Source organism: Saccopteryx leptura, chromosome X (assembly GCF_036850995.1).
Source record: "Saccopteryx leptura isolate mSacLep1 chromosome X, mSacLep1_pri_phased_curated, whole genome shotgun sequence".
Taxonomy (NCBI): domain Eukaryota; kingdom Metazoa; phylum Chordata; class Mammalia; order Chiroptera; family Emballonuridae; genus Saccopteryx; species Saccopteryx leptura.
The window spans coordinates 15,083,082-15,155,170 of NC_089516.1; positions in this window are offsets into that span (position 1 = coordinate 15,083,082).

A 72,089-nucleotide genomic window follows, 5' to 3' on the forward strand; every position below is an offset into this window, starting at 1 on the left:
CAGAGGTTGTGTTAACAATATTTTTACTGATCCCTGAGCAAAATGCAAACATTTGGCAATCACTTAAAGGTAATGGTGAATAACCAGGCCTCACTGCCCAGGGTACCTAGAGCCCCGCCTCCCTGATTTGCCCTTTTCATTAGAGACAGCCCATCCCCTTTCCCAGTCCAGTCTAGACTGCTCTCCAGTAACCAGGGAAGCATCATTCTTGGATAACTTTGACCCATATTCAAATTGTTCATATCCCTGATAGCTTATAGCAGGGGTCCCCAAACTATGGCCCGCGGGTTGCATGCGGTTCCCTGAGGCCATTTATCTGGGCCCCGCCGCACTTTTGGAAGGGGCACCTCTTTCATCCGCATCCTGTGCTCCTGGAGTACTGTATGTGGCATCGCTCATGTATAGTACTACTTCCGGTGACGTGGGATGCACGCGTCACTGCTCCGGAAGCATGTCATATCACTTGTTAAGGCTAGCAGTGACAAATATGGAACCGGACATTGACCATCTCATTAGCCAAAAGCAGGCCCATAGTTCCCATTGAAATACTGGTCAGTTTGTTGATTTAAATTTACTTGTTCTTTATTTTAAATATTGTATTTGTTCCCGTTTTGTTTTTTTTACTTTAAAAAAAGATATGTGCAGTGTGCATAGGGATTTGTTCATAGTTTTTTTTATAGTTCGGCCCTCCAATGGTCTGAGGGACAGTGAACTGGCCCCCTGTGTAAAAAGTTTGGGAACCCCTGGCTTATAGCATTCTCTGTCTGCTTCAGTATTTTGCTGTTTTTATAATGCTGCCCTTCACTACTTTCTGGTATTTTCATTGGCAGTGGTCTTGTCTTTCCAAGTAAACAGGTTGTTCTGGGGCTAGAGTAAATCTAGTACATTTTTATCTGACATAGTGCCAGGAAAACAGAAAACATTCAATGGATACTTCTGGGCTAAACCTGCTAAGGTTTTGCCACACAGAGTGTGGCCCATGGACTGTCAGCATCAGCAGTACCTGGGAGCTTGTTAGAACACATTAAAATTTACACTGTCCTGTCACTTTTCATACTTCTCTAATGTCTCTTGAAGGGTCATCATACTACACCAGTGGTTCTCAAACTTTAATGTGCAGGAACCACCTTGGGAAGGGGGCTGTTACAATGCAGATCTGACTCAGTAGATTGGGGTGAGATGGAAGATTCTGAATTTTAACAGGTTCACAGATTATTTTGATGCTTCTAGCTTGGGAACCGCACACTGAGATACAGGGCTCTAGAGCAGCACTGTCCAGTACTGTAGCCCTAGCCACATGGAGTGATTGATCTCTTGATATGTGGGATTTTGAAGGTTAATGTGGAAGAAAGAAGGTATAATATCTCATTGATAATTTTGAAATAGCCATTGTATGTTGCAATGAGAATATTTTGGATGGATTGAGTTAAGTAAAATGTAGTACCACATTTGATTTATCTGTTTATTTGTACATTTTTAATGAAGCTACTACAAATTTTAAAAGTACATCTGTGAGTCAACATGATATTTCTGTTGGACAGAGCTCCTCTAGAGGACTGCCCTAGTTCTCTTAAACACATTATCCATTGAGAATTCACTTTGAGCCAAAAGAGAATTTGTAATCATAAATTCTGCAACCGTTCTCAGAAAGATGTTTTTCCTCATGGAACTATTTACCCTATAAATGCTATTTCTATTACTCAAAATATTGAGAATTTGTCAACATTTCAGGTGTCTGTGTATACATGTGATTCATAATACAGGCCTCCTCCTACATGGATGATTATGCATATAAGTATTGGATTAATCGTCTGTGATTAACTTCTTGACAGATACAGGTGACAGATGAGAATGCTGTTATTATACCCAAAGTGTAATGTAATTGGCAGTTCTTAGATAGTCTGCTCCATTTTTTCCAGTCTTTTTGTCTCTCTGCATTTCAGTTTTGGAAGTTTCCATTGACATATCTTCAAGCCTGTTGATTCTTTCCTCGGCTACGTCCACTCACCTAATGAACCCATTAAAGGCATTTTTCATTTCTCTTTAGAGAGCTTTTGATTTTGAACATTTTAAATTTCTTTCTTAGAATTTTCATCTCTCTGCTTACATTACCTGTACATTCTTATTGTCTGCCTTTTCCATTAGAGTTCTTAGTGGGTTAATCATAGTTATTTTAAGCTCTGGTCTGACAATCCCAACATCCTTCCCATATTGGAGTCTGCTTCTCTTGCTTGCTCTGTCTCTTCAAATTGCTTTTCTGTCCTGCCTTTTACTCTACTTTGTAATTTTTCTGAAAGCTGGATATGATATACTGGATAGGAGCAATTGAGGTGTATAGAACTTTAGTGATACAGTGGGAAGGTGTGAGGGTAGCAGTCTAAGTTTCTTAGTAAGCCTGTTCCCCTCACTGTGAATGTCACCAGTCCTTCTCAGCTACCCACCCTCTATCCCCTTAGGTGAGATAGGAAGGCTAGAGGAGGCTGGAGTGCATTTAATGTAGGTCAGTTAGGCTCTGGTGAAATATTTATTTGAGAGGAGGGGAGATAGACATATTCCTGCATGCACCCTGACAAGGATACACCCAGCAACCCTTGTCTGGGGCCAATGCTCAAATCAACTAAGCTATCCTCAGTGCCTGAGGTGGATGTTCAGACCAACTAAGCTATCCTCAGCCTCCAGGGCCAACACTCGAACCACTGAGCCACTGGTTGCATGAGGAGAAGATGGAGAGAAGCAGATAGTCGCTTCCTCTGACAGGATCAAACCTGGGATGTCCGCACTCTGGCCCGGTGTTCTATCCACTGAAATCGTTTTTTAAAAAACATATTTTTAGACCCCAGCTGGTTGGCTCAGTGGTAGAGCATTGGCCTGGCTTGTGGATGTCCTGGGATTGATTCCTGTCCAGGGCACACAGGAGAAGTGTCTATCTCCTTCTCCATCCTTCCCCCTCTCTTTCCTCTCTACCTCTCTCTCCCCCACCCACAGCCAAGGCTCCATGGGAGCAGTGTTGGCTGGGCACTGAAGATGGCTCCATGGTCTCCACCTCAAGTGCTAGAATAGCTCCGGTTGCAACGGAGCAACACACCAGATGGGTAGAGCATCGCCCCCTGGTGGGCATGCTGGGTGGATCCTGGTCGGGCACATACAGGAGTCTGTCTCTCTGCCTCCCTGCTTCTCACTTCAGAAAAATACAAAACCAAACCAAACCAATAAACAACAACAAAACCATATTTTTATATTTTTTTATTTTTAAGTTATAGTTGACATACAATATTATATTAGTTTTAGGTGTACAACACTGTGGTTAGACATTTATATAAATTATGACGTGATTGTCCCTATATTTCCAGTATCCACCTGACACCATACATAGTAATTAGAATACTAGGCTGTACTTTACATCCTCGTGACTATTCTGAAACTACCAGTTTGTACTTCATAATTCCTTCTCCTTCTCACCCATGCCTCACCCATACCCTCTCCTATCTGGTAACTGTCAAACTGTGCCCTATATCTTTAGATCTGTTTCAGTTCTGCTTGTTTGTTCTTTAGATGCCACATCTGAGTGAAATCATCTGGCATGAAATCCTTTCTCTTGAGGACAGTCTTTAACAGCAGAGGTCTCGAGCATATTTCAAAATGCCTACTTTCCCTTCCCTTGCTGGCAGCTCCCTGGGATTATTCTTTTCTTTTCACCATGAAAACCTGGTAGGGCTTTGGGGGGGGGGGGGTAGAACTGACAAAAGCGGAAGTCCCCAGAAGACTGGGCCCCTTGGAGTTTGTAACTATCAAATGTGTCCAGTGAGCCTTCAGCAGCTCATCATTCCAGTTTAGGTATTTTCACAGCCGTCGGGTTCCCTCAGAATTTCCTGCTCGTGGGTTTCTGCTCTCGTTATTTGCAGTCTTCTGTGTTCTCCTGTCCACTTTAAGATGGCAGTACTTGACCCTCTAAATGCAGTTCTCTGATGGATATATGAAAAGTTGTTGGTTTCTATTTATTTAGATGGCTTTATTTATTTTTTCCTTGTTGTGTGGATGGGAATGTTGACATCCAAATAAATGCCTTACATGCCAGACTGGAAACCCAAAGTTCCCAAAGTGTAAAGTACAGCTAGGAAGAACTTAGCTAAAATTTGCAGCTGAAATGTTGAACAGGTTAAGAACAATGTGCAATTAATTTTGATTTCAGAGGCGAGTTTTCCATTTGTTAGTCACTGTTAATCCTTAAAACTCATGGGCACAAGTCATTTTCATATGATCGTTACAATTCAAATCCATGTTGGGGCTATGAATAGCTGATGTTTTTATTAATATGCTTCTGAATTTGAGTTTCATTTTTTTCTTTAAAACCTTCAGCTGTTTATGGGGCATTTGCATTTACTGTAAGTAATATGTTTGAATGTGATATTGCAATGTATTTTGAATTTTTAAGGCCTTATAGTCTTTTTTGTGTATTGTGTCAAGGGGGAGCAGATGATGGGGTAGTAGTGGGTAGCCGTGGGTTATGGGGTCCTTCTCAGGTGCCATGTGTCTAGGATTTTCGTTGGTTCGAGCACTGGTAGCTGAACTGATCCTCTGACCTTGGAAGTAAACGTCACGGTATGAGGTTGGGCATGGACAAGTCATTCAATCTCTTTATGTCTGTTTTTTTTTTTTAAATGGAATTAATAACTAGCTGCCTTGTAGAGTCATGAGAATTCAATGTGTAAATTTGGGTACAGCTGAGCAAATAGTGAGTGATAGATGTGAGCTATTATTTTTATCCTTTTTTGGGTTTTGGAAACGATATTCCTAACTATCCTCCTAGGTATGGAGGGAAGGATTAGGCTCAGGGACATTTCAGTCTTTGCAGGGTCCCTTAGCAAAGTTGTGCCAACATTGTGTGCCAGCCTTAGAGCACAGATTGTAGGGTTGCTGCCACGTATGGATTCATTCATTTCTTCACTCATTCATTCAGTAAATATGTATGGAGTATCTATTTTTTTTTTTTTTGTATTTTGCTTAAGTAAAAAGTGGGGAGGCAGAGAAACAGACTGCCACATGTGCCCGACTGGGATCCACCCAGCATGCCCACCAGGGGGCAATGCTTCATTGCAACTGAAGCCATTTTAGCGCCTGAGGCAAGGTCCTGGTGCCATCCTCAGCACCTGGGGCCAACTTGCTTCAGTGGAACCTTGGCTGTGGGAGGGGAAAAGAGAGATAGAGAGAAGGGAGAGGGGGAGAGGTGAAGAGGCTGGTGGTCATTTCTCTTGTGTGCCCTGACCGGGAATTGAACCTGGGACATCCACATGCTGGGCTGATGCTCTACCACTGAGCCAACCAGCCATGGCCTGGAGTATCTGTTTTGTATTACACACTATACTAGACTGTATGAAGGCAAAAGTAACCAAGACACTATTCAATCTCAGAGAATGACATTGTAGTTGGAGAGGCCAACAATGAATAGACACTTAAGATGCAGTGTGACATATCCTCTGTGTGGGTGGCTCCAGAATTTCTATATAGATGGATAATCTGATTAGAAAGGGAGGGGGTAGAGACTTGTTTTAAAACTTGTTTTATTGCAAACCCACTTTTTTTTACTTGTGTTGGTAGCTGAAGGGTGGCTGATAGATCTTCCTGGAGAAAATAATGGGTAAAATGAGCCATGAAAATACATGGTAGAAGGCTGCTAGGCAGTGAAGAGGGAACAAGTGTTTGCCAAGTACATATATTTTGTTTGTCTGTTGCCATGCAATAGACCTCACTTATTGTTGTAAAACAAGTCTTTTTTTTTTTTATGGTCACAGATTCTTTGGGTCCGGAATTGGGACTGGGCATGATGGGGAGGAATTATTTTAGTTCCACTGTGTCTGGGTCCTCATCTGGGAAGGCTCAGTTGTCTGGAATCCTGGGGAAGCTTATTCCCTCACATGTCCAGGACGACTCAGTGGCTGGCCTCAGCAAGACTATTGACCAGGGGACTGAGACATGGCTTGTCTATGTGACCTGGGTTTCTCACAGAATGGGACTGGCTTTCTAAGAGAACATCTAAAAGGGAAGCTTCTAGAAAATGAGCAGTCCAAAACCCTAAGGAAGGAACAGCAAAGTTTCCTCTGACCAACCCTTGGAAGTCACACAACATTGTTGTGGCGGTATTTGGAAAAGTCAATCTATCACATCATATGAACAGAGTATGGTGTGTTTGGGTGGACAGAAAGTTCACTCTGACTGGAGCATAATGTTACCCTGGGAAACTATTTTACCTCTCCTTTTCTAAGAGCTGTATTGTAGGGAAAAAAAACAAACAAACTTTTCATTCTGTAATAGGCAGCCTGGTGTATTGGCGAGTCCATGGGTGATGGGACCAGCAAAGTGTGGGTTCACTTCGTTTCTTTATTTATTGCACAGATTCAAGAGAGATAATTTTATTATAAATGAAGTAAATATAAAATCTTTATGTTGGATAGTAACTTTGTCCTCCCTTTTGTTAATTTTTAAAGCAGAGGACATTTACTCTATTTCTTATTCTACAACACAGTAAAAATAAACTTACTGTTTCCTATGGGATCTCTGATTGATTTTTGTTGCTTTCTGAGTGTCCACGGCCCTCATAGGAATATTCTCGATCTTATCTCTGGTGCTTCAGAATGGATGAATGTGTGGATAGTGCTTTTCTGCTGAATACAGTGTTCACTTTTATATCTTTTTTTTTCCAGTTCTTGAAAAATGGTTTTAATATATTACTTTTATGGTGGTGCTGTATTTCTTAAAAATACTTTGCTGAACTTTCCCCTTCTAATTCCGATTTTTAAAATGGTCCTTTGGATCATGAAGGAAAAATATTTTCTTTTGATGGTTTTGTATGTAAATGGCTTCCAGCACAACTATATAACCTCGGAGGGCTTGAGGTAAGGCAGCCTCTGACCCAAAACCTGGGGGGCTGTCTTAGAAATACTTTGTCCTTTGCACATGTGATATTTGAGAATTTCTTATTTTCCTAGACCTTCTTTATACATATTATCATCTGTTCTGCAAAGCACAATCCATACGCAAAAACCTAAAATTTCACCATATTTCACTTACTCCTTTATATGTAGATTCAGTCACTTTTTACCTGATTCTTTACTTTTAATTCTATAGTGTGCAATCATGTACCATTTATAACAACACATTACTTGAGGAAGAAGCCAATATCACTGTTGAATGTTCACCGTGACCTAGACACATCCCAGTCATTCACCGTATTTGTAAATTCTACCTCCAACATGTCTCTCAAATACATTTCCTTTTTCTCTCCCTTTTCCCCTCTCTTGACACATGGGTGTAGTAATGAAAAGAACAAGGTGTTTGGAACAAGAGAGTCCTGAGCTTAGTCTCGGCTCTAACACTGTGGCTTGGGGTGAGCTTGTCAAGCGCTCTGATTCTCAACTTTACACCTATGAAATGGGGATAATAGTGTTTACCTCAGAGTGTATTGTGATTACTGAAAGCGATAATAGTTACAAAGTGCCTGAAACATAGCCGACCCTTGATAAATGTTGACTGTCCTTTTAGGGCTTCATCCTCTATCTTCAAAACTGCTTCAGTGAAGTCCAAGCAGGAGTCGCTTTGTTAATTTCTTTTAGTGCAGACCTCTCATTGTGGCTTTCCAGACCCTTCAAATCCTGGCAACTGTTTTAGTTTTCTAGTGTTGAAAACTTAGTTGCTTAAAACAACCTTTTTACTATTTTTCACAACTCTGTGGTTTGAATGGTTCTGCTTGGTTCTCTTGGGATCTCTCAAGTCAGATAGCAGTTGGGACTGGTGTATCTGAGACAAAGGAACTGATATATCTGGCACCTTGGCTTGGATACCTGTGCTGGGACTCTAGGGTCTCTGCGGTTCTACTTACCGTATTTTTCACTCCATAAGACGCACATTTTACCCCCAAAAGTGGAGGGGGAAATGCCCGTGCATTTTATGGAGTGAAAATTACAGTATTTTATTAAATATTTTAACACCTCATTTGGTTCAGAATGTTTTTTTTTTCTTATTTTTCTCCTTAAAACCCTAGGTGTGTGCTATGGTCAGGGGCATCTTATGGTCAGGGGCATCTTACGGAGTAAAAATATGGTTAGTCTCTTTATGTGATGTCTCCAGGAAAGTGACCAGACTTCTTATGTGGTAGTTCAGGGTTCCCTAAAGTGTAACATAGAAAGCCAGATCTTCTGTAAATTTTCTTAAAAAAATTATACTTGACATTTAATATTAGTTTTGAGTACATAGCATAATGCTTAGACATTTATATAACTTACAAGATGATCCTCCCATAGGTCTAGTACCCACCTGACACCATATGTAGTTATACAATATTATTGACTATGTTCCCTATATGGTACTTTACATCCCCGTGACTATTTTGTAACTGCCAGTTTGTAGCTTTTAATCCCTTCCTTTGTCACCCAGCCCCCAGTGCCCTCTGATCTGGCAACTAGCAGCTTGTTCTCTGTATCTATAAGTTTGTTTTTCTTTTATGTATTAATTTATTTTGGGTTTTAGATTCTATATATAAGTGAAACCATATTTTTTGTCTTTGTTTGACTTGTTTCACTTAGCATAATAGTTCTATCCATGTTGCTGCAAATGGTAAGACTTTATTTTATTTTTTTTTATGCCTGAGTGATATTCTATATTCTTTTGTCTATCAGTGGATACTTAGGTTGCTTCCATGTCTTGGGTATGGTAAATAATGCTACAATGAACACAGGGATACGTATAGCTTTTTGAAGTAGTGTTTTGCATTTCTTTGGATAAATACCCAGAGGTGGGATTTCTGAGTCATATGCTAGTTCTAGTTTTAATTTCTTGAGAAACCTCCAGAGTTGTTTTTCACAGTGGCTGCACCAATTTGCAACCTAACCAACAGTGTCCAAGGGCTCTCTTTTCTCCACATCCTCACCAGCACTTATTTATTTATTTACTGATGACAGCCATTCTGACAGGTATGAGGTAATATCTAATTGTGGTTTTAATTTGCATTTCTCCAATGACTAGTGACATTGAACATCTTTTCATATGCCTATTGGCCATATGTATATCTATTCAGATCCTCTGTCCATTTTTAATTGGATTTTTGGTGTTAGTTTTATGAGTTTTTTTTACATATTTTGGATATTAACTCATTTATTGGATGTATTTGGCAAATATCTGATCCCATTCAGTAGGATGTCTTTTCATTTTGTTGATGGTTTCCTTTGCTGTGAAAAAACTTTTTGTTTTATCCCATTTGTTTTCTTCTGTTTCTCTTGCCCAGGTGAGACATATTAAAAAAATACTAAGATCAACATTAAAGAATTTACTGCCTATGTTTTCTTTTAGGAATTTTATGGTTTGGGGTTTTACATTTGACTCTTTAATCCATTTTGAGCATATTCTTGTATATGCTGTTAGAAGGTGGTCTACTTTCACTTTTTGTTTTCATCTGCCCAGTTTTCCCAATGCCATTTACTAAGAAACTGTCTATACCTCGTTACATATTCTTACATCCTTTGTCATTGATTAATGTACCATATAGGTGTGGGTATATTTTTGGACTCTCTAGTCTGTTCCATTGATCTGTGTGTCTGTTTTTCTGCCACTACCATGCTGTTTTGATTACTATAAACTTGTAGCATAGTTTGATATCAGGCATTGTGATACCTCCAACTTTGTTCTTTTTTCTCAAGATTGCTTTGACTACTTGGGGTCTTTTGTGGTTCCACGTAAATTTTAGGATTATTTGTTCTAGTTCTGTGAAAAATGCCACTGGTATTTTGATAGAGGCTGCAATGAATCTGTACATTGCTTAGAGCAGTGGTAGTCAACCTGGTTCCTACCGCCCACTACTGGGCATTCCAGCTTTCATGATGGGTGGTAGTGGAGCAACCAAAGTATAAATAAAAAGATAGATTTAACTATAGTAAGTTGTTTTATAAAGATTTATTCTGCCAAACTTAGCAAAAATCTGACATAAAGTACTTGGTAAGTAATTATTATGATATGCTTTAACTTGCTGTAACTCTGCTTTATAAATTTTATAAAGTAAAGTTACTTCTCTACTTTATAAATCACCATTACTGTGGAACCGGTGGGCGGTTAGAAAAATTTACTACTAACAGAGATACAAAAGTGGGCAGTAGGTATAAAAAGATTGACTACCCCTGGATTAGAGCAATATGAGCATTTTAACAATGTTGAATCTTCCAATCCATGAGCTTGGCATGTTTCCATTAATCTTCAGTTTCTTTTTTCAAAGTTTTCTGAGTACAAGCCTTTTACATCCTTGGTTAAATTTATTCCTCAGTATTTTATTTTTCTGATGCTATTGTAAATGGGATTGTCTTCTTAATTTTTCTTTCTGAGAGTTCTTTTTTGGTGTATAAATGCAACCGATCTCTTAAATATTAGATTGAAACCATGAAAATCCTAGAAGAAAATATAGGCAGTAAAATCTCAGATAGCTCTTGTAACAATATTTTTTTCTGATATATCTCAGCAGTCAATGGAAACAAAAGAAAAAATAAATGGGACTACATCAAATTAAAATGTTTTTACACAGCAAAAACAGAGACAGATTCATACATAAAGAATGGGCAGATAGCTGTCAGTGTTGGGGGCTGGGTGGAGGGGTAGTGAGATTGAGCAAAATGAAAAAAGAAAAAAAAACTCATGGACACAGACAAAACAGTGTGATGATTGCTGTGGGGGCGAGGTGGGTTGGGGAGGTAAAGGAGGGTATGGGGGGTAAATGGCAATGGATGGAGACTTTACTTGGGGTGGTGAACACACAATATAGTGTACAGATAATATGTTGTAGAATTGTGCACCTGAAACACATATAATTTTGTTAACCAGTGTCACCCCCCAATGTATATAAGTAAAAAACGTAAATGTTTGTTTGTTCAAAATCTTAAATCTCTGAAAGTTCTTCACCAATTTCTTTGAAATTTTGACACAACATTGCATTCGAATATGTGCTCTTTTTTATATACTACTATTCTATAGATGTAGATGTCACACCTGTGACAGATAAAAACATGCTTTTTTTGAAAAACAGCGCCATCTGTTGGACATAAAAGCAACACATGCTATACTTAATATTTTATGATTCCATTTCAATGTTTCTGATTTACAACCCATTTACATGCAGCCAGACTTGAGGATGCATGGTTGCGAGCACGGCAATTGCGTTCTGCAGCTTCAGATCTGCTTCATTCTCAACAGAATGAATGCGACAGGCTGAGAATGGCTGAAAGACGTCAACGAGAAACAGCAGATCAGCGTCAAACAAAACTCCGTGCTCAGCAATCATGCAATTACAACTACCTTGCATTCCGGTACAACCCAGCTGATGATTATAGTTTGAGCTGGCATGTTCTCATCGGCACTATGACTGAAGTGTGTCCTTATTGCAAGGCTCTGAAATTTAATGGAGAAACAAAAGGAATGTGTTGTGCCACCAGAAAAAATTAAACTGCCTCAACTTGGAGAACTGCCAGAGCCATTGAAAACTTTGCTTGCTGGTTATACCGCCAAATCAAAGCATTTCCTATCTAATATCAGGAAATAGAACTCATGCTTCCAAATGACGTCGTTCGGCATAGAAATCGTAACAGCTCAATTCATGCCAACTTTCAAAATGAAAGGACAAATTTATCATAAAGTTGGCTCCCTGCTTCCATTCCCAGATGGTCAACATATATTCCTACAAATGTATTTCATCGGTGATGGCAATGATGAACTAAGTGCACGCTGTGGAATGTCTACCAGCATAAAAAGGTCCATTGTTTCCCAACTGCAAGAGTTTCTTCACGAAAAAAGACAATTTAGTGCATTTTTTCAAAACAGCAATTGACATGATCCATCTGATACACACAAGATTGTTATTCAAGCTGACAAAACGGCTGCTGGAGAACATGTGCAAAGATTCAATGCTCCAACTATAGTCGAAGTGGCAATTGTTATAGTCGGAGATCAATTCCAACCTAGAGATACTGTTCTTCATCAGAGAAACAACCAATTGACAAAAGTTGCAGAAACTCATCGATGCTACGATGCCCTGCAATATCCAATCATTTTCTGGGATGGTGCCAATGGATATCACATCAACGTTAAGATGATAAATCCAGTCAGTGGCGAATAAATGAATATGAAATGCAGCGCAATGAACTATTATTCACACCAATTAATGATTTGAGAGAATGAAGACAATCACATTTTGAAATGCCGTCAATTGTTTCACCAATACATCATAGATATGTATGCAAAAATTGAAATAGAACGTTTGATATTCATTTGTTTGAATCAGACCAAGCTTCGCTCTGAAGAATACATTCATTTGTGAGATGCAGTTGGAAATGATGATAATACAACTAACGTTGAAAGACTAACGATTTTGCCACCTTCATATACAGGCAGTCCACGTCATATGCATAAGTATGCTCAAGATGCAATTGCGTATGTTCATTACTATGGGTGTCCAGACCTATTCATTACATTCACATGCAATCCAGCTTGGACGATATACAACAGCTCTTACTTCCTGACCAATCACCAGTGGATAGGCATGACATCACAGCACATGTTTTCAGACAGAAGCTGAAATCGCTAATGGACTTCAAGGTAAAACATGAAGTGTTTGGGTCTGTGTGCTGTAAAAAATTAATGAGCAATGTTGTATAAGCAACAATCTTGACAGGACCTTTCAAAGGTGAACCAGACAATCTCTATATCTGCACAGACAATGGAACAACAAAAAACATTGTATACCCACAAGCATTGTGAAATTAAACATATTAGAAACATGCGCTTTCTCTTTTCTTTTTTTTCCATTTAACCAGACTGAGCCACAGCAACGTGTGGCCGGGTACAGCTAGTAAATGTAATATAAAGGAAAAAATAATGAAAAATAAATTTTGATATCTGAATTTTAAAAAGCAATACATGATGAATTCTCAAAAGCTGGAGCTTAAAATGATTAGACTAACTATCACTGAGATGACCGAGTGTTTACAGTGACAACAATAAATAGAATTCTCATGTTCACAAGGGATTTAGAAAGGTATTTAGGAGGTAGCATTGCAAGAGTTGACACAAGAAGAGGTCAAGATATACATGAGTATTTGAGTTTTTTTGGAGGTCAAGGTGAGAATATTTTCCAGTAACATCAAAGAAAACATGAGAAGTAGTCTTAAAGATAAGAGCAATGTGAGAACTGCAAGGCATGGATCATTCCAACATTGCTGGTTTGGGAGCCTTTGGGGATAAAAGGAATTAGAACTGGTTACACCTAAACTCTGTCCTTCATATTGTCCTGAAGCAGAGAAGGCTGTCAGGGTCAGGCAGGCCATCTGGTAAGAGACCCAATTATGTGCCCAGGGGTGTGCTTGAGTCATGTTATCATAGCCAGAGTCACATTCTCAGTGCTGTTCATAGTGAGAAATCTAAATGTAAAGTTAGCAAAGAACCAAATGAATTCTTGCTCATAAGAGTGGGCAGAATGTCCAGAAACTTTGAAGAATGTCAGAGGCATAATTCATTTCATTACCATTGCTATTTATAATGGCTATCGCATTTTATTGCACCACTGGTCCATTCTTTCCTCTTTCTTCTCTTTCCCTCTGTGGGATTTTTTTTTTCTTTTTCTCTTCTATAACAGAAAAAAAAGTCTAATGGAAGATTTGCCTCAAAGACTCAAAAGAAGATGAGATCTGAAGGTGACCCCAGGGAAAAGGAAGCCAGATTAGGTAAAATCCTATAATCCTGATGCGTATTGGCATGATTGCTCATCAAACCTGTTTCTTTAAACCCATCGCCTTCAATATGTGGGAAACTCCATACTTATTTTACACTCTGCATGGCTGTGTTCCTTCTCTGGTGCCTCCTTTTTGGAACCTGGATGCCTTTGGCTCTAGCTGAGAGATTTTATAGTAAAAATGGATGACCTTTTCTTTTTCTTTTAAAAAACCATCATTGGAATCATTCTTAACCTAATGGGGAGAATCTGTAATGGCATGAAGTGGAGAAAATCAACTAGGGGTGGATGTTTGAGGAATTAGAATTGACTCCTTGAAGGTTATAATGGTAAGAGACTTGAGAGACACGCCAAAAGCAAAACAGTTGTTTATATGTCTGTCAGTCACCCAACTAAACTGTAAACTCCATGATGGTAGCAGCCATGTCTATCCTCTTTATTGCAAAAACCATCTTCTTTACAGCAAAATTATTGCACATAATAGGTATCTAATAGTTATTTGGTGAATGAATGAAGACCTTCAGTCATAACCACTAGACAACAATACCATAATTTAGACCATTGAGGTTGGCCAATTCCATATTCACCTTAAACTGGGAGTTTAGCTCTCTACTTGTATTATCATTATGTATCCCTTTCACCTACTATATTATAAACATTTTAAAGGGCAGGGATGTTAAATAAATAACATAAGCCTCAATTCTCAATTCCTAGTATAGTTAGCTGTAGGTCGTAGGGAGTTAGCACATGTTTTATAAATGAATTATTATATAATACAACTTAAAAGGGAAACTTTCCTACATCTGAAAGTGATATTCTAAGAGATTTTTGGATCAGACTTTAAGATAGAAATTGGCCTGTAATGATTACCTTGAGCTGATATTTATTACTACTCTCTAGTGGAAACTGAACATTCTAGCTGGATAGTGATGATGACTGGTTTATCGGTGTTTTACTCGAACAAATGTAAGTTAAATTTTGAAAGGATGTAGTATGGTAATAAAACTAGCAGAAGATCAGTTTTTGATGGTCTAAAGCTTCTACAGTTGGTGAAATATTTGCAAGCATATTGGAAAGATAGGATGATTCATTTTCTTAAGGAAATGATTTAAATCACATCTCTTCCTGGTGTAGGCATGGATTGCCATTTCCAGAGGGGATATATTAGAACCTACTGGGTACATGATGTTTTCTGCTTATTGCTAGCATCTATAAACACATCTTATAAATTATTGTGCAAGAGGAATGACACAAGTTGGGCTTGTGTCAAACAATAGAAGTCAAAACATAGGGCAGATGAATATATCATTCTCCTGCCTGATTTTTTCAAAGGTCAAAAATTATAGGTTATTAATAATGAAGGGGGCTTAGAGATTATTGCATTAAGAAAAAGCCTCATCATGGTTAAGGGTCCTGTTTTGGAGCTAGACAACTTGGGTTCCAGTCCTATATCTACAACTTACTACCCATGTGACCTCATTCAAGTTACTTAACCACCTTGTTACCTCAGTTTTCTTCTCTGTAAAATGGGGATAATAATAATAATAATAAATATAGTCCTCATCTCATTAAGTGTCTGGAGGGTTTTGTGAATTAGTACCTGTACAACACTCACAATGGTGACTGGCCTATATAAGGCCATATATGTGTTTTCTATTATCACTAGCTTAACACCTCATATTTAAAAACATTACTAAACCTTTACTAAGTCATTATGAAAAATTTCAATTTACAGGAAGTTTTTTTTTAGTATTTTTTTAATTAAGTGAGAGGTGGGGAGGCAGACAGACAGATTCCTGCATGCACCCCGACTAGGATCTACCCAACAAGCCCCTATCAGAGGATGCTCTGCCCATCTGGGGCCACTGCTCTGTTGCTCAGCAACCAAGCTATTTTAGTACCTGAGGTGAGGCCATGGAGCCATCCTCAGTGCCCAGAGCCAACTTGCTCAAACCAATTGAGCCATGGTTACAGGAGAGGAGAAAGAGAGGAAGAGGGATGGAGAAGCAGATAGTCACTTCTCCTGCGTGCCCTGACCAGGAAGTAAACCCAGAACATTCACATGCTAGGTCGATGCTCAACCACTGAGCCAACCAGCCAGGGCCTACTAACCTTTTTATGTTCAGTAAAATAGCCTTTATTCTTGTCTCTATGTTTGAAATATTTCCTGATGAAAAATAAAAAATATATAAATTTATATTTAAAACTGAGGTCCAGAGTTATGAATCATTCATTCCACGTAAGGCCACAGAGTCATGGCTGGAACCTGGCTTTGCTAATTCTGAATTCAGGGCTCTTTTTTACTCTGCCATGAACCCTTGCTATGTAAATGGAATGATTTCAGTAAGCCCTGAGAAATTGCTATTTCATTTAATGCAATATTTTTTTTGAGGTTATAGCCCAAAATAGCCAGTGATGCTTATGACTAGTATCAAGAAGTATAAATTAATCCTTTGGCCTTAGGCATTGTTGTGTGCCCCACCCATGTCTCCTCTGCTCATTGGACCACTGCATGCTATTAAATGCATCCTTATAATAGGTATCTGTGACTTTTTGCTTATGGACTTTTCCTTGACCCTTGCATAGAAAAGATAGAAATATCCAGGAGTTAATGCGCCCTTTGGGGACAGTTAATGCGCCCTTTGGGGACAAGCCCCCTACCAGTGGTAGAAAGGATTTAAAGAATAAACACACCAGCTACTTATCTCACAGGTGAGATCTCTCTCTCTCTCTCTCTCTCTCTCTCTCTCTCTCTCTCTCTCTCTCTCACACACACACACACACACACACACACACACACACACACGGAAGTCTCTGGCAGGATTAAACTTCAAGAGCCCACTATAGCCACCTTCTCACTGGCAATGCATCCTGAATTGGCTGCTTGCTTTCGCCATCTCATTTCCCTTCTTCTCTACTGATACTTTCTGGGATCACCTTGCCAATAAACTACTCGCATTTAAGCCCTTGTCTCATGGTCTGTTTGACCTCATTGAATAATGGCTAGAAATAAGCAAGAGGTCTAAGTACTCCATGGCTTGGGGATAAATGTATCCAAATTATTGTCTGGTATTCTAGAAGATGCAAAAAAAAATGCTAGCTATGAGGCGCCTCAGAAAAAAATGGACATGTTTTTTGAGTACCTTTTTTTCCCCCATACATAATAAGCTGGGCCTATCTGGAAATATAAAGTTCTCAGAAACTTTTAAGCCTTTAAGGAAACTGGAAATGTTTGAACAAATAAAAATACTTACATCACTTATATAATTTTTAACACCCTTCACAGATCTAAAGTCACTTTGTTAATTTAGGAACATAAAAATGCATTATGTATAACTTGGTTGGCTCCTAAAACTATCATCTTTGATATCTTAAGAGATGTGCAGGCCTGGAAAACTTGAGGAGCAAAAAGAGGTTTTGGAAAGGAATCTTGAAAAGCGATGATATAATAAAATTCCAAGCTTATTCTCTAAGTTGGTCAGGTATACGCTGCTGTTTCAGGTGGGATCATTTCCCTGATCCTGGAATTGCTGTAAGAGGTCAGTTTTCAGGCAAATTTGAGAGCTAGATCTATAGGCATGAGAGTCTGGATTTCCAGGGTGTGCTGAATGTCCTGCAGTTTTAGATTGGGGTGCTTGGGGATAGCCCTGAGTTGTCCCACTGTGATACATTATCAAACTCCGAAGAGTGGGCCCTTGACATTCTCTGTGTACCTCCATAGAACTTCAGGCACCCCCATATTCATAAATCCATCTATAATACGAGCACAATGTAGGACAGAGAAAAGACAGCCATGTTGATATGCAGATGCTGGATAGTCTACAAGACCCCATAGACCAGCCAGCAAAGGGACTTGGATTCTCACAGCAGCATCACAGAGATGGGCACATACACCCACATTCCCTTGGAAACTCATGTAATTAAATTAACTAGCGAATGACACTCCTCTGGTCATAGAGATTGGTTTGCATATGTAGCCTTTTTTTTTTTTTTTTAGCTCAAAGCTTAAGGTTTTTGTTGAATGGTTAAAGGAAGCTTCCTCTTGGATGTAAATTCCTATGTGAAATCATTATTTGAAATCAGACTTTAAAATAGAGTAGGGAAAACTGAGAAAACTGCTTAGAATTTGGGAGAGAATTGCAGCCAGAGGCATGATCAAACTGTACCTGATACTGATATTATATGTGGACTCCTCAGTTGCATGAGCTGCTAAATCCTCTTTAGTGTTTTAGCCTGCTTATAGGAGGAATTCTGTTTCTTATACCAGAAAGCGTCGTTATGGGCACACTTAGGCATAATAGGAATGTGGCTATTAGAACTTATTCTTTGAACAGAATTTAATAAAAAATTGCTTTATAATCTATCACAATAAGCTGTGTACTCAAGCTCTGTTTTATAGAATTTTTAGGAGTTGATGTTAAATATGGCTGAGGAAGCTGATTTTCGATATGAATTTAGCAGAGGACAAAGTTCAGAGTCTTCTTCAAGCAGAGGTTCAGTATAAATATCATAGAGGAGGATACCATCTAGCAATCAGTAACAGTTTATTATTTTGCAATAGCATAATAGTAATAATAGTAATAGTTTAGATAATAGTTTAAATAGTTAAGTAATAAAAATGAAATAAAAATAAGTTAAAAGTAGAAAAATAGAAAAAATAAAATTAAAATAGTTAAAATAGTTAAATAATAGTAATAGTTTATTATTTTGCAAGCTCATTTCACAAAACTAACTGGCTGCATTCCAATTTGAATAAGCAAATTAGAGTAAACAATTCCACCTGGCTTAGATACCTATTTTATTTGTGCAATTGGCCGTTCACTTGGCATGTAGAATTAAATGTTCAACAGCTGGTGCTCGCCCATCCATGGGGCCTTTCTTTTCAGAAGATAATTACTTCAGAGATTGACAAAGAGCTGGGAGCTGCGCTGGGATTACTTAAGACCAAGGATGTACAAAAATCTTAAGAGATCACGATTCTAAATAATGATGGGAACTCATAAAATGGAAATCTTTTCTTTTTTAGACAAATTGTAAGCATTTTTCTCTAAGAGTGAGGAACAGAGTTTAAAACATTTTCTTTTAGATAGGAACTTAAAGTATTCAAACTTATTGAGCATGACCCTGTGCCCACGATGGAGAATTTTCTCTTGGTGAGATGTTAACAATTTGTAGAATACAAAACAAAATTGAAACATTGTTTGGCCAAATGCATTATTATTATTTTTTTTCCTTTTGAAATATTTTCCATTCTATCAGGCTCTCTTGGCAAACTTGTATCCATCCTCTTTGTCTCAGCTTATACTTATTCCTCCAGGATGTCTTTAACCACCCACGCAGTAAAACTTATGTGCATAGCATTCTGTACTTGACCCTCATAGTGTTTCTCATACTCAGTTGTAAGTGTCTCTTTACTTGTCTGTATCCCCAACTGTCCCATCTCCTGCTGTTTGCACTCCTGAATAATTTTCTCCCCTTGATTGTGGAGTCTATGACTTGCTTCTAACCAATGGAATATGGCAAACATGATGGGATGCCACCCCTGTGATTTAGGGGACCTTATACTGGGTGGGGCAAATGTAGGCTTACAGTTGAGAGTCTGAAACACTCTATTTTTGTATTATTAGTTATTAATATTTTCTATACGAACAACTGGAAACCTATTTTTCCCACCCTGTATAAACTGTCTCACCAGCAGGCTCACTCTGAAGACTGTCCTTGGTAGCCTTGAAGAACTCAGTTGCCAGGAGTCCTCTGGCCTCAGGGAAATACATTCTGCTAAGGACCCGAGTGAGCTAGGAAGTCCTATCATTGTTCCTGGTTTACAGATATGAATTTGAAGTTAGAGATGCTAAGTTTCTTTTTTTGTTTTTAAAGATTTTATTTACTGATTTTAGAAAAAAGAGAGAGATTGAAAGGTGGGTGGGTGGGGGAGGAGCAGGGAGTACCAACGTGCAGTAATTGCTTCTCATATGAGCCTTGACCGGGAAAGCCTAGGGTTTTGAACTGGCGACCTCAACATTTCAGGCTAATGCTTTATTCACTAAGTGTCTTTTCTTAAGGCATACTGTGAGTGGAACTGGATGTCTGAGTCCCCAGCATGTAGTTCAGGGACTAGCGCATTACGGGTATCCAACAGATGCCTCTCCAATCAGTATGTGAGGTTCAGGCTGGCACCACCCAGAGAGGACATATCACCGTGAGCATTCTGACTCCACCTACGCTTTCTAAAGCAAGCACCTCACTCTGATTGTGTAGCTCGAAGCACCGTCCTTTGATGATTGGTAACCAGATCCATCAATACTTCACATCTTTAAAACATGTGAGAGGCGAGCCTTAGAATTCCTTAGAAGGAATTATATCTGTGCTCTGTCTCCAGTTAAATATTTTCTGGTGAATGTTTCTTTTTCTTAGGGGACAGTCAGCTCATCTGGGTTGAAAGACAGGGCACTGTTCTCTGGTTGAGTGACCACACTGTGCTCTCCATGGTTAGCTTGACATTGTGGGTGGAGACAAGAGTGGTGGAAACATGAGTGGGTGGCACATTTTGCAATTAGGCTTGGAGCTGTAACAGTGATTGCTCAGCCTTAATAGTTTACAATTATCTCTTTTCCTTAAGATCTGAGCACGATTTTTTTAAGTTACTGGATGCTGTGAACAATTTCATTCTATGGAAATATCTTTGAAATATTGCTTGAAATCTTTTTATGACAGATTTTTAAAATGGAGTACTTAAAAATTTAAATTCCTTCCGCCTCTCCTCCCTTTCTTCCTTTCTCCTCTCCTCTCCTCCCTGTCTTCCTTCTTCCCTTCCTCCCTTTCTTCCTTCCTCCCCTCTTCCTTTCCTCCCTTCCTCCTCTCCTCTATTTTTTCCTCTCTTCCATTGTCCCTCTTTTCCATCGTCCCTCTCTTCCATCATCCTTCTCTTCCATCCCCCCTCTCCTTCTCTTATCATTTATTTAATACCTACTAGGTGCCAGAGTTAAAAGGTTATTCAACTCTAACAACATCCCAGATCTCATAGAGCTTATGTATATAAAGCCTGTGCATTGTATACATGTGTATGTGAGGTGGGGGATATTTACAGAAATATACAGGCAAACAAATAATAAACAAAAATATCCATTTTAAATATTATGATGAAGAATAAATAGGCTGATACACTGGAGAGATATTAGCAGATGGATTCCTTGTGTTGAGTGAACAGAAGAGGTCTTTCATGAGGTTTGAAGCTGGGATGAGAAAGCTCCAACCATGCAGAGATCTGGTGGAAGAGAATTTCTGGCAGAGGGAATGGCTCATGCAGAGCTTCTGAGGTGAGAGCGAGCTTGTTGGGTTTTAGGAACAGCTGTGAGGTCACTGTCACTGTGGTGGGAGAGAGGAAGTGGGATAGGGGTACTTGGTTATAGATATGGACAAGGACTAGATCACATAGGGTCTTGCAAGCCATGGTAAAGAGTTTATCATTTATTCTGAATACAGTGGACAGTGATTATATTATTTTAGGCAGAGAAATAACAATGATCTGATTCACTCTTATAAAAAAAGATTACTGGGTGGTAGATTTAAATGTTTATTATGTTAATCTTTTTCTTCTGTTTGAAGTTCTGCAATATTTCATATTTTAAAGATAATTCTTATTACTATATTTAAAGTTAATTCTTAGAGGGTGGTAAGAAAGGTAAGGAGATGATCTAGGAGGCTGCTATTTAATTTCAGGCAATAAAGGTGGCTAGAACTAGGGTGGTCCAGGTGTGAGGAAGAGAAGCAGACAAATTCAGGGTGTTCTTTGAAGATTGAGTTGATAAAACTTGCTGATGGATTGAATGAGGAGCATGAGAGACAAAATAGGAATCAAAGATATGTTTTGCTTTAGCAATTGGTTTGGAAGATGATTCCAGTTGCCAAGATGGGGAAAACTGGGGGAAGCACAGGTTTTGGGAGCACTAGGATGATCAGAAGTTCTCTGATGGCCACCTGAAGCATGAGATTGCTTTAGATCTTCACATGGAGATGCCAGTACTGGACATACTAGGCCAAAGGAGACCTGGGATCATAAGGTTCTCAGTGGTCTTTAAGGCCATAGAGGGAACGAGATCACTAGGTAGAGTTCAGATACAGAAGTAGTCACGAGCAGAGATGGTATTTTGAGGCATCTGAAACATCTTCAATGTAATATGTTAGGTATAATATGAAAACGTAATTTGTACAAGATGTAATCTGAAAATATTTGTGATTTTGTAACATCACAGGTACTATCCTGTGGTTTGTTGTCTATGTTTAAAACTCAAGTACATGCTAAATTTCATTTAGTGATTAACGGAAACAAAGACATTTATAATTCTCTTCAAGTTCACAGACTCTCATTTCAGAACCACTGGTCTAATGTTAAAAGATTGAAAGTGCACTCAGTGGCAGTGGCGTGGATTCTCCTAAATAGTGACTTATTTTACTATACTTGTTTAATCTTGAACGATGTCCTTAAGCTTGTCAACTTTCTAGCTCACCTTTAGAAATCTCATTAGAAGGGCTTAGGAGCAATGAGAGTGGAAGTAGGTGGAGAGGGGAAGGGCGGCTGGATCTTCTTTTCTCTAGTTACTTATGTTGAAGAGCTTCCATATTCAGAAAGATGTCTAATATTAAAACAGATTTGGAATTGAATTTATTAGGACAGCAAATGTTTAAATCTGCCTCTACTCCCATTATTGGATATTCATGATCCTTTTATAGGGAGGAAGGGTAGATATTTGTATGAAAGGTTCTCCTCTTCTTCTTTTGTCCTTTTTATTGCCTTCTTAAAGTTTTAGAATATCTATCATATTCTTCTGTCCCTCTAATTCCATACTGATATACCATACATAATACATAAGGTAACTTGGGAGGTCTTTAAAATATGCCCAATTTATGAATGTGCTGTTAATTTTGGAATTTTCAAGGTAGGTGCTCAAAATTTTTTTCTTTGTTTTAGTTTGGTTTTTAAGTGAGAGGAGGGGAGATAGTGAGGTAGATTCCCACATGCACTCTGACTGGGATCCACCCAGCAACCCCATCTGTGGCCAATGCTCAAATCAATAGAGCTAATTTTAGTGCCTGAGGCTGATGTGCTTGGACCACGCGAGGTCTACTCAGTGCCTGGGGCCACACTCAAATCAATCGAGCCATGGCTGTTGGAGAGGAAGAGAGAAGGAAAGAGAAAGGGTGGGAGGAGTGGAAAAGCAGATGGTCACTTCTCCTGTGTGCCTTGACTGGAATCAAACCCAGGATGTCCATATGCTGGGCCAGCACTCTATCCACTGAGCCATGACCCAGGGCCAAAAAATATGTATTTGACTGCTGGATAGAAATGGTTTCCTTACTCCCCACTGTGCCATGTAAATCCTGAGGCATGTAGTATTCTGAAAGTCTAAACATTTATACCAGCACCCAATATATCACCAATTCCATGATGAACAGCCCTTCATATTTGTTTTGCTGCATTGCACCATAATGAAGTAGTTGGCAAACCACTTCTGGCCAGTTTTTGTACAGCCAGCCAGCTAAGATACTTTCTCTGTTTTCAAAGAGTTGTGAAAGCCAAAGAAAAAAGCAAAGAAAAATATGTAACTAGAACCTTACATGGCTCACAGAACAAGCTACTTATTATTTACCTCTTTGTAGAAAAAGTGCTGATTTCTGCCTGTGGCTCATGTGTACACACATGTACAAACATGTATGCCTAGGAAACTTTCTCAGCCTTCTTCTGTATATGAGAGAGTTTGTCCCCTTGACTACCAGGGTGTACAAATGATCAGATTTGACCAATCCTAGTATGTTATCACCCTAACAACTATGATTGGTCTAAGGGGTGGGCATATCAAACCAGCAGGGGCCCTCAGAGTCCTTCCTATAGAATAGATATATAGATATAGAGAAAAATTCCTTCTCTTTTGCTCGGGTTGCTAAGCTGAGCTGGGATAAGCCTGGTTATGCTGGTGGCCATCATAGAAGAGTCTCTGTGATAGGAGAAGATGGAGCCAATGTGTGGAGAGAAGTAGGCCTGGTAGATGGAGGGTAAGGGCACAGACCAAAGCATTTGGCCTCTTGATACTTGAGGCCAGATCCCATCTTCTCTCTGTATTATCTGAGTCAGCAATTTTCCTTTGTTCATAAGCTTGAGCTGCAATTCTACTACTTGTAAACAAAATACCTCTTCATAATTCAACTATATCACAGCTCTTCCAAAAGTTCTGAAAGAAACCTTACTTTTTCTGTCTTGCCTAATTGGAAAGCTGCAGTAATAATGTATATAGTCACTGATTACGAAGCACTCTTGATGCTCTGAACACAAGGCTGGTTGTTTTACATATATTATTAGTACTGCATTATAGGGGGGAAAAACTCAGAGTGTTTAAGTAATTTAAGGTTTCACAGCTAAGTAGGTGGCAAAACTGAGATACCATCCACATTCTTTGAGACTCCAAAATTGACATAAATCCCATGACCACCATAAGACCTTATCATGCTCTTCTCTCTGAACATAGCACAACAAGAAGACTGTATCGATTTCTTCATTGACACTGTAGAGTTTAATGGAGTGACATCATTTTCTCCTTCTATATAAATATAAAAATTTCACATATATGTTAATATCTTGACTGTTACTGCTTTGGGGAACTCACCATGCCCCATTATTTGGCTGAGAAATACATGCATTTTAAAATGTAGAAGTGATTTCTAACCAGCTGTCTTAGCCCAGATTCCCTGGAGCCTGTGGCAAGGATTATGTGCTGATAACTTCACTGGGATGGGGCAATCCCAGGGCAATGAGAGTGAGGACAAAAGAGGTATGGCAGTGAGCAAGGGAAGCAGTGCAAGGTGATGTGTGACAAGGTTTCACAACAAGTCACAAAGAGACAAAACAGAGCGCTTGGCAGATGTGTCCACTTAGGATGTCTATGGACGTGAATGTACATATTGTGCAGATACATTGTGCCTCAAACCAGTTCACAGGAGGGAAGACAGAGAGAGAATGTATGTGCTAAGCTCCCTCCCATCTCCTGTTTCTTGTTGGTTAGAGTTTGCCCCAAAAGGAGTGAACTCTCCCACGCTTCTAGGTTGTATCATCTTGATCCTTTGGTATCTAAGAGGATGCTCCATCCCATGCCCTGTAGAATCATGTTCATCCTAATTCAGTGTAGCAGTCAGAAACTCCAGGCAAAAGGCTGCTCACCAAGCTGCATGACAGAGGCTAGGGCAAAGCATCCAGCATTCCTGAGGAAGATCACCGATTTCAGATGGTTGGACTACATAGTTCAGAGGGGAGTTGACGGGCTATGGAAGTGGCTGAGGCAGAGCAAGCATCTGGGGACCCAAATGGCAATGGTACAGAGAGATTATGAAAAGGCATAAAGATGTGATGTTATATGACCTTTGAATAACTACTGTACATCATACATTTTCAACTTCTGATATAGTGTCAACAGATCATGAGCACCCAAGGAAATGAATGTTAGCTCACTTTGCATATGCAATACGATAAGCAACTCAAATTTGGTCTTGATCGGATATTATTTTCTTCAGTTCCAACAGAGATGATTTATCTAAGTCTGAACTTTTGCTAAAGCTTAATTTAGGCTGATGCACTAGACATATTGTTTTCATTTTTAATGTGGTGAACTGTTATTATGAATATTAGATCTTTCATCATGGAAACAGCAGCTTCCAATTCTTGAAGACAGCCAGTGAATGGATACTTAAGTAGTGGTTCATCTCTCAGAGTAGATTGGATTGGGGGGAAACATATATATATGATATATATATATATATGATATATATATATATATATATATGTATCATCTCTCCACTGCTAATATGGTTGATGATCGTAAGACTTTCTATTTTCCATCTTTGTCTTCTTATGAGAAAACCCATAAGGTATCCACAGTATCACGTTGGCTTGGCTCTTTGTATCAGGAAAGTTGAAAAAGTCATCGACTGTTTCAAATAACAAAAGTATATTCTCCCTCATGATCCCAGAGGTGAAATCTGAAAAGCAAAGCACTTACAAAGGCACAGTTTGATCTTTCACATAAAGGAGTCTAAAGTTGATAATTCAGTCAGGAACACATTCCTATTGTTTTTATTTTCCCCTTCCTGAGCATTCTTCCAGCTCAGCTGTGTGGGCATCCCTCATGATCCCTAAGCAAGGATTTTTAATGAATCCACAATGAGTTATTCTCAGATTGAACTGTGTGCAACAGATCTTGGGAATTTGTTCATAGCATATATGGTACTCTTTAGGGTCAAGGAAAAAAACCCAAAACTCAATTCTGAGAATAATTTCATTTCTCTTATGAATCAAGGTAGATCAAATTGGTTTAGGATTATTTGCTGAGAAAATATGTTTTTCTGGACTTTCAGTCTCTCAGTTTAATGATCCCTGTAGAGTCAGATGTTTATAGCAGTATTTTGCCCACTGAAAATACAGCCAGAGCTTAATACCTTGATGACTGAAAATTCAGACATTTGTCTGTCCTTAAAGACTGTTGGTGGGGCACGGTGGGCAGAACGCAAAGAGACGTAGTACATGTCTCTATCTTAAAATCACTCTCTGTCTACCTTTAAAAATCTCCTTTAGATTTTTTTTTGAAGGTTGGGCTCTAAAGAAATGCTAACAGTCTTTTTCACAAAGCGCTGCCATTGCCTCCTCCCACTGTAAGTCCTAGCTTAGTGAACCCAAATGCTGCCAGTTCCTTTGGCCTAGACTTAGAAGATAAAAAGGCCAATGGCCAGGAAACCAATTGACATTAGGGATTTAGTTAATAAAACAACTTGCAGGGAATGGTCCGGGGTCAGATCCATTAAGGCTAGTTGTTCACATGTTTTCTCACCTGTCCATCTCCATCTGAAGTGTGGTCACCTTTGCAATGAGGACTTCGGGGCATGTCCAGCATTCGGGTGATAAGGAGTAACTTAGATTTACTAATGTGGAAAAGGAGCAAAGCCAGTTTGAAAAGTTTGAACTGCAAATGGTGAAATAGAGTGTTTTTTTGGGTGAGAGGGGGTGGTAAATCTCTATTTTCTGCAAATATTCCACTTCCAGAGCATTGTAGTTAAAGTCTTATTAGCATTAATAACTATATGCTTTATTTGCAATATTGTACTTGTTAAAATTTTCCATTATGACAAATGAGGTTAACCTTCTGGGTGGTGAAATTTTACCAATATTCCTTTTGTAGAGTGTTGATACAGTCCAGCTTCTTTGAAACCCTATTCAAAACACATTATCCTGATTTGAAGCCTCAAATTATGGCAAATTTTGCCATTCACGAAGGAATGATGTTATTACCAACTTTCTAAAGAAAAAATACGTGGAAAATAGAAGGCAAAAGACATTGCTTTTTTTTTTTTTTTGGAGCACAGAATAAAGGAAGAATGAATTACTAGATTGTTCTTGCCTCTGCTGTGGCAATTTTGCCCCACCATTTGATATTAACTTCATGAAGGGATATCTATAATTCTCTGGAGTCCAGGAGCAATATCCCTTCCCATTCAGGTAATCCATCACTCTGAAGGATGGGCAGATAATAGGAACGTATGTTTCATTTGTCGCTCCCTGCCAGTAGAGGAAATGACAGTCATATTGAAACTCTTTCATATCTTGCTTGATGTCTAGGAGTGGGTTGATTCTTTGCCCAGGTTTCCATTCATCCCAGGGCACAGTCAGCATCCACCTTTTCTGGGATGGAGAGCACAGGAATGGGAGTGTCCTTTGAGCTGTCTTGGGTTGGCATCAGAATGAATCTGTCTAGATCTGTGGTTATCAAGTGATATGTATGCATCGGGTGGAAGGATGGGGAGATGGGACCTAAGTTGTGTATCAGGATCTCTGAGATGGGGAATGCTGTATATTTTGCAAAATCCACCACCACCATCAAAGTTGGAAAACAGTCAGGTTTGAGCAGGTATTGTTACTGGAAAAAAAAAGTTTTCTCCATTGGAGTTCTAGTAGTAAAACATGGGACAGTTAGGAGTATCCTCCTTTTCTCTCCAAACAACTATTGCTGACTAGAGAGGTTTCATTTTCATTCAGCCACATGCCCAGAGTCTAGTCTAGCGTTTTATACATCGCAGAAGTTCCAAAGTTATTTGCTAAATGATGAAAAGAAGTTAGAAATGTAATTTTTGTAATTCTTGTCCCATGATGAAACTTGTCAGGGCCCCTTTCTACCACTTCCTTATATTATATTTGTCTCTTCTCTCTGTCCTACTCATTTAAAAAATATTCTCTGGCTATAGTGACATCAAACTTTGGGAAACTAGCCTTATCTTTGTGGTTGTGGAAGAAAACCTTAGCAGGTAAGGAAGTGGAGGCTCAGGGAGGTGAAGTGTTCTATCCAAGGTGACTCAGTGTCAGGACCAGGATGCAACCTGAGTTCTGTCTGCCTTCTTGGCACCCTGATTTTTCTGTTTCCTTCTGCTGCCAGAGCAGGTTCATATGACATGTACTGAAAAGTGTCGTGATCTGTGAGTCAGGTAAGGCATCTGCTAAACATGTGTTGAAGGGCTCTATGTGTCCTGCTAAGATGAACAAGACATGGTTTTCCTGAGGTTTGGAAAACCACCTCTAGTGTGGGCATTGTCACCAATAACTAAAATGCACGATAGCATCCTCCTAAAGAGTTACAGCCCACTGATGTGGGGCCCCATCGCTGCCTGTGCAGTCAAGGGGGCCTGGAAAAAGAAACAGGAACTTGTTGTAGTGAAATGAATCTCCACATTCAACTATTTGGTGGGACCCTGGGCAGGCCCGTTACATTTTCTAATTCCCTGTCTCTCAAGATAGGAAGGAAGGTGGCATGAGATTTGGAAGCACTTTGAAAACTTTCAGATGATATTCCAAGAAGTATATTTTAAACATCATAGCTTCCTAGGATAGAAGTTGAAGCCTAATCCATTAGAAAATTAGGATGCATAGACTATTTGTAGAAAAGCACCACACTCTGGTGTTATTGTTTGGAAAATTCATAGTCCCCAGTGTGGTTAATATGGCTAACATACATATAGGTTGCTAAGCCATAGTTAGGTAATTTCTAGAAAAATTGGCTAGCAATCAAGGATAGACAGCTATACTAACACAAAGTGGCTAAGGGCATTCCTTATGAATAACTTCGGGCATCGGGTATAGGGGTAGGTCTTTGCTTTAGGTCTAACTTATAGAACATACACTTCCAGGGTAAACTCAGATCTGCCATTTTCACTTTCTTTTTATCATCCAAGGCAATTTATAGGTAGAAAAATTGGAAAATATTCCTGGGCCACAGGCACCAAGGACATTGTAGCTGAGAGAATGTTTTAATAATGGAAAAATACAAAGTTGGGTGCTGAAGTGGGCAGTTTTTGCAGTCTCCATATTACAGAACATAATAATTTAAAAGCGAACCTTTGAAAAATCATGAGCAGCATCCAATCTTATCCTTTTCATGATGTTTGAGAAGTCAAATAATAAAACAACATACGATGTCAGGAGGTGTGTGTGTGTGTGTGTGTAGTTTAGTTAGTTATTTCTAGTATAGGAACATGTTTTCTCTAGGGGACATCTTTTGTGTATGCATGTAAGCCTTGTAATAATATTAATTTATTTATGATAAAGGACAAGACCTGTATCAGTTAGCTATTGCTGCCTAACAAACCACTCCAAAACTTAGTGGCTTAAAACAATAGCTATTTATTACTGTTCATGTTATGCAGGTTGGTTGGATGATTTTTCTGAACTAAGCTAGGCTCTGTGGGATGTATTTGTGCTTCTGTGGTCAGCTGTGAACCAGCTAGGGAAGAGTTGAGATTATTTTGATGTGCATGAAAAATATCGAAAGAGATATATATGCTGGGGTTATATATATATTTTTCCATTTTGAAGAGGAGCCAATTGCACTTTATATGAATCAGGCAATAAAATGAGTGTGGTTTGATTTCTTATTAAAAGGAGACACAGAACAGGCATTTTTTTGTTTGTTTACATAGCCCATCAGAGGACTAGATCACAGCTTTGTGGACGACTTTGAGAAGTGTTATCTTGACAAGTGTCCTCATGAGATCGCCATACTATGTGATCTCTTTTTAGGGTAAGCACTTTTGTTAGTTTGATTGTTTGTTTGCCTGTAAAAGGCAGTGCCTTTGTGAGAGCTTCAAAACCTCAGTGATTATCAGTCATCAATGTTTTTAGGGTGGAAAACTTGGGGAAAGAGTTTTACGCACTGAAAAGTTAAGGGACGCCAAAAAAGGAAGGGAAAAATGAAATTGAATCTGGTTTTGCAATGTTGCCCGAGGGGAGACCCAGTCCAGCCCTGTTAGCCTTAGACTAGCCCTTTTGTAGATGTAAAGTTAAGCGTGTTTAGGATGTGTAATGAGACAAGTTGGATGGATATGATGGAGACTGGTGGGGAAAACATGACAGATGAAGGAAGGAGCTTGGAAGAAAGCAGAGGCTAGTTAACGCAACTAGGGCACTCAGCTCTGGGAACATTTGCAGTTTCATTTCCTTTTCTCTTCTTTTAAAAGGGAATTGTATATTTAATGGGATAGGCTTGAGTATTATACAGAAAAGGGAAATGACTGCTTCTTATAACCTCCTACCAAACCCCTGTGATTGTAATTAGCTTTCATAATTATATTAAATCAGGTTGTAATCCTTAAAAACCCAGCACCCTTTACCTACTAATAGTGCAATCAGTCTAAATACCATTTATAGTTAGTCTAGAACAGAAAACAATATTTAAAACCAAATTTCAATCGCAATTCATGAAAAGAAAACCATCACTCTTATCTTATATTTATAATAAACTCATTCGAGTAGATCCAGGCACAATATAAACAAGTGATGGAAAATCCCTAGGAGGTTTTGGCTCATACATTCTGAGCAGACATGCTCTGGAAAACACAGACATTCTCAGAAAACTGCAGTCTGATGAAAATGCCAGGAGATGTCGGGAGACTGCACTCTTCATTAGCACTTGGCATCTTTCGTTGCTTTTGCAAAGGGAATGGGTCAACACCTTTCAGCTGATCATACGTCCAACTCTTTTTATTATCTGATCCTGTTTCAAATGGACAAAATCTGAGGGCATAAGATAGAGACATGCATGGGACCAGTGAATGTGGATCCTGCAAAGTGACCCAGATTATGACCCATGGAAACTCATTCTTGGTGAAGTGAAAAGGCAGGCTAGATAATTTCCAAGGAGGTCAGGCAGTATGCAAATGGCATCTCTTTTGTTAGAACAGAGTAGTGCAAAGTGAAGGGGCTTTGGAGCTAATGGAACTGTCTGAATTTGGCTTTACTATCAAAAGCTGTGTGACCTTAGGCAAATTACTTAACCATTCTGAGCTTCCACTCCTTTATCAGTAAAATGGAGAAAAACATATCTTTCTGCAAATCTTGCCAAGATATTTAGCTTAAATATACTGCTCACAAAATTTAGGAGATTTTTTTATGGCTTCACATTCATTTTGAAATATCCCCTAATTTTTGTGAGCAGTGTAATATTACTAAGTACCCAGGACACATTATTCCTCCTTCTCTCCTTCCCTCCTTCCCTCCCTCCCTCCCTCCCTCCCTCCTTCCTTCTCTCCCTTCCTCCCTTTCTCCCTTCCTTCCTCCTTTCCTTCCTTCCTCCCTTCCCTCTAACCTTTATCTATTTCTTTCATTCAACAAACATTTATTGAGCACTGGACCGGCTGCTCTCTGGCTTTGTCCATATTCTCTTGGACCCCTTTACAATGTTTTGTGCATAGAACTCCCTGTGTTTTTACTCCCAGAAGCCAGAATCTGTGTCTATTTGTCAAATGGTTGTTTTCAAGATGCCAGGACCCACTCTGCCAGAGAACCAAAGGGCCTGGGAATTCTATCCTCTTGTGGGCTCCATCAATGAGTAATTGATAAGTGGGAAGAAAAATGCCCCAGTCATCATGCCCCCTAACAGGAACGAGTCTGAGCTGTGACCTAGATTCTCAAGAGCTCCTTTGCGGGATTGAGCCAAAATTAGCAACCATCCTTGGGAGTTAATGTCTTAATCTTGCTTAGTCTCCTTCTCTTCCTAGTCTCATTTCCCAAAACCCCTACTAATTTCCTGGGACTACTTCCCAATAAGCCCCTTTGAGATAAATTCTTATCTCATGGTTTACTTTTGGGAAATCCAGCCCAAACCATGTACTCCACATACGCCAAACAGTTCTGGCTATTAGGAATGCGTCCATGGAAAGATAGTCAGACGTAGTCTTCCTCTCATGTTTTATTAACTGAAAATACTGTAGTGAGAACCTATGTTAAAAAGATATTGGATTTTAAACATCCTGCACAATTCTGTCCTTCTTTGGGGGAAAGAATATAGGATTCACAGTTAGAACTTCCACAGCTGTGCTCTGGCTTGTTCACATATTAGCTGTCAAACTTGGGTAGCAGCATTTGACTGACTGAACCTCACTTTTTCCATTTAAAATGAATTTATGAAGCCCTGCCCTGCCAAACTCACATGGTCACTGTAGGGATGACTAAAGTAGAATATTTAAAAGCCTCTATGGCACATAACCCAAAACTTAGTCATTACCTGGAGATATTGCCTGAACAGTCAACAGTGAGGGCTTTGAAAAATGTAGGTACATCATGTCATTTTGTAGAACATGTTACATATTTTATAAGGCACTGCTTTAAAAATTAACTGCAATGTTTTTATCTTGGCTGAATTAAAAAATGTGATATGGTAGGGTCAGTACAACATCACAAGCTTGGTGTGCTTAAAATGAAGGTCAGGCAGACGCATTAACCAGGCAATGCTGTAGGTGACAGCAAAATGTGAATACAGTTCTTAGTTCTGCTAAGTAGAAAGTGTTGACAATGCAAAGAATAATGGGGCAAGTGCCTTGAAGAAGCTCTGCTCCGGATGTGCCCTCCCCCCTTCCCCACAGCCCAGGTGCCAGGGCATTAATAGCTGCCTCGTGTAACTTCATCTTCTGTTGAAGGGTTGCTGATCCTCTTGCCTTCTCTGGTCCTGCAGAAAGATTCCCTTTGATGTCCTCCACCTTGGTATTAGAGAACCATGCTCAACACTTCTGTAGGGATCCCTGTACCTGCATGATATTGCTTCTAGAAGCTAAAGCTCTGAGATGCCTGATTCCAGTTTTCCAGAGTTAATTATGTCCACAGATGATTTTGGTGGTAAAATCCAAAGTGTATTTATCTAAAAGAGGACCTCCCCTGGAGGCCTACAGGGGACTGTTTAAGACCCTGAGGGCAAGACGTGCATTCATACATTACGAGGTATTGGAAACAGATCCCGGAATGTCAACATAAGGCAGACACTACTCTCTGGACTCAGTTCTCTCCTTGGGCCCACATAGTCTTTTATATCTGCTAATCTGTTATTAGCCTCCTATTTTTCTTGTGCCAATACCATGCTGTTTTGATTATTATGGCTGGATACTATAGTTTGATGCCAGGTATAATAGTATGATATCTCCAACTTTATTTTTCTTTCTCAAGGTTACAGAGGCTGTTCAGGGTCTTTTGTGGTTCCATATACATTTTTGGAACATTTGTCCTAGATCTGTGAAATAAGCCATTGGTATTTTAATAGGAATTGCATTATATCTGTAGATTGGTTTTAGTAGTATGGACATTTTAATGATGCTATTTTTTCCTATCCATGAATGCAGTATATGCTTCCACTTATTTGTGTCTTCCTCAGTTTCTTTCTTTAGTATCTTATAATTTTCTGAATACAAGTGTTTTACCTCCTTGGTTAAATTTATTCCTAAGTACCTTACTTATTTTTATTGCAATATTAAATAGTGTTGTTTTCTTAAATTCTCTTTCTGATGGTTCATGATTCGTGTATAAAAATACCACCAATTTCTGAATATTAATTTTGTATACTGCCATTTTGCTGAATTCATTTTTTAGAGCTACTAGTTTTGGGTTAGAGTCTTCAGGGTTTTTATATACAATATCATGTCATCTGAAAATAATGACAGTCTAGTCTATCCTCCTTCTAGTTAGGATGCCTTTTATTTCTTCTCCTTGTCTTATTGCTGTGGCTAGGACTTCAATTTTGAACAACAGTGGTGAAAGGAGACACCCCTGTCTTGTTTCTGTTATTAAGGGAAATGCCTTTAGTTTTTGCGCATTGAGTATGATATTACCTGTGGGTTGGTTTTATACGACCTTTATTATATTGAGGTATTATCCCCCTATTTCCACTTTTCTGAGTGTTTTTAACTTAATTGGATGCTGGATTTTATCAAATGCTTTTTTCCTGCATCTATTGATATAATCATGTGGTTTTTATCCTTCATTATAATTATGTGTGGTGTGTCACATTTATTGATTTGTGGATGTAGTACCAACTTTGCATCCCCAGAATAAATCCCATTTGATCATAGTCTGTGATCTTTTTAATGTATTGCTGGATCTGGTTTGCTAATATTTTGTTGAGTATTTTAGCATCTATGTTCATCAGGGATGTTGGTCTATAATTTTCTTTCTTTGTAGTGTCTTTTTCTGGCTTTGGAATTTGGATAATGCATGCCTTGTAAAAGTGAGCTTGGAAATCTGCCCTCCTCTTGAATTTTTGGAATAGTTTGTGAAGGATAGGTGTTAGTTCTTAAATGTTTGATAAAATTTGCCTGTGAAGCCATCTGGTACAAAACTTGTTTGCTGCAAGTGTTTTTATTACTGCTTTGATTTCTTTAGTTATAATTGGTGTATTTACATTTTCTGATTCTTTTTTATTCACTTTTGGAAGATTGTATGTTTCTAGGAATTTATCCATTTTGCTCAGGTTGCCCAGTTTGTTGTTGGCATATAGTTGTTCATAGTATTACCAATCTTTTGTATTTCTTTGATGTCAGTTGTTACTTCTCTTTTATTTCTGATTTTATTTATTTGGGTCCTTTCTCTTTTTCCTTGATGAGTCTAGTTAAATGTTTGTCAATCTTGTTTATCTTTTCAAAGAACAAGCTCTTGGTTTTTATCTTTTGTATTGGTTTTTTAGCCTCTATGTCATTTATTTTCCCTCTGATCTTTACTGTTTCCTTCCTTCTACTTCCTCTGGGCTCTATTTCTTGTTCTTTTTCTAGTTCTTTTATGTGCAGGGTTAGATTGTTTATTTGAGCTTTTTCTTTCTTCTTAAGGTATGCCTGTAATGCTATGAACTTTCATCTTTAAAACTGCTTTTGCTGTGTCCCCTAGATTTTTGGGTGTTGTATGTTCATTTAAATTTGTTTCCAGGTATCTTTAGATTTATTCCTTGATTTCATTATTAACCCATTCATTAACAACATTAATAACATGTTATTTACCCTCCATGTGTTTGAGTGCTTTCAGTTTTTTTTTTATTGTAACTGATTTCTAGATTTCATACTATTGTGGTCAGAGAAGATACTTGAATGATTTCAATCTTCTAGAGTTAAGACTTATTTCATGTCCTAACATGTGGTCTATCTTTGAGAATATTCTATGTGCACTTGAGAATAATGTATATTCTGCTTTGGGATGAAATGTTCTGTAAATATCAATTAAATCTATCTGACCAACTGTATCATTTAAGGTAGCTGTTGCCTTGTTGATTTTTCTTTTTTGTTTTGTTTTTGGTCTGGAAGATCTAGCCATTGATGTCAGTGGGATATTAAAGTTCCCTATTATGATTGTTGATCTCTACGTTCATGTCCACCAAGATTTAAAAAATATTTTTAGGTGCTCCTATGTTGATTGCATATATATTTACAAGGGTATACCTTTGTTGGATCTATCCCTTTATCATTATGTAATGACCTTTTCATCTCCTGTTATGGCCATTGTTTTGAAGTCTATTTTCTTTAACTTTTTTTTTTTTCATTTGCATGGAGTTTTTCCCATCCCTTCATTTTCAGTGTATGTGTATCTTTTGTTCTGAAGTGGGTCTCTTGTAGACAGCATATATATGGGTTTTGTTTTTTTATCCATGCAGCAGCTACCTTAAGTCTTTTAATTGGAGCATTTAATCTGTTTAAGGTTATTATTGATAGGTACTTATTTATTGCCATTTTGTTCTTTCTACCTAAGTTCTTCCCTCTCTCTATTCATTCTTGTACAGGACCTTTAACATTTCTTGAAATGCTGGTTTGGTAGTAATGAACTCCTTTAACTTTTTTTTTTCTGGAAAGCTCTTTATTTCACCTTCAATTTTAAATGATAGTCTTGATGGACAGATTAGTCTTGTTTGTAGGTCCTTACTTTTCATCACTTGGAATATTTCATGCTAATCCCTCTGTGAATTATTTCTGTTGGGAAATCAGCTGACAGTCTTATGGGAGCTCATTTGTAGGTAACTGTCTCTCTCTTACTATTCAGTTCGGCTAGCCTTAGTGGTTATTCAGGTTGATTGCTCTATAATTTAGCTATAAATCCAGTTTGGCACCAGAAATAGGTGAGTATAGGTTCTACCAACTCTGCAGCCATCTTAGAATCTCACACAGAAGATTTTGTAAAGCAGGGTTCAGAATGGGGGCTTTACTAGCTAGAGCTTGCATGGATGCTGCCATGCTTATCAACAAACTGAGTAGTGAGCTAGACCTTTTGCATTTGCCACTGCAGGTCTACTTCCACTTTGTTACACCCTGCTTCATCCTAGCAGGCTGACTTTTATGGATTTTTTTAAATGAAATCAGAGATTTTGTTCCCCAAGTTCCCACTCAGCCCAGTCACTGTGGGTTAGCTTCCTCTGCTGAAGGCTGAAACTCCTGTTACATGGCCTGTGCCCTTGCTTTTTCAGTTTTAAGTGTGGTAACAGCTCCCTGATGTGCTATCCTCAGTACTGAGTACTGGATTATCTATTGTTAAGTTCCCTTATAGTCCTTTGTTAAACTCACTCCCAGTTGAGTGTTCCTTTTTCCTGCTAGGATCCTGACTGATACAAATAGAAAGAACCCTCACTTTTCTCTTGGGTTCCCTGGTTCCCTTCCCTGGATCTATTTCTAGCTCTCTAATCTGCTTTATGGTTAGACCAACAAAAAGAAGTCAATCAATTTTCAGGGATACCAGAAAGATGATCTGCAAGAAAATTCTTCATCCCCTACTTCTCTTGTAATTTCTTTATTAGGAGATGATATCTTTCATTCTATTTAGAGAGAAGGTTTTAATTTTAGAAATGCCTGAAAGAGGCATCACATTTAGTAGTTTAAGAAATTGAGGAGATTAGAGTTGAGTTCTAGACATTGAGAACATAAAGATTGTCTCTGATCTGAAGGAGTTTATTGTGGAGGGCTAGAACTGCCACTAAATTCTTCCTGGAGAGTATGTTTTGCTAAAGAAATAAGAAGGCTCTGGACTTTTGATAATAGAGACAAGCTTAGGGAGAGTGGGAAAGGGGGAGGGGGACAGTTGTAGTTCCAAAGACAAATAAACTAATTATTTCTCTCTCTTTTTCTCCCTTTTCTTCTAGTTTGAATTCTTTTTAGAACTTGAAGGGACCTTTATCATATTTTTTCTAGCTTCCCCCTGAACAGATTGGAAAATTGAGGGCTTCAGAAATTAAGTGGTTTACCTGAATTGTACAACTGGACCCTTGACCTCTAGTTTTTCAAAGGTCTTGATGAAATTTCACAGCACAACTAGTGAAGGGTGGCACTGTGGCTGAGGTTGGAGTTACCTGTAAAGGAAGGATCACAAATGTCTCATGATGAAAAGGGACCTGGGTAGGAAAGAAAGGCACACATAGGTAAATCTCTGGGTGAGTCAGTATAAAGTGAGGCTTTTATATGACTTATTTATGATAAATGATAAGGAGACAGAGCACTCATGTTTAGTGTCTTGAACTGTGTGTTTTATATCTTTTTGGAATTGGGAAAATTTTAACACAGGACTAGAAGAATTTAGTTGGTACAGTTTCTTTAGAATAGTGTTACTGGCATGAAACGGACAGCACTGTTATTTCAGATCCTTGCTAGGTACCCAGCTACGTACATGTATACAAACTGCATTTTGGTATCTGGCTCCATTTGACCACATCAATAGTGTCCTCATCACTTATCTTTATAGCCGGCTCCCATCTTTAATTATTCTTTCACTTGTCTATCTAACCTCGGTATTCATATTATTAAGGAAGGCTTTGGAGAGAAAGGTGAAAAGCTGACAGCATTGAAATGGGACTCCCAGTCAAAGTCAAAAGCATGCAAAAGGAATATTCCTAGATTGATGCAGCCCTCCAGTGGGTGGACAGCAGTCTGGGAGACAGGCCAGATGAGATAATGTCTTGGATTAAAGCCACGATGATAAGGGAAGGATAAGACATGACCTCTAGGTAGTGTGTTTATTACTTTTAATTTTGTTTAGAGAGGTTTTCTGTCCAAAAGAGGTGAATGTTGGGAGACGGTGCCCCATATTACAGTTCGTATATTGCAGTGTTATGATCAGAACAATCCAATTGATGGATTTATGCCATATGTGCGTGTGTGTGTGTTAGATACACATGTTTATATGCCATTGTTGTAGAGTTTTGCCAGACAATCACAAGACACATAGTTTATGAAATGGTTTCAGTTATAGAACTAATAGGGGCATAATTGCTGTCTCAACTTCCTCCCATTCTTTGGGAGACTCCTCCTTTGATGACAAAGCAATGGAGCCTCACTCTCTTTACCCTAGCACATCAAAAGGCACACTGGGAAGGGATGTATATGTAGGATGATCTAGAGAAGGATCAGGCACCTGGACATTGATTTGACTGGGACATTTTTAGAGGGCACCCATCCTGCAACTTATTAAGTGTTTATAATCCTGTGTAATAAATCGTGTACCTACTAGCATACAGGATTTCTAGGATTTCCATGATTTATATAGAAAATTAAGAATACTTCAAGGCTTTGAGCTAACCCAGAACTTAGCCCAGTCCCACAGGGACCCCAGCTTGGGAGACTGACATACATATTCTCTTCCAACTCCGGTCTCCCAAACTTGAGGTATTCTGCCCAAAGACCAACAACACACAACCATTTTGTGCATTCACGGCTGTCTCCTTAAATGGGTTCTTAATTTCCATAGTCCTTGAAATGTGACAAGCTTTCAAAAGAAGAGATCTCCAAACCATTTCCTTGAGCACACTGACATTTTAAAGGAGTGCTTAGTTGCAACCATTAGTTCCCTAGCAGGGAGCTGGCCAGCAGCCATCACACCCAGCCCCACATTTCCAGCAAGTGCACGTTGTCAGTGAGGACTGAGGAAACATTGTTCTATGGAGGGCCTTGGATTGCTCTGTGTGCTGTAAAGCCTAACAGAACCTGTGAAATGGAAGATGAGTGGGGCTGAAATTATTGTCTTTAAAAAGTCTTGAAAAACTGATGCTAATGGAGGCATTTAGTTCGCTGAGTCAGTTCACAGTCATCACCATAATTTTCCTCTCTGCTATTACCATTTCATGGCTGTTATAAGATCCCATCTTTGGTCAAGTGATTCCAGGGATACCTGCTACTTGCTGAAAACAACAGTCATCATTCCGGAGCCCATGTTCCTTTCCCCTGACTGACTGGATGGATCCTTTCCATTGGGTTGGATTTTTCTAACTTCTCCTTGTCCCCATTTGTCACCCCATCTCTGTTGACCCTTGCTTTCTAAATTAATCCCTCTGCTCGTGTGACTTAGTCTCTCATTGCTAACTCCTCTCACTGTACAACCTCATCTGTTTGAATTTCCTGGTGTCAGTCATTTCTTAGGGACCACAGGAAATAAAATGACTTCTTACATCTATTTCATTTCCTTCTCCTGCAAGATTATTCCACCAACGGGGCCTTTTGAGAAGAGGTTTTGGCCTATTTAAAGGCACACAGTATTCACAGACATGTACAAAGTCCCCAATATTTAATCTTTGAAATTACCCTTTGCATTCAACTCCAGCCAGTGATCTGGAGGTTTGTCAGGCCACTTAAAAGGAGGCCAGCTCATCCTGGGATATGGTCTTTTTAAATACTCAGAGTTGTTATTCGTGTTTCTTGTTCAGTTGCTTATATTTAAGCCTCAGCAGGAGCTGAAGTTGCCTTCCCAAGCCTTCCTATGACTCATGGCAACCTTGAGGAAGTCACTACTGAAACATTACCAAATTTTGAGACCCTGGAAAATGCAGAGTCACACTGCAGCCAGTCACCTGCATGCTAACCTGCCATGTGATCAGCTCCATTTTTTTGTTGCAATGTGGAGCCCAGCTGTTGTCTCACCCTCTACAGAGGAGGAGGAGGGCTGAGAAGACTTGAGTTACAGTTTCCACATTGCTGCCGAGCAACTGGCTGAACGTGGACTAGTGGTTTCTCTGTCCCTCAGTCTCCTCATATGAAAAAGAAGTGCTTGGATGAGCAAGAACATCCTAGAAAGTTTGGGATCTTCTTCCTCCTACATTTCTGCACTGAGTTTATTTTCCTCAGCTATAACATAAATTGTGTTTTCAACTTTGGTCCTCACTTTATTATTTCTTACCCTTTTTCCTATTGTCTTTTCTTTTTTGATGTGATATCTTCCCATTTCAGTTTTTAAAATATTTTTGCTAAGATTTATTCACTTAGTTTTTGAATAGTATTCATATTGTTTTTAGTGTTGGTGAACATTTTTCAAATGTCCTTCCATTAGTTTTATGCTAGGAACTTTTTATTGCAATGTGACGTACATGCAGAAATGTACACAGATAACAAACACAGAGCTTAATGAATTGTCACCAAGTGAACCCCATGTAACCAGAGCCCTGATCCAGAAAGAATTTCACAAGCTTCTCAGAAGCTCCCTTTAGTCCCTGTTCAATTCACTCACCTCCCTCTCTGTAAGGATGAACACTATGCAGATTTCTAACACTATCTATTTGCTTTATCTATATTTAGACTTTAAATGAATGGAATCATACTATATGCATTGTTTGGGATCTGGCTTCTTTCACTCAATTTTGAGATTCATGTATGTTGTGTGGGTAACTGGAATTTATTCTTATTTGCTGTATTAGCAGTTTCATTTTTCAAATGATTTTATTAAACTAGTATAGGAACTTCAGCCCTTTGTTTTTATACTATATGAATGCCGAACTATGTCTCTGGGGAAAGAGTGAATATGCTAGAAATTATAATATTGGAGTGTGTTCTTTTTTTTTTCCTCACCTGTGGCCATGGCAACCATTGGAAATGCTGGAGAGCTTGGCACTTAAAAGGTGCCGCCAGACTGTTTGCTGGTTATTTCAGAAGATCCCAGATCCCAGAGTCTCTTCACAAATTAAGGACAAGTAGATTCCAACAGACCTTACTCCATTTCACTGAGCAAGTACCTATAACATATATGTGCTGTTGCATATTATGTTGTCAGTGTTTTGAGAACAGACAGATGTGAAAGCACATAGTCATCAGACAGTGATCAATAGGTCCAATAGCTCCTGGGCTCCAGGGCAGGGATGGAACACAAGGAGAGGGAAGCACCAATGTAGTCATTGGAAGGCTAGTCTAGTAAGCAAAGAGCAAGCTCAGCCTCAGTGCATACACGCAGACACTCTGAGTTCCAGTTTGAACTCATCTACCATTGGCATTCTGAAAACCAGTTTGAATGGGTCTACCTTTGAAAAAAAACCTAGTCAGTTGATACTTCTAGGCAAAAAGGTTTCAATATGATAAACATTTCCTATTTGTCAAGATTATGTGAGAGATTAAATGCCATTCTGAGATGGGCATTAAAAATACTCATTTTGGGAATTATTCATATGAAGAGAAAAATCAGAAAGGAAAGTCTCAAGTAAGGAGTATAATCTCCAACTATTTCTCCTATATGCCTAGTGACTCCTATACCTATTGTTGAACAAAAATGTTTAACTTCCATGGATGAAGATCTTTTTTAAAGGAAGGTTTTATTGAGCCAGAAATGCTAGCCAACCACTATGCTGTAACCTGAAACCAATAAAATATAATATGGAAAGTAAATCGTAACTGAAACAAAAATAAATGGCAGGGAAAAAAAATGCTAGCCAAAAAAGAAGATAGGCCTTTGGGCTTGAACCCCGAACCGCCAGCAGCATGGCTAGGTGGACAAGACATACGTGGCCATCGCTCTGGAGTTTGCAAGCGTTTTTATATGTCAAGTGGTGGTGGGGGGGGTAAGCTGTCTGAAAACTTTACACTAGCTCTAGACAAAGGGGTGGGAGGAGTTGAGGCAGGGCCAGCTCTGAGACAGGTGCACAGTCCACCAAGAGGAATGTCTGGCCTGTGCATTGCCTGTGGGTAGCAGTCCTGAGAGCCAAGCTGTAAACAAGAAGTGGAGATTCCTGGAGTTCAAGGGTGTCTGGCTAGGTTAATTGTGGAAATAGCCACCTGCAAATTAACTTGCACTTCTTTGTTTGAAAATGTCTTGGGATGATGTGGTTTGCAAAACCATGCAGGTTTCAAGTGTACAACTCAGTGTAACACCATCTACACCCCACATCATGCCCCCTCTGCCCACAGATGGCATGTGAGCAGCCATTTGCTAGCTGGCCCACGACCATTAACAGGGTAACACTTCTCTTTATCTTACTCGCTGGCCACGGTAATTGTATTTAGAACATTTCAGAATTTTTTTGTTGACAAAGTGGGACCCTAGAATTTTTTTTAGTGCTTTTTTCACCTTTCTGCTAAGGGACAACCAGTTGTTACTTTTTGCCTCTAGGACTTTTGGCAATCTTCAAACTGAATAAAAAAGGCAGATGTCCTCCCGGTATATAAAAGAGCCTGGATATTTTCTTCTTCCTTCTTGGTTATGGTCAAAAAGTTTTCCTTTCACTCACTTCCTTCTCCCCATCAGGATTTAGGGTGGAGGCAGCATTCTTAGCCAAAGTGGAATAAGTGGATAACCACAATCCTTTTAAAATGTCATATGCTTAAAAGAAGTGTCAGCAGTTCCATGTCCTTCAGGGTTCATCTGTCTGGCACTTGAGGCAGTCATTTAAAAATGTGTTGAGGCTAATGTGAGTTGAGGTTGTCTGTGTCATAGATAAGTTAATGCTTCAGGCTCAGAGGGGGTTTTCAACAAGCTGATCTTAATTTTTTTTTTTTGTATTTTTCCAAAGCTGGAAACGGGGAGGCAGTCAGATAGACTCCCACATGCACCTGACCGGGATCCACCCAGAATGCCCACCAGGGGGCGGTGCTCTGCCCATCCAGGGCGTCGCTCTGTTGCAACCAGAGTCATTCTAGCGCCTGAGGCAGAGGCCACAGAGCCATCCTCAGTGCCCGGGCCAACCTTGCTCCAATGGAGCCTTGGCTGCGGGAGGGGAAGAGAGAGACAGAGGAAGGAGAGGGGGAGGGGTGGAGAAGCAGATGGGCACTTCTTCTGTGTGCCCTGGCCGGGAATCGAACCTGGGACTCCTGCACGCCAGGCCGACGCTCTATCACTGAGCCAATCAGCCATGGCTTAATTTTTTTTTAACAGGTGAACACTGGAAACATGACTATGGTTTTGGTATCCTATAGTATGACACTGCTGGGAAGCTGTGACAAAGGATCAGACGAGAATAATTGATTGATTGATTTGGCAAGTAAAAAAGTGGGATGGAGCAGGAGATACTAGGATTTTGAAAATTAGTGTTTGGTTCAGTTTAAGGACTATGTTGCAATTAAATCCTGTATTTGTGATTATTACAGAGTCATGCATTTCCCCCCTTTTCCTGTTTTCTTTAACATGCATTTATTCTTTCATTTTATTTACAACTTTGGAGATTTTTTGTTTTGGTAATAGGTGTTATTTTTACTACTGTTACTATTACTAACGAATGTGTATTAAATTATTAGTACATGTCAAATACTATTTTAAGTGCTTTACATATATTATTCTATACAATCCTCACAATAACCTGATGAGACAGGTATTATTATGTCCAACTGACAGAGGAGGAAACTGAGGCTTGAAGATATTAAGTGACTTGCCCAATATCACCCAGCTACGAAGTGATAGAGACAGTATTTGAACCCAAGCAATATTACAATAGAAATACTATTAACTACCAATCTATCTTATATCATGAGTGTAATTTTTGAAGATTATTTGCAAATGAATCCATATTCAAACTTATTTTAGTTTGTATTTATTACTTTGAATTTTCACCTTCAAATATACTTTTATGGATTGTACTTATGTATTCATTGCCTTACATGTCACTGAAAAGCCATATCCCAGTTATCCCCCCACACAAACCAAGAATTTAAGAAGTATCATTATGTGTGAAGCACTTTACTGTCCCCCCCACTGATATTAAAAATAACAAATAGATCTGTTCTCTGTTGGCTCAGGAGTTATGATTGCATGTCAAATAATTTGGAAATCAATGTGTTATGTTCAACAAGAAGTACAGATAAAAAAGTAAAAAAATTAGAAAAAAGTAGCATTTAGTTTGAAAATTAGGGTGGCTAGGAATTTGACATGAAAAGAAATGGTGTTCACTCATATATCTGTAGGCACAGTTCTTTGTAGAGAATGGAAAAGCATACTCATGGAGCTGCAACCAATTGATCTGATCGGAATATAGACTGTGTCGGTGGTGCGCTTGAACTGGACATGCTCCTACAGGCTGAGTGTTAACTATTCAGGACTTTTTGTGAGCCGATTTAAAATCGTTAGCAGCTTGAATTTGCTGATGGTGAAAGTATTAACACTATGAAACTGAGAAATACTCTTGATAGGTGGTTGGTCTTTCTCATCACCGATTATGTTTCAGAGAGAAGAGATGGAAAAGATTGGAAAGGTTGTTGAGAGCAGTGTTCGAATGGCCCTGAATTCCAGCCCAAGGTCTATAGGTATTATCAGTAGATAAGAGTGGTTATAGGTCATTTAATAAGACATCCAAGTAACTATCAAGAAGAATAGTAATACTTAGATGTGATTCATTGACTCTTAGCATCTCAGGCATGAAAGAGACTTTGTTTCAAATAATCATCTAAAAAGCTGTGGTATGTATACACAATGGAATATACTTGGCCGTGAAAAAGAAGGAAATCTTACCGTTTGTGACAGCAGGGATGGACCTGGAGATTATTATGCTAAGTGAAATAAGCCAGGCAGAGAAAGACAAATATCATATGATCCCCCTTATATGTGGAATCTAATGAACAAAGTGAACTGAAGAACAGAATAGAGGCAGGGCCACAAGGGATCAGAGGGACAACTGTCAGAGGGAAGGGGGAAGAGGGGATTAGTGAGATTATATATACATAACACAGAGATACAGGTAACAGGACAGCAAATCCTAGAGGAAAAGGGGGAGGGAGTTAGGGACAGGGAAGCAAAGGTGGTATAAAAAGGGACACAGGGGTGGGGGGTGAAGGAGTTACATTGAGTGGGATACTTGAATCCATGTAAACACAATAAATTAAAATGAATAAAAATTAAAAAATATATGTTCAGCACCAAAAAAATATAATACTCATCTAATGTTAGAATTGTGACTCGGCTTTCATTTTCCCTGAATCCTTTAAGTTCTACAATTAGTCAGGTGATTTGATTTTCAAAATGTCAGGATCTGAATATGCATGCATTTTCTCTGCATATAGGTATTCTCTTAAGTCTGGGTGATGAAAACTAGTTTGAGAACTAATCCTAAGCAGTGGGGTACAACTGTGTTGCCAACATCGGTGCCATCCTTCTGACTGCAGATGGTTCTAGATTACAAGACAGACCCATATCAGATTTTTAAAAAGTGGAATTTGTTGTGAAGCTCTTCTGAAAAATTCGATACAAGAAAACTTCAACCATCAAAATAAAAAATTGGATTGTTCACATTTAAAAATTATTTTGTTGTGCTAAAGCTTTTTAGTTTGATGTAGTCCCATCTATTTATTTTTGCTTTTACTTTACTTGCCTTTAGGGTCAAGTTCACAAAAACCCCTCTGAGACCAAGGTCCATAGGTTTAGTGCCTATGTTTTCTTCTATGTATTTTATTAGTTTCAGGTCTTATAGTCAAGTCTTTAATCCATTTTGAGTTAATTTTTATTTGTGGTGTCAGATAAGAGTCTAGTTTCATTCTTTTGCATGTGGCATTCCAATTTTCCCAGAACCATTTATCGAAGACTTTCCTTTCCCTATTCTAAGTTTTTGGCTCCTTTGTGGAAAATTATTGACCATATACATGTGGGTTTATTTCTGGGCTCTCAAGTTTATTTATTCTATTGTACTGTGTGTCTATTTTTCTTTGTTATAGGATTCTCTGGCATAAGTAAGATGTGATTTAAAATTTTATTTATAATGTATACAAAGGTTGTTAAAACATACATTTGGATGTTTTGAGGAGCACCTGCACTGGAAACTTGGCACCCTTTTCTCCTCTGTTTTCTTGCAATTTATATCTTTACTAACATGACTCGTGTATAATAAAAATCAACTAGGCTATTTTTTATTATGATCAGATCATTATATATATATATACTATAAAAATATATAAATTATCAAAATATTTACATTTGTTCAGCCTCTTCCTGAATCAGGTATATAAATATGCTTTAGAACAATTTTTAACAGGATTTTTAAAAAAGCGGTTGAGGTGAATTCTTGGCTAATCAGACATTATACTATATATTGTAAGGGCAAAGGAATTTTCAGTTAGAAGATCTGACTTCTTATCATTTGCTGGTGGTATAATATTAGGTAAATAACAGAGTCTCTCCAGGCTTTTGTTTTGTCATTTGTGAAGCTGGGATAGCAGTTATGTCTGGCTTGCCTTCTTGAGTGGCGGCGAGAATCAAATAACATATGAATACTTGAAAAATGTACACATTCTAGTTCCTATTAACCAGAAATGTAAATTCTTTGGTAGATTCCCATTCCAGAATCATTTGAGTTAACTGGTGTTTGATCCCACTTAGCTTCTTGTCTTTGCAGTCTGGTAAGGTATTCTTGTGTCATCCTGTCTCTGAAAAAACCTAACCATTAACTTTGGAATCATAGAATTTCTTATTCATGAAAAATTCGTATTTTCACATGCTGTATTATGCTCTGCACCTGTATTTCTTATGGTTGTAGTCAGTTAATTCTTTCATGCAGCATCTAAATTTGTATAAGTATGTAAAGAAAAGAGAAAGCAAAGGAGAGAGGGAAATACTTTTCATAGATGAGGAAACAGAAGTAGCAGATGAATGATACTATTTTTCTCTGGAAGGTAATCTATGTCTGCATATGTCAGGCACTAGATTAGTCACAAATATGTTGAGAGATACCCTAGGTTTAACTTGCGAGGATTTCCAAATTTTATTTACATCTTGGGGCATGAGAAGATGCAGTCATCTGAAAAGCTCTGTTAGAGTTTGTTTAGGCTACTGACTGAGATTGTCCAAGGTTTGAGTTGTTAAAACACCATGTTGGTGAGGCCAGTGCTAGGTTGTAAATTCTGAGACTTTATTCTAAATATCATTACAGACTTTGATCTTAATCTTGGGAAGCTGCCTTGTAACTATGTTTCATTGCTCTGAAAGAGAAGCTAAAATATAGCAGAAAAGAGAAAAAGTATGTAGCCATCTTGAGGTTGTATTAGAACCTAACTAGGATGGTTCAGGAGCCTTGTACTTTTATGTAAAGAACAGTTAGAACAGAACACAGAAGTGATCTTTAAGAAAACTAGTATAGCAGCTTGAGCCTAGGAGAGAAAACTGACAAAGGGAACACTTGAGTTGTCTCAAGTAAGATTTGGTCCATAGGGAGGCTGAGAGGTGTAACGGAACAAACCCAGCAGGAACTACAGCACTGTAGACCTAGAACATTCTCATTTTTCAAACAAGGGAACTAAGAAAAGTTAAATGGTTTGCCAGTAGCTGGAGTCATTGACGGTACTTTTCCAATTTTAGGTGATTACTTTTCTATAGAATGCTAGAATTGGTTTCCTTTGTCATTCTCACTCATGGTTTGTGTCACTGCCGTCTGATTTGCTCCATTTTTGTGTGTTCAGGTGAACTTTAAAAAAAAATCCAAGGCAACTAGAGTTTACTTCCCACATATTTATTGAAGGCCTCCTTTTTGACAGGTCCTGTGCTAGTCACAAGTAACATAATGCTGAACAAGACATTGTCACACGAGCATACTACAGTTATGACCAGTCATCACAAACCATTTTTCTTTTTTTTTTTTTAATTTCTTTTTTTAAATGGAATGAAGTGACATCTTTTTTTTTAAACTTTTTATTTATTCATTTTTTTTTAGAGAGAAGAGGGAGAGAGAGAGACAGAGAGGAGAGACAGAGAAAGAGAAGGGGGGGAGGAGCTGGAAGCATCAACTCCCATATGTGCCTTGACCAGGCAAGCCCAGGGTTTTAAACCGGCAACCTCAGCATTTCCAGGTCGACGCTTTATCCACTGCGCCACCACAGGTCAGGCACAAACCATTTTTCACTGAGAGTTTATTCAATTATGTAAACTCAATGGAAACCAAATTTTGGGACTATGCAAGGATCTGATCACCTGCAGTGTACCATTCCTCCCATTCAAACAGAAAAAGCATATTATGTTGCTCAGTAATGGAGAAGGTCAACTGTTTCCTTTAATTCCTTCCTGAGGTTTCCTAAGGGGGTAAAAGAGATACTCAGTTTTCAATTTTATGAATTTATGTCCTTGAGGTTTAGATGTTAAATGAATTAATTTTCTGTGGGACTTCCCTAGAGATTTGATTAGCTCAAGCGCATGTACCAAGTAGATTTAAGAATCTCAAAACATAATGAAACTGTCCTATTCCTGGCCATGCCACTTGACTCCGCCATCATGCCTGCCTGGCCTAAAAGTAGTTTAGCCAAGAAGAGCCCTGAAATGCTTGGTAAGGTTGTTGCAAGTCTAAAACATCTTGACATTTGAAACCTTTGGAAAGTGTAAGGGTGACAGAAAATTATCTTGAAGGCAGCAAAGAAACTGTCTAGACATTAAGTCTTCAAGTAAATCTTTCAATTTTCACCTGGTTTTTTACTAGAAAGGACAATTGCTTGAAATAATCGAAAAGCATTTTTTCCAGAATTTGTGCTTTCATAATTACCAATGGTAGACACCATCCCAGCTTTCCTACAAGAATCTCATGGCACCAGATTGCATTAAACTACCACTCTGTGCACACCTCCTAATTTGAGGTGTGAAGCTTCCAGAGTTATTCCAACTTGTGTTTAAAGGGTTGCTGTTTGGACCAACAAGGTTTTGGATCAATATGATTTGCCTTTTGCAGCATATCAATAGTTACTTTTCATTAATAAGGCAGCTCTCATTTACTTTCAGGTACTGTCAAGTGACTATCATTGATCGAAGTCCATTGTGCTGTCCAGTGGTGATATTTTCCAAAGAAAAGGAGGTATTTTTGAAGAACTTAGTAATTAATTGGGCAGCCTAGCTGTGGTCTCTTTGAACTGTCCACATGTTATAATAACTGCATGTTGTCTAAAGAGTCTCAACGAAGGCTCAGATCCAAAGGGAATATTTCCCATTCTCATACTGCCAAGAGGGAAAGGTGTGGGTGCCCTTGGTTTAAAAAATAGTTTACTAGACATTTTATGATTATAAAAGGCACTGATTTACAATGTAGTAAGTATAAAAGATATGAGTACAAAAATTAAAATATTCATAATCCTACTATCTGAAGGCAAACATTAACATTTTGTTCTATTTCCTTTCACTTTCAAGCATGTTTTTTACCTAATTGCGATTGTCCCATCAATCTAATTTTGTCACCTGCATTTTTTTGGGGTGTTATGAAGATTTAAGTCCATTGATAAGTGTTTCTAGAGACTTAGAGTCACTTCCTCTTCCTGGTACAAAATGGAGATTCCCTTGTATGTGTCTGTTACAAAAGGGTAACTTCTACTGGGATCTCAGAGCTTATCCTATGTGTGCTGTGCCTTAAAATAGTAAGCTTAAAATGACCCTTATGCCAAAGAGGCACATTCTGGGGATGATAAATTCTGCTCCCCTTCAGTTCTGCCTTTAAAAGTTCCCCAAGAAGTTTCATAGTCCAGAATCTAAATTAATAGACTGACTGCTTCTTATTTCCCTGAACCAGTCTCTTAGCTTTGAGACTAGGTCAGTTCAACTAAACTCTGTGTCTCATTTCAGGGGGCAATAATGCAGGTGGGATCCTCAAATTAGACCTATATGTTATAAGCAATCAGGTATTTAGTAAGACATTTCTACGGAAACAAAAGAAAAAGTTAATCATTGGAGCAGCCAGAGAGAGATTTCTAGACATAGGCTCAAACATCTTTTGCAGTTTGAATGTCTAAGGATGTCAGTGAGTCTTTAGTTAATCTTTCTGAGTGGCGCACACAAAATTAGGCACAAAGATAGTCTAAACAGAAGCTGTTGTAATTTTTCTGATGTTTCCATTGGTTCACATTGAGTTGGCAGGGTTTTGGGGGAAAGGGCGGCTTTTGTTCTTAGTGATTCCAAGCCAAAAGGATAAGAGAAAATGGGCGATGTTAATTTGGAAAGTTGTAGTCTGAAATTGGAGAAAACTGGAATTTGGCATGTAGTCCAGTGTACAGGTAAATAACCAAATCTCAAAGGCAATTAGCTGAACTAGAATCATATTCACAAATGTGTATTATAGAGTCCACTGAAACAATCTTTTCCCTACAGCCCCCCCCCTGCTCTCTCAGATCAAACAAAGACTAATTTGTTTGCAAAGTAAGTCTAGACTCAATAAACTTAGCCTGATTATTTACATAAGTGCAGCAAGAATAGAGACTGATTATATAGGCACTCTTATATCTTCTTTGCTGCAACTTTTCATAAAGAATCTCAGATTGGACTTTTAAGAGGAACCTAAGCCAAGGATTCACCATCAGATTTGCCTGTAATACCTATAGATTTGGGTAAATTTTTTTCCTTTTCTGGGTCCCCAAAGTATTCTGAGGTTCCTCTGCTTGCCAGGAAGTGAGCTTCCTCACTATCTGGTTAGGCTGCCAGGAACCCTGGAAGTGAAGTACTTAATGGTTTTTTGAAGTGGTTTAACTGGCTCCATAACTTAGTTCCTTAATGCTGTCTGGTCATATCTGAGTCTATGTACATCATTCTCAAACAAGACATTTCAGTCAAAGCCTTGATAATTAACTAATGTTTCCAGTGATCCTGTTACCCAGAGAACAAATTAGTATTGAATTTATATAAATAATATTGTAGTAACTATATATGGTGCCAGGTGGGTACTAGAAATATCAGAGGGACTGCTTTATAAAGTTTATGATTGTCTAACCACTGTGATGTACACCTGAACTAATACAAAACAATATTGAATGTAAACTGTAATTGAAAAAAAATACTGCCACGAAAATAAGAATACTTACTAACAGTTTCCAAATCCTGATGGGATCAGGAAAGGAGAAAATGTAATTGTTTTATCTTTGTTCACAGAATTATACTTTACCAAATTGTTGTAAGTCATACATACCTCAAGAGAAAAGATTTCCTTAAACCCAGAAAAAAAAATTAACCAACATGTTTTAAAGAAAAAGGCAAGAAATTTTTATAATTATACCTACCAGTTCCTTCAGTCACATGTAATTAATTCTTGTCAGAGTTTTTCCCATCAATGTCTCTGAAGATGAAGCACTTTTGCAAGAGCATCAGTAAAACAGTAACTGCTTGTAAATGATGGAAGACTTTAACGTGACCATGGTCAGATTAAAGGTCTAATGCGATTTTCTTATTGGAAAAGAAATTGTCATTTCTGTGACATACATTTTTTTGTGGTTTTAGTTCAGTTTGCTACTTTTGCCTTCCTAGGTTTTTCAAATTTTTCAATTAGTTAACACACAATATTATTAGTTTCATGTGTACAACATAGAGATTAGACATTTGCATACCTTTTGAAGTGATCACCCCAGTAAGTCTAGTACCCACCTTACATAGCTATTACAATATTACTAAATTTCCTATGCTGAACTTTACATCCCTATGACTATTATTATAACTGGACATTCTATTACTTAACTCATATCAACTTTTTCACCTTTCCCACCAATCCTCCTCCTATCTGGTGACCATAAATATTCTATGAATCTAGGAGTTTGGTTATGTTATGTTTGTTTGTTTTTTTGATTCCACAAAAAAGTGAAATCATATGGTATTTGTCTCTGTCAGTACCCTCTAGGCCCATTCATGCTGTCACAAGATCCCATTCTTTTTTATAGCAGAGTAATATTCCATTATATAAATGTACCACAGCTTTATCCATTCTTCTATCAGTAGACACTAGTTGGATCTCTAGCCTAAGACTGGTTGCTGCTTATGCTGGGCTTGGGGTAACCTAATGGGAGTCATAGTGCTAGTTGAGACTGGTTACCACTTGTGCTTGGGGCCCTTTGCAAGAGCAACAAGGCATTCTGAGGCTGGCTGCTACTGTTTGGGGTTTGTGGACCTTTGCAGTATTTGAGGAAAGTCTGCAGCACAAGCCCAGGCAGGCTGCTTATATGGAGGAGCCACTGGAAGGGGCTTGGGCAGCGCTAGCAAGCTGTGTTGGTTGGGGTCTTGGGGAAGCAGCAGAGCTGGGTGAATGGTGCTAGCCAGGTTAGTGGAGAACACAGATTTGGTACCTGGCTGAGCTTGCCAGCTGGGAAGGGGAGAGCTCAACAAAGGGACCTGCTAACACTTCCAGGTATACCCAAGCAACTAGTTCACACAAGTATTTCTTCTGGTAATCTGAATTTGGAAAGGAAAGAAGAAGGTGAAATTTTTTACCTTCCTCTCTCAACTATGTTCTATAGAGAGATGGAGGAGAGCTGATTTAGGTAACAGATTCTGAGCCTTCACCAGCTCCTGCAGGGTTCCCATCTGCAGGCGATAGAGGGAGCACATTGTCTCAGGTAGTCACCAAACTAGGGGGGAGGAAAGATAATTTTCTCTTTACTGTTCTGGCTGGGATTCCCCTGTAATAAAAAAGATGTTTATTAAGAGGAGAAAACAGAAGATTCTTAACATTTAGCCCTCCTGTATACATGGGAGAGAGACACAGGAAAACTGAGTCACTCCTCTGCATCTTTACATAAAACTATAAACACATATTTCCTTCTTCTAATTTTAATGACTGCATAATCTTTTGTCTTACAGATATACCACAATATGTTTAAGATATCCCTTTCATTATTGGATATATTCATGGTGTGTTTAAAAAAAACTAGTGAAACTGTAAATATCTTTGTTCACAAGTAATCTTTCGGCAGCAACTCCTGCCAGTGATAGTGAGATGATCAGTGTGGCCACATGAATGTTAAATTTTTTTTTCTAGTGGCTGTAATCATACCACTATTCTCAGCACCATCTCCATTCAACTGATAATGTTGACTTACTGAATTTACAGTGAAAAATAGAATAAAGAAATAAAAGGGAATCACTCTAATCAAGTTGCTAAATTACCAACGTCAAGTAGGTTAAGGTATGAGAAAACAATTCTGTTCTAGATTGAGCTAGCCTGGGGATTTTTCAACTTTCCAGTTCTGCATCATCAACCCTCCATTTACCTTCTGAAGAACTAAAGACAGAATGTTCGAGTATCCAGCTCACCTATGTCCAGTATCCAGACCACCAGCCATTTGCAGGTATACTGTCTTGGACCAATCCAGAGCCAAGAAGACAGGACTGATTCTTCTCAAAAAAGTACCTTTTACTGTAAGAACCCTCAGCCTTTCTCTCTCTGGGTATTGCCTAGTTATTTTTCTGGTTTGCAAACCCTAAGACCCTTGAATAAACCTTTATCACTTTTTTTCTAGCCAGAGCCTTCTGGATCATTTATGCTTAGTTGACAAAAGATAAGACATACATAAAGCTACAACCAATTTATAATAAAACTAGAATACTGGATCAAATACTTACTGAATTTCCCTTTGTCTGCTGGGTAACTTGACAGCTTTGTCTCCTATCTCTGAAGGTAATTTTGGCTCAAAGCTAAAGAACTGCCAACAGTGGTGTACACCTACCAATGTCTTTATTCATAGCTCTGCTTCTTCATTTCAATGTTTAAGATGTTATTTTTAAGATGACATTAAAAAATAATTCTAAAAATAGAATTGTCATATTTTCTATTTGACTTGTTTTTACTACTTCTAAACATAGTTATATTTTTTGAGTATATTCAAAACTGAGTTGCTTATTGAGAAGCTAAATCCAGCTTTTTAGTTATTTACAACTCTGCTAAGCTCAATTTCACTTTTTCTGATTGACCAATTTGACATTAAATGGATATCTGAGATTTGTCTTGGAACTCTGCTCTTCTTTGCTTCATTTCCCTGTAGTCATAGATCTCTTTGAAAGTCATCTGGGAACAACAAAAAAACACTTCCATTGAGTTTTTAATACAATTCTTTGTTACTATAATTACAGTAAAAAATCCCTATCTTCTTCCAGTTAATATGCTCATGGCCAAAAAACCCCCACAAAAAAACATTTAATAAATTTGATGACCGCCTTCTTAAGTAGGAAAGAAGCCATCATTAGAATTTATTGGAGTGAACAAAAGTAATATTGACCATAAAATTGTGTGTATGAGGGGATATGAAATAAATTATAACATAGGGAAGATAAAATTTGTTAATCAGCTTTATTTATTATACTTATGTATAAAACATAATACTATATGCTTATATTTAAGAATACTTTAGGCCATGGCTGGTTGGTTCATTGGTAGAGGGTCGGCCTGGTGTGTGGATGTCCCAGGTTTGATTCCTGGTCAGGGCATGTAGGAGAAGCACCCATCTACTTCTTCACCCCTCCCCCTATTGCTTCTCTCTCTTCTCCTGCTCTCCTGCAGCCATGGCTCGATTAGAGTGAGTTGGCCCTGGGCACTGAGGATGGCTCCACTTCAGGTGCTAAAAAATGGCTCCAGGCCTGACCTGTGGTGGCGCAGTGGATAAAGCATCAACCTGGAAACGCTGAGGTTGCCGGTTTAAAACCCTGGGCTTGCCTGGTCAAGGCACATATGGGAGTTGATGCTTCCTGCTCCTCGCCCCTTCTCTCTCTCCTCTCTATAATGAATAAATAAATAAATAAAAAATGGCTCCAGTTGCAACAAAGTAAGGACCCCAGATGGGCAGAGCATCACCCCCTGGCAGGCTTGATGGGTGGATCCCAGTCAGAGTGCATGCAGGAATCTGTCTCTACCTCCCCTCCTCTTTCTAAAATAAATAAATTAATTAAATAAATTAAATATTAAAAAAATATTTTAGGTAATTTTTTTTTTGTTGTAGTACATACAAAAATCATCTTGCTATAAAGCACTTAGAAATGTTGGAAAAGGGGGAGGCAATATCCTTTTAAATGAATAGTTGAGCTTGTAACACTCTAGGAGAAAGCTTCAAGAGGCAAAATATCCAAAAGAAAACTGAAAACCTGAGTCTAAGTACCTGAATTGAGGCTGAAGGTGCCTTGATTAAGATGAGATGGATGCTGGTCTTAGTAACCTAGGAAATTGGATGTTAGTGCCTTCTTGCAGATAGGAGACAAGGCTTTGGGCTTTTATGTCATGACAGTTGACTAAAATACACACAAAAATTGGGACTCTCAAAGGACAATATCCTAATAAGTTAAAGGTTGGGGAAAAAGGAGACAATATAAGCTTGCTGGCCTGGCCTGAGTAAGAAAAAGTCTAAGTTTTTTGGGAATCACCAAATTTTCCTCCATAGTGATTTTTTCTTCCATTGCCATCACCAATATATCAGAGTTAGTTTTAAAATTTATGTTACTCTATTAATTAAGGAGCCACCAGACTATAAAATCCTTCTATAGTCACAGTAACTGACAGAATGTGGAGCTAGGGGAAAAAAGACCCAAATTTGTGAGTTTAGTCAAGATTTTTGAGGACTAAATGTACAGGTCAGCAGCACCCCTTAAATGATGCCTTTTAAAAGCTTGTTAAGTGCACAGAATGGCAGATTTAAAATTATATATTCAATAACTATCAAAATTCCAACTACTGTAATTTTTTTTCCAGAAATTGGCAAGCTGATTCTGAAATTCTTAAGGAAATAAAGGGACTTAGAGAAGCTAAAAACAATCTTCAAAGGAAACAATATTGGAAGATTGGCAATTTCAAATCTTACTGCTAACCTAAATAAAGACAGTATAGTTCTGGCATAAAGATAAACCTAAATCAGTGGAACCCAGAAATAAACCCATACATCTGGGGTCAATTGATTTTTGACAAGGGCACCAAGACCATTCAAGGGGGGAAGAATAATTTTTTTCAACAAATGGTGATGGATATCCACAGGCAAAAGAATGAAGCTAGATACCTACTTCATACTATATAAAAAATGAACTGAAATGGATCAAAGACTATAAGAAAACACAAATCTTTATAACCTTGAAATAGGCAACCATTTCTTTGCTATGACACCCAATCAACCAAAGGAAAAACAGTCAACTTGGAATTCATTAAAATTAAAAGCTTTTGTTCTTCAAAGGAGATGATCAAGAAGGTGAAAAGGCCAATAGCATCAAAAACAATAAAATACTTAGGAATAAATTTAACTAAGGAAGTGAAAGATCTGTACACTGGATTAAAAAATGAAAAAGATACATATAAATGAAAGATATCCTTTCTTCATGGACCGAAAAATCAGTATTGTTAAAATGCCCATACTATCCCATACCATTTATCGATTCAATGCAATTCTTATCAACATTCTAATGGTATATTTTAAAGAAATAGAAAAAACATCCTAAAATTTGTACAGAACTACAAAAGACTCTGAATGGCCAAAACAGTGATAAGAACAAAGTTAGAAGCATCACACTTTATCAAACTATACTACATATCTGTAGTAGTAAAAAAATATGGTACTGGTATAAAAATGGACACAGATCAAAGGAATAGAATTGAGAGCCCCCAAATCTATACATACAGTGACAGTATTTGACAAGGGAACCAAGAATACTCAATGTGAAAAAGATAGGGTTTTCAAAAACTGATGCTTGGAGAACTGGAGATCCACATGCATTACATAAAACTGGATTCCTATCTTAGACCCTTACAAAAATAAAAAATGGATGAAAGCCCTAAATGTAAGGCACAAAACCCCAAACTCCTGAAGAAAACATAGGATAAAAGTTCCTTGACGTGGGTCTGGCCAATAATGTTTTGAATATGACACGTAAAGGACAAGTAACAAAACAAACAAGTAGGACTATATCAAACAAAGTCTGCACATCAAAAGAAAGAGTTAACAAAATCAAAAGTCAACCTATGGAATGGGAGGAAATAATTTGCAAACCATCTATATCTGATAAGGGCTAATGTCTAAAATATATAAAGAAAACATAACTCAATAGCAAAAACAAAAACAAAACAAAACGTAATAATACAGTTAAAATAGGCAAAGGACCTGAATAGACATTTTTCCACAAAAGATATTCACGTGGCCAATAGTACATGGAAAGTTGTTCAACATCACTCTTTATCAGGGAAATGTAAATCAGAACCACAATAAGCTGTGAGGTCACATCCTTGAGAATGGCTATTACCAAAAAGACAAGAGAAAACAAATACTGGTGAGAATATGGAGAAAAGGAAGCCCTTGTTCACTGTTGGTGGAACTGTAAATTGCTATAGCCACTATGGATACAGTAAGGTGCTCCCTCAAAAAATTAAAAACGGAACTACCATATTATTTAGTAATTCTACTGGGTATACATCTGAACGAAATAAAATCACTATTTCAAAGAGATATCTGCACTTCTATGCCCATTGTACTATTATTTACAGTAGCCAAGACATGGAAACAACCTACATATTTATCTACTTATCAACATATGAGTGGATAAAGGAAATGGGTGAAGATGGTCAACCAGGACAAATTTCCAGTTATCAGATGAATGAGTTTGGGGCATCTAATGTATATTGTGATGACTACAGTTAACCATACTGTACTGTAGACTTGAATGTTGCTAAGAGAGTAGATCTTAAAAGTTCTCACCATCACAAAAAAAATGATAACTTACATGAGGTGAAGTGTTAACTAACTTTATTGTGGTAATCATTTTGATGTGTATATGCATATCAAATCATCACATTGTATACCTTAAACTTATACAATGTTATATGTCAAATATATCACCATAAAACTGGAAAAAAAGAAAAACAAATGACAATCCATTGAGAGAAAATACTTGAAAATCATTTATCTGATAAGGGTACAGGATCAAGAATATATATATAAAGAACTCTGTTTTGTGTGTGACAGAGACAGAGAGAGGGACAGTTAGGAACAGACAGGAAAGGAGAGAGATAAGAAGCATCAGTTCTTCGTTGTGGCATCTTAGTTGTTCATTAATTGCTTTCTCATATGTGCCTTGACTGGGGGGCTCCAGCAGAGCAAGTGACCCCTTGGTCAAGCCAGTAACCTTGGGCTCAAGCTGGTGAGCCTTGCTCAAACCAGATGAGCCCGTACTCAAGCTGACAACCTTGGGGTTTTGAACCTGGGTCCTCTGCGTCCCAGTCCGATGTTCTATCCACTACAACCACTGCCTGGTCAGACATGAATATATAAAGAACACTTATAACTCAACAATAAAAAAGACAAACAGCCCAATTCAAAAAGAGAAGACTTGAATATACTTTTTTTTTTTTCTGAAATGACATATACAGATGGCAAATAAGCACATAAAAAGCTGCTCAACATCATTAGTCATTAGGGAAACAAATCAAAACTACAATGGGATACCACTTGACACCCATGAGGATAGCAATAATAATAATAAACAACAGAAAATACCTGTGTTGATGTGGAGAAATCGGAGCGCTCATTCGTTGTTGGCAGAACCAAGAGCAGAGGAACCAGCCCTGCATGCCTGGACATCTGACCTACAAAATGGCAAAATAATACATTTGTGTTGTTTAAACCACCAAATTCGATATGGTATTAGTACAAAACGAACGTAGTAATACAATATGACTAGCAAGGCTAGGTTATACAAGGCAAAAAGGCAGTACCATTTCCACCTGGCATGCCGTCTCTCTCTGGACTCAAATCTATGGGACACTGAGCAACCACAAAAGCAGCATGGCTAACCAGAAGCCACCATGCTGGAGCATGCACAGAGATGTCCTAGCTGTTCCGTGCCTAAGCTGTTTGATTCTTCCGGTATAGGTGACAGCCTGCTCAGAAGATGCTTTTGATATGGATTTAGCTCCAGCTGCCATCAGAGTGAGACTCCTGGTAAGAGCCACCTAGCTTAGCCCAATCAACCTCCATAACTATGACATGATGAAGATGATGATCAAAATGACTATTTTATGAAACTAAATTTGTGGCGATTCATTACACAGCCATAAAAATATCCGAGTACTCCCTTACCTTGTCGTCCCCCTCCACCCAGAGAGAGATTAAAATCTTTTTCTGTACAAAGTGAGGAGGAGGTGAATCATAAAGGAGTAGATAGAAAGTCATAGAGAGGGGTCCTACAATGGGCCTTCACTCTCCATGTTTTTGTAGATCTGAAGGAAAAACAGCAAGTGCCTGTTGCTCACTTTTCATCTAGAAAAAAGATTGGCTAACTTTCACTTAAAGGCCAAGATAGTAAATATTTTAGGCTTCTCGGCTAAGAAGCAAAGCCAAGGCTATGATGTACCAACTTATATAACCCTTTAAAATAGAGCTATTTATTTTCAGTGGCTAGATATAGGAACTAAACTTTATATATTGTTGAAAACAATCGTGCCTCTTTGCTTGCGAACATCCTGCCGCAGGCAGTCTGCAGTGCAGGCGGCTTCTCTCCGCTCTGAGATGGAGGGCATTTGTTTCTGCAGACAAGGACTGTGTGGGCTGTGATTGTAGTCATTCTGTGTGAGGCCCGCTTCTCTTTGCACTTGTCTTTGATTTGAAAGTTGCCAGATACCTTGATTCGTGTTTAGCAGGAAAACACTAAATTAAATTTGAAACAGAAATTGTGGATTTTTCCAGTGCTTTCACAATTCTTTTGTATATGATGTCATTTCATGTCTGGTAGAAGAAAACTATATTTCCAGGCAGGAGATTTGAATATGAGGCATTTTCTAGTGGCAGTATCATAAGCATGACAGTTTACATCTCTGAGCCTCAGTTTCTGTACAGGGATGGGAATAATAGCTGCCTGCTTTCTTAATACGACTGGTCAACTCTACATGAGATCAAAGAGTATAAAGGGGAATTGCAGCTACAGAGTGCACGACACATACTAATTGTTATTGATGTGCCTATTTCAAAGCATTTGGTCTCATTCTGTCTTTCTCTTCCTTCTCCTCCCTCCCTCCCGTGTTTCAAAATCTTTACCATTCTTTGTTCTGCATGGATCTGTTCTGCTGTTTGCTTAACTGATAAATTAATGTTGGTGGTTGCTTATTTAATAATCTCTATTTTTATCTGATGTCTCCCAGTAGTGTTTTTCTGGAAATAACATGCAAAAAAAATTATGACCTCCAGTGGTGAAGATTGTGGATATGTGGTGCAGGATTGTGGAAGATATGCTGTATTAGAAGGACCGTTTGAAGCTTCTGTTCACCTTTTATCCACACACTTGTTAGTCCTCAAATAATTAGGAGTACCTGCTCTTCGAGAGGCCCGATGCTCAGTGCTGTAGATATAATAGCGAACGAAACAGACAAGGTCACTCCCACATAGGTCTTACATGTTCATGGGGAATGGATTAATTTCCCATGGCTGCTTCTAACAAATCAGCACAAACCAAGTGGCTTGAAATAACACAAACTTATTATCGCTCAGTTTTGAAGGTCAGAGGTCTTAAATGGGTTCACGGGGCTGTGTATCTTCGGGAGGCTCCAGGTGAGAATCTGTTTCCTTGCCCTTTCTAGAAGCTGCCTACATGCTATATAGCTCATGACCCGTTTCTTCTATCTTCAAAGCCAGGAATGTGTTAATCTTTAAATTTCTTTCTGTCCCTCTGCTTCTATTATCACATCGCATTCTGCCTGACTCTGACCCTCCTGCCTCCTTGTGATTATTCTGCATTATCTAGGTCGATTCAGTATAATCTCCCCAACTCAAGATTCTTAATCATATCTGCACATTTCCTTTTTTCATATAAAGTAACATTTACAAGTTCTTGGAATTGGTCTGTGTGCATGTTTAGGAGGTCAATATTCAGCCTACCACAGGGAGAGAAAGAAAGTAAACAGGTATACAATGGATGATTTTAAAGTATGATTTGTGCTCTGAAGGCAATAAATGGGGTAATGAGATAGAGCTGCACTGTCCAGGGTGGTAGCCGCAAGCCACATGTGACTGTTGAGTTCTTTAAATGGGGTTAGTATGATTGAGGAGCTGAATTTTAAATCTTATTTCATTTTTATATAAATTTAAATTCAGATAGCTACAAATGGCTAGCGCATACCATATTGGACAGCACAGCTCTAGGCTTTTTAGAAGACACAGAAAATAAACTAAAAAGAGTAGAAACAGACTCACAGAGAACAGACTGTCAAACGGGAAGGGTGTTAGGGGGCTGGGTTGAAAAAGTTGAAGGGATTAAGGAAAAAAACTTCATAGACACAGACAACAGTATGGTGATTACTAGAGAGAGGGAAAAGGGGCGGGGGAGGTAGAAGAGAGTAGAGAGGGGATAAATGATGATGGAAGGAGCTTTGACTTGGTTTGGTGAACACAATACAAAATACAGATGATGCATTATATAGAATTGTACACCTGAAACCTATGCAACTTTATAACCAATGTCATCCCAATAAATTCAATAAAGAGAGTGGAAACATTTAAAAAAAATTTTAACTTAGATAAAGTGCATTAAGATCTATAAAAGCATTCAATCCCCATTGACATTAATAGATGAAAGTGAGGCTGGTCAGGTGAGCAACTAGATATTTTTCCCTAAATGAGCAAAAGAGAAACACTCCTTATTACTATAGCAATCCTTCAGTTCCATCCAGAGAAAGCACCTTCCATTTTTGGGTAAGGTAAAGCATTGCTCATAATAGAGTTGGCCCTTCATGTCTGCAGATGTGGAACCCAAGGATATGGAATGCCGACTAAGGGACTTGAGCATCAGTGGATTTTGGTGTCTGCAGATGGTCCTGGAAACAAATACCAATAGATATTGATGTTCATTTCCTTCCTTGTATATCAACATACCTGCCCTGGCTTCATGGTGAGCTGAGTGTATTTATTCACCACTTGGCTTTGGCCTTAGCCATGTCACTTGTTTTGGCCAATGAAGTATTAACAACTGTGATGTAAGCACAGGCTCTAAACTCACTTGCATGGCTGATTTTAACCTCTTGCTTTCTTGTGATTGCCATGAGAACAGTCTAGTCTAGGTAGCCACTGGTCCAAGGAGAATGTGGAGATGTGGAGACAGACCTCAGTCCAATCTAGAGACTAAATCCTTGAGTCTGCATTCTCTCCTAGCCCAGCTGAAGTACAGCCGCTCTGCAGATTTGTCTTAAGACACAGAATTTTAGGTCACCTTGTTACTATTGTAGCATAGCTGACTAATACAAGAGGAAATATAGGATTTCTCTTTTCTGGGAGGACTTTGAACATTACTAAGGGAGGCTGAATTAGCCTCCATTATTCTTCTGAGCTTACTGTGGATTTTACATTTAACATGAGGAAGACCAGAGTGAGATTATTTGCTTTCAAGTTAGCTTTGTTCAGTGGTTTTAAGACTAGGGATACCTTCAAAGTCAAGGATTTGTGTAAAAGAAATTGCACAGCTCAGGAGACAAGACAGCTGAGTGGAACCTTTCACTTTAATTAACAAGGTCTATTTCTGGCTTCAATGACACACAGCTTTCTCCTTTATGAACTCACCATCTCTCAAGCTGTTACCAGGAAAGCAAGAAAAACATCACTAGCTAGCTTTCCTTCCAAAGTAAGTGTGATAAAAAAAAAGACAAAAAAAAACCCCACAAAAATAACAAAGACTTTTAAAGTCCCATAGTCCTTGAATTATGTGGCTTTCCTTTCAGTATGGTCACTAAAATTGAACTTGGCAATGCCTCTCAAATGGACATTATCTTTTTAGTGACTGAGGGCAAGCTAAGCCACCTCTCCTGTTGTTTCTTTGCATGTCCAAAGTTGAGTGAATTTTTCTCCCTGTGATTTTTGTTGCCTCCTGAGCATTAATGATCCTGGAATAGTATTGTCCTCTCTACCCGGGTGCATTGATTTTCCTGCTTGAATTGATGTAGTCCCACAAAGAGAACAACCCACTGTTATCATTCTGGATACTCTATTCCCTAGCTTGGCCACTCTGTACTCAGCTTAATCAGAAGTAGGCTGTGTCTATGGAAGAATACACAACTTTTTTATTGTGGGGAACTTCATGAACTTGAAAAATGAGAATAGGCATCTAATCAAATATTAAGGGCACAGGGTTTCAAAACTTGAATGTAGCAAAACTTGAATGTAAAAATTGATGAAAGTATCAATGGAACAGCAAACTAAAGACTGCAAGATTTAAATTCTACTTGCTTATATATGTGCAGAAAAATCACTTCCTGTATGTTTGAATCTGGAAACAGAGGCTAAAAATCATTGTGATTATTGCTTCCATTTTGTCTTATTTTGGATGAAGGTATTTATTCTCTGAGAAAGCCATTAAGTTAGGACAAGTACTGATATCCACACAGGGATGTTTGGGTCATTCCCTTGTGCTCTTATTGCAGGTGTCAACTCAATTACATCATCCCTATTTGTGATATATGTCCAGAACTTGCTCCCCAGGCCAGAAAGCAGCCAAGTTATCCTAGTCTTTCTGTTGAAAACTAACTCAGTGATGCTTTTCCCTGACATTTCAATGGTGGATACAAAGCTGAAGGATACAAAGCTGAGTTGAGTAGGAAATTGACTAATAAGCTGGAGAGGTCAAATATAAGAGGATGGTTAAAGCCAAAATGCCAGAAAATAGCAGCAGGGGTTGGGTGCCAGGGAGGAGACATAGCTACCTCCCCGGCAATCTTTGGACCAGGCCCTACAGTGAGGAGCCGGCACCTGTGTGACTACAGGAGACTATGAGCAGGAGCAAGCTGTAGACCAGGGGTCCCCAAACTACGGCCCGCGGGCCACATGCAGCCCCCTGAGGCCATTTATCTGGCCCCCGCCGCACTTCTGGAAGGGGCACCTCTTTCATAGGTGGTCAGTGGAGGAGCATAGTTCCCATTGAAATACTGGTCAGTTTGTTGATTTAAATTTACTTGTTTGTTATTTTAAATATTGTATTTCTTCCCGTTTTGTTTTTTTACTTTAAAATAAGATATGTGCAGTGTGCATAGGGATTTGTTCATAGTTTTTTTTTTTGTAGTCCGGCCCTCCAACGGTCTGAGGGATGGTGAACTGGCCCCCTGTGTAAAAAGTTTGGGGACCCCTGCTGTAGACGGTGGAGATGGGGCTTATCCTCCAAGCCTGCCTCTCCCACAAGGCTGTGTGCTCTGAGGAAGCTTTTACCAAATTCTTCCTCACTTCCTAGTGCTTATTATATATGATCTATACATTTTGGCAGCATGGTAAAATAATTACCTAGATTAAAAAGATACATGATATTTTTGTTAATGTATTCAAGTACTTCAAGTTATACAATGAGACTCTTGGGGTAGATCAGTGGTAGTCAACCTGGTCCCTACCACCCACTAGTGGGCGTTCCAGCTTTCACGGTGGGTGGTAGCAGAGTAACCAAAGTATAAATAAAAAGATAGATTTAACTATAGTAAGTTGTTTTATAAGGATTTATTCTGTCAAACTTAGCAAAAATCTGACATAAAGTACTTGGTAAGTAATTATTTTTATATGCTTTAACTTGCTGTAACTCTGCTTTATACATTTTATAAAGTAAAGTTACTTCCCTACTTTATAAATCACCATTACTGTGGAACCGGTGGGCAGTTAGAAAATTTTACTAACAGAGATACAAAAGTGGGCAGTAGGTATAAAAAGGTTGACTACCCCTGGGTTAGATGAAGAAATCTTCATATATATAATCAGTTGCAATTTGTGTAATGGAAGGACAGAAAAGAGAATTTAAGAGGTGAACTTTAGGTCTTGAAGAAAAAATGCTGGTCATAGCCAGGATTTTCTGCGAGCAAGCTAAGTACCTGTTTTCAAAGAAAAAGGCTACTGTAATTTTCTGGAGTTGGTAAAAATGGTGGATCCCACTGCTGTGAAAATTATGTGGACTTCAAACACACCCATTTAGGTTTTCTTTCTTTTCTTTTTTTCCTTCTTTCCTTTTCTTTCCTTCTTTCCTTTTCTTCCCTTCTTTCCTTCTTTCCTTTCCTTCCTTCCCTTCCCTTCCCTTCGTTTCCCTTCCCTTCCCTTCCCTTCCCTTCCCTTCCCTTCCCCTCCCTCCCTCCCTTGTGTATATGAGAAAAGCACTTTGAAAAGAGAAAACACTGCATAAGTGCCAAGCCTTATTATCATCGCCACTGCCATGAATACCTTCTAGCCACAGAAGAACATGTTCGAAAGAGAAATCTGTCTTGGAGATAGACTGGTGAGAAAAATTCACTTGAGATATTCCACCCACAAGCTGCCTGCATATAGCACCATCACCCTGAAATCCCAGATCATGACTGTTGTCACTGTGTGTAGTACAATGGGTAGGTAAATGAGGACAGTGGGGAGAAAATGTAAAATGCTTATATTGTGGTCTAATGGTAGCAATCTGTGAGCATTATATACTTTCACAGTACATCATAGTGTGGAAATAACAATCTACATTCCCGTTACTGACTACTCTCACCAATCACCATGCAGTACTGGTTTTTTGTTTGTTTGTTTGTTTTTGACAGAGACAGAAAGAGTCAGAGAGTGGGACAAATAAGGACAGACAGGAAGGGAGAGAGATGAGAAGCATCAATTGTTGCAGCATCTTAGTTATTCATTGACTATTTTCTCATATATGCCTTGACCAGAAGGCTACAGCAGAGTGAGCAACTCCTAGCTCAAGCCAGCAACCTTTGGGCAAAAGCCTGCAACCTTGGGGTTTTGAACGTGGGTCCTCTGCATCCCAGATCTATGCTCTATTCACTGTGCCACTGCCTTTTCAGGCAGCACTGGCTTAGACTTTCCTTACAATTGCAGAAAACCTGAAAGAAATCTTCCACACATGAATGTCACATCTATTTGGCCTCTGGCTTTCCCAGAACTGCTCAAGTTCTCAAGCCTGTATTCATCTATACATTTCTAATATGTTTACATACACACACAAGCACATACATCTAGAACACAGGTTGGTCAACTATAGCCTGTGACCGAGATGTCCAAAATGCCCAAGTTGTTACTGTTTTTATATCGTGATTTAAGAATGGTCTTTACATTTTAAATGATTGAAAAAAAAAAGTAAAAAGAAGGCAACTATTTCATGACAAGTGAAAATTATGAAATGTAAATGCTGATGTCCATAAAGTGTTGTTAGTACACAGTCATGCTCACAAGTTTATATATCATGTATGGTTTCTTTCACAATGCAACAAAGGTGAGTAACTATGACATAGACCCTATGACCCCCAAAGCTAAAAATATTTACCCTGTGGCTCTTTGTCAAAAATTTCCCAGTGTAAACCATATACTTCAATAAAGGGTCAAGGGTAAAAATTCAATGAAATTTTATATATGTGTTCCTCTCTATGACCACTACTCAGATAAAGTTTTAAAAAAATGTTCTAGCACCTGCAAGGCTACCTTCTCAGTAAACACTTCCTCCCAAAGTTACCCATTTTTCTAAGGGCTATCACCATGAATTTATTCTGCCTGTTTCTGAAATTTATATAAATAGAGTAATATAGTAGGTATTTTTTGTCTGGTTAATTTTATTCAACATCATGTCAGTGAAATTCACTCATGTTGTACATGGCAGTAGTTGTATGAATAATATTCTATAATTTAGTTATTTAGTCTCTTCCTGTTGTATATTGGGTAATCTTCAGTTTTTGACTATTTTGAATACATCCGCTATAAACATTTTTGTACATGGTACATGTATTTCAGTGACTATACACATCAAATTTTCTTGAGTAAATGTCTAGAATGGAACTTCTGGAGGCTAATATTTTTTAGAAAGTAGACCTCCAATTCGATAGAAGCAAGATACAGTTGATAGAACCTTTTTAAAGTATGAAGCAAAATATTTTTTACTTTTGGAGATGCATACTAGAGTATTTTTTAGTAAATTTGGGATGTTATTTAAAAGGCTATATAGCAAAAGAGATTATAATGGAGAATATATTTTAAAACTTACAAAATATGGTGATTTAAACTATATGATAGATCCATTAGGGCTCATTTGTCTTCTTTGTCTTTTAGTGCATCTGGAAACTTTTCCAGTAAAAAATAGAAAAAAGAAGAAACAGTTTGTAGAAAATAGTGAAGCAGGTCTTCTATTATCCAACCAGAATACTAGGCATCAAGGAAAATTTCAACTTTTATAACTGTTATAACTGTGATTAGAACTGCATTCTCTAGTATGTGAAGAAGAAGAAAAAAACACCTGTCTCATTTATTATGAAAATAAATGCAGAAATCTAGCATAAGCTATGGAAACAAATGACAGAACTAAGTTTATGAAATTCCACATCTAGAAGTTGCTAGGCATACATTTGTAGCCAGTATATTTACCTTTGTCTGTAAAGTGGGAATTTTTGAATTCAAAGTCACTATGAGCACAATAGATCTAGTAAACATCCAATACCGCAGTTACCAAAATGTTTTCTTGTGATGGGGACTTTTAAGATCTACTCTCTTAGAAACTTTCAAAAACTTAATACAGTATTATTAACTATAGTAACCATGTTATACATTACATTCCCATCACTTATATATTTTATAAATTAAATTTTTACCTTTAGACTCCCTTCACCCAGTTTGCCTACCTTCAACTCCTACTCTGGCAATCAGCAATCTGTTTTGTGTATTTGAGCTTCTTTTTGTTTAAGATTTGACCTATAAGTGAGATCACACAGTATTTTTGTTTCTCTGTCTGATAAACTGTGAAAGACTTCAGCATTAATCTGACAAAATATGTGAATAACCTGTATACTTAAAACTACAAAATGCTGTTGAGAGAAATTAAGGAAGAACTAAACAAATGGTGATTCATATCATCTTTATGGGTCATAAGACTAAGTGCTGTTAAATGTTATTTCTCCCTAGTTGATCTATAGATTCAATACATCTCAACCAAAATCCTTTTGTACAAATTGACAAGCTGATTCTACAATTCATATGAAAATAAAAAATCTCAAATAACCAAAACAATTTTGAAAACAAGGAAAGTTGAAAGACTTAAAAAAAAAACAAACAAACAAAAAACAAACTACCTGATTTGAATACTTATTATAAAGATGCAGTAAGCCAGGCTGCATGGTATTGGCACAAAGATAAACATATAAATAAGTGGAATGGAATAGACAGTCCAGAAAGAGGACTGAAGCTATATAAACAAGTGAATTTTAAAAAGTTTTAAATTGAATTTACTGGGTTTACCAATGACATTGGTTAATAAAATTATGTAGGTTTCAGGTATACAATTCTGTAATATATCATCTGTATATTGCATTGTGTGTTCACTACCCCACGTCAAGACCCCATCACCATCTATCCCACCTCCACCATCTTCCACCTCCCTCCACCCGCTTTCCCTTCCTCAATCCCAACACCTATAGAATGTAGATGCCAAGATTATACCCCAATGTAAACCACGAACTTTGGGTGATTAAGATGTGTCATTGTGGCCTGACTTGTGGTGGTGCAGTGGATCCAGCATTGACCTGGAACACTGAGGTCGCAAGTTCAAAACCCTGGGCTTGCCTGGTCAAGGCACATATGGGAGTTGATGCTTCCTGCTCCTCCCCCCTTCTCTCTCTCCTATAAAATAAATAAATTAATTTTAAAAAGATGTGTCATTGTAGGTTCACCAATTATAAAAATGTAGCACTCTGGTGGGGATGTTGATAATGGTAGAAGTTATGCATGTGTGGGGGCAGGGAGAATATAGGGAAATTTATGTATCTTTCATTTTTGCTATGAATCTAAAACTGCTCTAAAAATAAAGTATTATTTCAAAAAGAACACATAGGAGAGAAACTTTGTGATCTTAGGTTAGGAAAAGATTTTTAGGTAAAACAACAAAAGCATGATACATCAAAAAACAAATTGCCTTCATAAAAAACTGGATTTCATAATAAATGAATGTATCTGCTTAAGACACTGGAAAGAAAACTAAAAGACAAGCCCTAGACTGGAATAAAATATTCACAAAATGTTCACAAAGCATATATCCAAAAAAGGACTTGTATATAGAATTTATAAAGAACTCTCAAATCTTAAAAAAAAAAATAGAAAATGAGCAAATTTGAACACATTTCTCAATGAAGGAATACCAATGGAAAATCAGCACATAAGATGCTCAACATCATAATTCATTGGGTAAATGCTAATTACATCTGCGAGATACCACTACATCTCTATTAGTATGACTAAGATTAAAAAGCCTGGTCGTCTTAGGTGTTGACAAGCATGTAATTAAACTGGAATTCTAATACACTGCTGTTAGGATTGAAAAATGGTATGCCCACTTTGGAAACAGAAAGAGAGTGATGTCAGAGAAATGGCGCCGTGAGGAGCAGTACCAATAAATCTCCCCCAAATTTCAACAAGTTCATCAACCAGAGACATAAAAATCTATCCTTGGAGCATATGGAAGTTTCACACACTGAAGGTGAAGGTAGGATCAAGCGAAAAATTGACTAAATATATAATCAACCCTGAAGGAAATAAGTCAGACAAAGAAACACTCTGCCAACCTCACTAACCTGAGCAAAGGCTGCTTTCACTTGGAACTGAGAGTGGGGGGGGGGAGATAAGGGTGTGGAGGAAGCTAGGCTGTGGCACGGACATTCGTTCAAGCCGAGGAAAGAGTGTGCCTGTGGTGAATCAGCCCACGCGAGCAACCACGCGCCGTGCTGTGAGCAACCGCCCGGATGCTGCGCCGTGGGCAACCCAGCCGCACGCATGCCACGCCGCGAGCAACCTGGCTGCCTGCCACCAGTGCACGAGCAACCACCCACACCACAAGCAGCAGCTGCCAGCGGCGCACAGGGAGTGCGCCAAAGCAAACTTCCCTATGCCCAAGCTTCTCTAGGCGGGCAGGGCGCCTCACCCAGCCATTCAAGCTAACAATCAAACATCAGGGGAGGGGAGCGCGGGCAGCTTGCAATCCTTTCTGGAGCAATTTGGCAGATCCAATCACTGAAATTAGCTTAACCCACAGGCTACTCACCTCCCAACTGACCTACGTGGCTCTAATTGACAAGATCTCTCTCAGTTCAGCGATCCAAGACAAGAGGAGTGATATTTTTTAGTGCCTCTTGCTAAAGGGGTGGGGGCAACTTCTGATTGGAAGAGCTTTCATACTCAGGGATATGTGCTAAAAAGAGGAACTTGGCAGATGTTAAGACCTCCTGTACTGCAGGCAGTGACTGGGGCATCTTCTTCCCAGCCAAGACAGGTTACAAAGTGTGGAAAGCCTGGGGAGAGTGGTCCCACAGAGTGCTAGGTGTGCTGAACAGGCCTGGAGGCTCATAGAAAGTCACCTTGAGAGCAATTGGCTCCCAGTCCCGCCTGATTACGCTGGCGGCTCTGACTGCCAGAGCCCTACCCAGAGCCCTGTATTGAGTGGGGATAGTGTAGGGATTTGCCAGCTCTTTGAGCCTCTTACTCCCCAGGCAGAGGCAGCGGCAGCCTCATAGCTGGATCATCAGGCTGCTAATTCAGGAAGGAGAGACTAGGAAAGAGGCTCCGGGAAAACGGACTCTCTCATTGTCGGACCCTGCAAATGCTAACAAGCCTTGACTACCAACGAGACTGAAGCCAAATACATGACATTGCCATAGAGTCTCATCAACTGCAAATCCCTACCTAAGCATGCCATAGAGGCAGAGCCTGGGGTACAGAGTCACTGACCAGGAAGAGGGAGAGGAAAGAAAAAGGAAGAAGAAGTTAACCTCTCAAAATCAAGAAAAATCCACAGACTTTATAATTTGTTCCACTATTTTTTGTTTCTTTCATCTTCTTGCCTTTATTATTATTATTTCTATTTCCTCCACCTTGGTCCTTTTATTCTCTGCCTGTCTTACTCTTTCCTTTTCTTGAACTACACTACCCATAAGTGTTACATTTTATTTCTTTTCTTCTTCCTTACTCTCCATGAGGGTTACACTCCAAAACCCTTAACTCTCTCTCCCTCTCTCTCTTTTTGTTCTTTTTTCTTTTTTCTTCCTTTCCTTTCCCCCTTTTTCTTATTTCTCCCTTTCTATTAGTTTCTTCTTTTCTCCTTTTACTTTTCCTCTCATTCAATCCTCATCAGAACAAATTATTTAATTTGGGATCAAGTTTTTTTTTGTGTGTGTGTGTGTGTGTGTGTGGCATTTTGGGTACTTTTTACTTCACTTTTTAACTCAGTAATATTCCTCCCAACCAAGGATTTCCATTCTATTCAGTCTTTGCTCCACTTAATATTTTTTCCTTTTTCCTGTTTCCCTCTTATCCCTCTCATTATCTCTCTTAGTTGACCATCACTTACAAGCAAGTCATTTTATACTTGACCCAAATTTTTTCCGTTTTTGCATTTTGTGCGTCCTTACTTCCTTTTTTGCCCTTTGAACATTTCCCCCCAACTCAGACCTTCCTTTATAGGCAGTTTTTGTTCCATTTAGCATAATATAATCATAGTTCCTCATGATATTTTCCTAAGGAGGAGGGGAGAGGAGCGGAAGAGAAGAAAGAAAAGAGGAGGGGAATAATAAATTATTATTGTTTTTTTATGTGCTTTATTTCCAAATTTTTTTCCATTCTTTTTTTACTTTTTATTCTTTATTAATTCTTATTAGTGCTATCAACAAGACCACCCTCAGATGCCATTAAGAAAAAGGAAATCAAATATCATGGATACAAAAGATAGAGAAGTAACACAGATAGTTGTGGAAAAATCTATGGAGAAAAAATTTAATATATTGGAAACCTTGGAGCTAAATGACAGAGAACTTAAAATAGAAATCCTAAAAATACTCAGAGATATACAAGAAAACACACAAAGGCAATTTAGGGAGCTCAGAAAACAATTCAACGAACACAAAGAATATATTACCAAGGAAATTGAAACTATAAAAACAAATCAAACAGAGATGAAAAACTCAATTCATGAACTGAAAAATGAGGTAACAAGCTTAGCTAATAGAACAGGCCAGAGAGAAGGTAGGATTAGTGACATAGAAGACAAGCAACTTCAGGCACAACAGAGAGAAGAAGAAAGAGACTCAAAAATTAAAAAAAAAAATGAGAAAGCCCTACAGAAATTGTCTGACTCCATCAAAAAGAATAACATAAGAATAATAGGTAT